Raw genomic sequence first — 72,089 nt, 5'->3', positions numbered from 1 at the left:
AACCGGGTCAAAATAGAGTACAACATATTGGTGAACTCTAAGTTACAAGTAATTCTAGTTTTAAATTTAAACATTTGAAATGCCTTCTATGACTTAACAGAAAATGGCTATAACAACAAAAAATGCTTCATGCTTCTTCATGTTATAGCTTCTGATTATCTTCGAATCATTTTCACAACGAGAGCTCCTTGAACATAAATAGATTTCCTATTCAATCCATAATGGCTTATAGTCGATTTATGAAAGCTTAAGTTCAGATCTAGGTTTTAAAAACCTATAATGATCACATATTGAGCTAAAGATATGAGTTAAAAGGCTAAACCTTCTTGAATCTTAAACAGCATGTTATCTAGTCCGAAAAGCACTCATTAAGCCTCCTCTACTCTTGCTAATTTATTTCAAATATTCTGAGTCTAGTAACAGGTAAATGAGCAAGACTAGCAAGTTCCTAAAGGCATGGTTCAAATACACAAGCAACAAACATGAATAACGACGATCAAATTGAAGCATGCTGAAAATTTATACTTCATGATTTTTAACACTAATATCATACTCTATAGTCTGCTTCTGCTTATGCTATGGGGCTGACTCAAAAGAATGGTTGGTTGGGCTTTCAGCCCAACATAGAATACGCGGAGAGAAGAGAGTCCAATGGACCCGATCAGATGTTCCATGCAAAATAAAAAAATAAAAAGATTGGAGATCCATAATGTTTCAACAGTCCCAGAAATAGGTGAAATGATCCACTAACACATACTATGCAACTCCAAACATGTGATTTAATTGAGACGTGTGTTCGAACACCTTACTCGAGAATCTGGGCAAAAGTAACTCCCTAGCATACTTTAAAAGATGACGAGAAGAAAACAGAACTCGATGAGAGCTGCCCAACTTTAAGTAGTCCCTTTAATCCAATTTCATTTGGAAACATTTATGACCTATGCTTACTTGTGCAAAGTTACAAGAATACATGAACTGACTTAAACTGTTACACAGTTATAATTAAAGAGAAACGAACACGAGGCCAGTTGTGGCTAATCCCATTTGAATCCAGACTCAACAGAAGCTTACCATGAACTTAAGAGAAACTTTAACCAAATCCGTTACTGACTTCAGCTTAACAGAAACTGATCCAAAAAAAAAAAAAAATAACCTAAAGGTAAAAAAGATCTGATTCTCATTCAAGATGCTTATAACAAGGCTCAAATCAGTACTTGAAAGACATTTTTGAATATCTAAGCATTTGGGAAGAGACTTGTATCTGAACACAGCTTGTTTCTGAAAAGAGATATGAGACTTTCAAGAAAACAACTAAACTACTTAGGTAGAAACCTTAACATGGACAGAATCAAAATCAGCTACTGTTTCAATATTTACGCCGTCAACATGAATTAAATAAAAAAGTTTAGAAGGTTGGCATTTAGTCATCTAAACACTTGGAAAAAAAGAGGTCTTCAAACATAAATACAGATTGCCTTTAGAAAAAGGTATACTGAACCTTAAAACTGATGCTCACCAATAGAAAATTAAAACTGGCATGGAATGGATTCAACCATATTAGTTTAAAGATTTCAAGAGAAACATGGATTCAGTACTACAAATAAGGCTGCTTTAGTGGAATAAACCCAACTTAATGAAGCTCTGGCTTTGGAACTATCAAATGATTAGGAAAGTACATCAATTGTATTTCTAATAATAAACCCAAGCGCACATAAACAGTGATCTATTCATTTTACTTATTCTAATCTAAAAAAGAAACACAGGCAGGGGATTAGAGCATTATGGAATACTCAACTCTCAAGTCCAAACTCAAACTTGTAGTTATTCCCAACTTGACATACAAGGAACTGATTTACCACTCAAAATCCAGATAAACTAAACTTAACAACTTAACATAACTTCAGAAACACAAGAGATTGTTCATGCTTATTCGAGCCCGTTTGGATTGGCTTGTAACTTATGGCTTATGAGTCATAAGTTAGGATTAGGATTCCTAACTTATGGCTTTTGACTTATTTTTGTTATTTTGTCTTAAAAACAAGTGCTTAAAAGCACTTCTTGATTTAAAACTACCAGTTTCAAAAAAGCACTTCTTTATTTTATCCAAACACTACAAAAGGGCTAAAAAGCTATTTTGGCTTAAAAGCATCTAAAATAAGCCAATCCAAACAGGCCCGTGACATAGTGAATTCTAACGCTAACTACATCCAACTAGGTTAGGTTTTACTACTTCTCAAAACAAAACTAACATAATCAGAAAAAGAAAAAAAGAAAAACGGATCAATACTTTTACACCAAATTATCACAAGTTCTTCCCATCCTGGAATTCATTAAACATTCTTCCTAGACTTCAAAGATAATAAAAAAACAATAAAGGAAAGGATGCTAAAACTAAATCTACATTATACTGGAAAGGAAAAGCAGAAATTAAAACATACTTAATCAACCTATTTTTTTTTTGATAAGGATACTTAATCAACCTGATAGCACAGAAATAAATATAAAAGGAAGAACAAGAGCCATTAATCTCAAGAGGTGTCTAAAACCTTTCCTTCAATTGAGTCTTTCTGGTTTGCTTTGGCAATTTCTTTAACTGTTGAATCTAAGCTCAACAGGGGTGTTATAACATACTCCAACTTTCTGGTACAAGGGTCGGAGACACGAGCATCGGGAGCACGATAAACAGTACTACCCATATTTGTGTCGAGGTACTGCAAAAAAAAAAAAAAAAAAAAAAAAAAAGCAAACTTGGGTGTGTGATCTGCATAACTCGTCCCTATCTGCAGATATTAAGGTGGGATATTCAATTTTTGCAATTGCATATGCAACTAATGTTAACTCAATAAAGAACTCAAACAAGCAGAGCATAATTTAAAACCTTTGCTAAATAAACATATGCTCATGAGAATCCATGTAAACGGCATAAAAGAAATCCATGGCAGATAAAAAATTACAAATATCCATATCAGCATATTTAGACATGAGATTTACGTAGGCAATTTTTTTCACATTTTTCATTAATTTAAATCTTGTTTAGGTGTATATATTATAAATTTTCCTGACAAGGCTGTTTAGGTGAATATATAATTTTCTTTTTTCAATAAATAAGCTTAAAGCAGGTAAAAGTTAACTTCAACTGGCGTGTAAGAAAATTGACTTATATTTCAGTAAACTGCATGTCCATTTGGTCACCAAGTCCTTGAGCACTGTCATACATATCCTCTGCTAAAAAGTAGTTGTTCACCATTAGATCCCCTGGACATGCAAGGTTCAAGCTATCATTCATGTCAATGCCATCTTGTGTCAAAGGATCATCACCCAGGGTATGTTTTCACCTCCTCCTTGCATCTTTCTCCATGCCATCTTTGTCAGCATGACTTTCTTCTTCATTACCTATCAATAAACAATTTTGAAATGACAGCCATCAGCTTCCTTCTCCCAAACAGTGTCATCATCATTTAAAATTGACTCATCCTGAAACTTTGTGCGGCTTTGTCTTGTTTTTGATAACCGTGAAGTTCCCCGGTTCAAACCTCTCTTGAATGTCAGTCAAACCCCAATTAACAATACTACAGGAGTGTCCCCATATTGGATCAACTTAGGACACTCCTGGAGCATTGTTACTAAGGTTTCCACTGCCTCAAAAAAAAATTGCGTGTAGTCTATGTCAGCATTATTGGGATTCTATATCATAAATGATAATCTTTCTTCTGAAGATGTCTGAACCTGATAATGAAATTGGAATAATAAGTATATTAGTTGGCAGGTAACAAAAGCCTTAGTATGAAAGCTACAGTAATTCGTGTTATACCCTATTTTAACCGGGTCGAAATAGAGTACAGCATATTGGCGAACTCTTAAGTTACAAGTAATTCTAGTTTCAAAATTTTAAACATTTTTAAATGCCTTCTATTAACTTAACAGAAAATGGCTATAACAGCAAAAAATGCTTCATGCTTCTTCATCTCATAGCTTCTGATTTAAAATCATTTTCACAATGAGAGCTCCTTGAATATGAATAGATTTCCTATTCAATCCATAATCACTTATAATAGATTTATGAAAGCTTAAGTTCAGATCTAGGTTTCAAAAACCTATAATCGTCACATATTGAGCTAATGATATGAGTTAAAAGGCTAAACCTTCTTGAATCTTAAACAGCATGTTATCTAGTCCGAAAAGCACTCATTAAGCCTCTACTCTTTGCTAATTTTTTTCAAATAACTGAGTCTAGTAAGTTAAACGAGCAAGACTAGCTAGTTCCTAAAGGCATTTTTAACACTAAACTATCATACTTTATAGTGTGCTTTTGCTTATGCTATGGGGTTGACTCAAAAGAATGGTTGGTTGGGCTTTCAGCCCAACATAGAATATGTGGAGAGAAGAGAGTCCAATGGACCCAATCAGATGTTCCATGCATAATAAATAAAGAAAAGATTAGAGATCCATCATGTTTCAACAGTCCCAGAAATAGATGAAATGATCTACTAACACACACTATGCAACTCCAAACATGTGATTTAATTCAGACATGTGTTCGAACACCTTACTGGAGAATCTGAGCAAAAGTAACTCCCTAGCATACTTTAAAAGATGACAAGAGAAGTTGAGAAAAGAGAACTCGATAAGAGCTGCTCAACTTTAAGTCAACTAGTCCCTTTAAGGTTTGAAATACCAATTTCATTTGGAAACATAATGGCCTATGCTTACTTGTGCAAAGTTACAAGAATACATGAACTGACTTAAACCGGTACAGAGTTAAAATTTAAAGACAAACAAACAGGAGGCCAGTTGTGGCTAATCCCATTTTAATCGAGACTCAACAGAAGCTTACGAGGAGCTTAAGAGAAACTTTAACTAAATCCATTACTAACTTCAGCTTAACAGAAACTGATCCATACTAAAAAAAAAAAAAAAAAAAAAAAAAAAAAAAAGGGAAAAAGATCTGATTCTCATTCAAGATGCTTAAAACAAGGTTATCAGTTAACTATGCTTTAATAACTTGAAAACACATGTAACCACAAGTTCCCCTTTTAAAACTGAGGACGTCTAGTCCCCCTAAATCAGTATTTGAAAGACATTTTTGAATATCTAAGCATTTGGGAAGAGACTTGTATTTGAACACAACTTGCTTTTGAAAAGAAAATAATATGAAACTTTCAAGAAAAGAACAACTAAACTGTACTTAAACTACTTAGGCAGAAACCTTAACATGGACAGAATCAAAATCAGCTACTGTTTCAATATTTAGGCAGTCAAGATGAATTAAATAAAAAGTTTAGAAGGTTGGCATTTAGTCATCTAAACACTTGGAAAAAAGAGATCTTCAAACATAAATACAACTGATGCTTAACAATAGAAAATAAAACTGGCATGCAACGGATTCAACCATATTAGGTTAAAGATTTCAAGAGAAACATGGATTCAGTATTGCAAATAAGGCTGCTCTAGTGGAATAAACCCAACTTAATGTAGCTCTGGCTTTGGAACTATCAAATGATTAGGAAAGTACATCAATTGTATTACTAATTATAAACCCAAGCACACATAAACAGTGATCGATTCATTTTTACTGGAACTAATCTGATAAAGGAACAAAGGCAGGGGATTAGAGCATTATAGAATACTCAACTCTCAAGTCCAAACTCAAACTTGGGAATTATTCCCAATTTGACATAAAAGGAACTGATTTACAACTCAAAATCCAGATAAACTAAACTTCAGAAATACAAGGGATCGTTGATGCTTATACATAGTGAATTCTAATGCTAACTACATCCAGCAAGGTTAGGTTTTACTACTTCTGAAACCAAACATAACATAACCAGAAAGAGAACCGATCAATACTTTTACACCAAACTATCACAAGTTCTTCCCATCCTGGAATTCACTACACATTCTTCCTAAACTTCAGCTCTCTGAGGACATGACCCTTGATAGGAGGGTGTGGAGGTCGAGGATTCCGGCGCAAGTCTTTTCCGTTCCTGGAGTTTTTCACATTATTCTTGTACTTTCTTATTTTTGGATTTCTATAACTACATGTTGTTTCTTTACTATTATCTTGCTATTGTTTTTGCTTGTTGCTAATGCCTGTTTTCGTTCTTGCTATGAGTCGAGGGTCTCCCGGAAACAGCCTTTCTACTTTCCCAAGGCAGAGGTAAGGTCTGCTACACACTACCCTCCCCAGACCCCACTTGTGGGATTATACTGGATATGTTGTTGTTATTGTATTCTTCCTAAACTTAAGATAATAATAAAAAAGCAACAAAGGAAAGGATGCTAAAACTAAATCTACATTGTACTGGAAAGGAAAGGAAGAAACTAAAACATACTTAATAAGCACAGAATTAACTATAAAAGGTAGAAACAAAAGCCAAAGGGAAAGCAATTACCTCAGGGAACTTGGACAAAGGGAAGGTAAAATTCTTGTTTTGTGTAATTGGAAAACTCAGAGTTTTTGTGGTGTAGAAAGTGTTAAGAGATGGGGTTCTTTATATAGAACCCCAATTTCTAGGATTATGTGCGAGGAATTTGAATCCGGAACTTCGTTGAATTGAATTGGAGTTTGAAGTCCGAATCTTTTTGTACTGGGAAACAGAAAAAAGAGAGACAAGGGAAACTAGTTAAAGGATTCTTAGCCAAAAATGGAAATTAGGGACTGATTTTGGTCTTTGGGGATTTAAAATGTTACCGGGTCGGGTTATCTTCTTTGGCCTGGTCCCAAATTGGTCTTAAAGAAATAGCTGATTTGGAGGTTAAAAGAGTGGTCAAATTTGTGTTTAAAATGTAGCCACCTTTTCATTAGAAATTGTAGCCCTTTCCTTGTAAAAATAACCAAATGGTACCGTCCTTAAATTCAGAAATGAACAGTTGCCACAATCATGTTCGATTTCTTTTGACAGTTTTATATTGGTGGTGCTTTGTAATCAAGGACGAGAAGAAGTTTATGGAAAGGTAGCTCATATTCCTTTCCGGGCCAAATTCTTTATGGACATCTCAAATTAAACATGGTCCCCTTGGCAAGATCTTACCGCTCTTCGAACGTTTCCAATCAAGTGTGGCCCCCTTGACTGGATCATACCGTCCTTTGGATGTTCTGAATTAAGTGTGGCCCCCATAACCTAATCATACCGCCCTTCGGACATTTCCAATCAAGTGTGGCCCCCTTGGCTTGATCATAAAGTACTTCGGATGTTCTAAATTAAGCGTGGCCCCCTTGGCCAGATCATACTATCCTTCGGATGTTCTGAATTAAGTGTGTCCCCCTTGAACTGTTTATATTGCAAAATCTGGAAAAAAAACTTATTAGTAGAAATGCAATATAAATGTAACATTAGTCTCGAAGTTATTAAGGTGGACGAACAAATATGTGCGTTTTTAAGGTGAGCAAGTCATATTTGTCCCTTTCTAAGAGGGACGAGTCGTATATGTCCAGTTTGAAGATGGACGAGTAAAGACATGTTCCTTTCTAAGGTGGACGAGTAAAGATGTATCCCTTTCTAAGATGGACGAGTCGGATGTGTTCCTTTTTAAGGTGGACAAGTAAATATAAGCTCTCGCTTTTGGATGTGTATCTGCTGAATTGTGTTAATTTTGGGCTGCTAGTTGGCCGAAAATATGCTCTTGAGTGCTGAACCTTTTCTTTCATCTCTTTGAGCTCCTAAATTGAGATTAATGACACTTCTTAATAAAGTTACATATTAATATGTACTTAAGATATTTATTTAATGTTAAAATATAATCACTAGTGCTTAGATAATAAAAATAAAAATTACATGCTATAGTAAGAATTACGCGATAATATCTATAAAGTATAAAATTAAAGAGATTATATCATTTGATTGAATAAAATAATGCCTTTTTGCGAAAGATAATAAATTAAAATGTTAAAAGAAATGACCATGATGATAATATTAAAATGACGACAATAATAATATATAAGCGACGACGACAGTTGAATATCAAGAACGGGGATATTAATTGTATAACAAATGATTTAAAAAAGGAGAAAATTGTATTGTATCTTAATTGGGGTAACAATGCTACCAAAATTGACCCATTTTTTTAATTCTTACAAAAAATGACCCAAACTTTTCTCGCTCTTTCTGCCTTCTTATATGTTTGTATATGTTGATATAAGTGTTTGTATATGTTTGTATATTTTGGGCTATTTTTTGTAATATAAATTTTGGGCTATTTTTTGCGACGTAAGTGACCAACTCGTATATTTCTGAAATTTCCCATTAAAAAGCCCTTAAATCCTTAATTGTAATAAAATAAAGAATAAGCGTTCTTAAGTTATCAAGGAATCCGCGACTTTAGTAGCACAGAAAACAAAAAGTTGAACCAAACTAACACAAAAAAAAAAAATACATTTGTAGGTTTCACGCACGAATTTCGTGCGTGAATGGGGTCAACATAAAGTGACCCCTCCTTCCCCACCAGACCCGATCTGCTCCCCCCCCCCCCCCCCCCCCCCCCCCCACGCCCCCACCCCCATTAAACCCGAATCTGTGGTCCCCAAGCCTCTCAAAACGGTATTTTCGTGTTGTTTTTCAATCCAAAAATCAATATTAGTATATTGAAGTGTAGGAATAAGTTTAAGGTTGGATTTTGGAATAGAGCGGCGTAGAATTCATTTGAAAAACTCAAAAAAAAGCTTCAATCTAGGTATTTCACTACGAATTTTCTATTACATTGTTAAATATATTATTACCCTAAGCATGGTCATTGTGTAAGTGTGGTTGTTGCTCGTTTTGCGCATTTTTTTTGTGCGTTTTTGGGCAGTCCGTATGCACTGTTGGGACTGCCCATTTTTCCATTTTTTTTTATTTATTTGTTTATCTATTGTTAATTAGTTAATTATTTATTGCTTGTTTATGTAGTATTTGTTAATTGTTCGATTAGCGACTTAAGTATTTATTAATTGTTAGACTAGCTATTTCAATTGTTAGACTGGCTAATTATTTATTTAGTTTTTGTTAAGCCAATTATTTATTTGTTAATAATTTTTTAATTGTTTCATTAGTTAATTAATTGTTTATTTGTTAAATATACGATAATAATTTATTAATTTTTTGATTAGTTACTTAATTGTATATTTATTAAATATATGATAATAACTTGTTAATTATTTGATTAGTTAGTTAATTGTTTATTTATTAATTATTTATACTAATTGCATGCTAACTAATTGTTAATTATTTGACTTATCTTTATATTTTAGGATTGAAAACCCTTAGTTTAGGATTCATCCCATAGCGTTGTCACGACCCAACTCCGTAGGCCGCGACTCGTGCCCTAGTTGGGCACCCATACGTACCTTACCCTGAATTAGCAAAATATTAAAGATAAACAAAAGTCATAATTTAACAAGGACAAGTGGGCATGCCGCACGAAGGCCGATAAGGCCGTCACAAAACATAAATAACTCTAAACGTACGCAAATCTCACGAAACATATACGAACCCACACCACATGTCTACGGACCTGCGTAACGTAACATAATCATATGACGGGACGGGGCCCCGTCGTACCCCGAATGAATATGTACAAATGCAACGAGAAAATTTCATACCAAAATACGGGCCCGGACAAAGGAGCACTTCAACCACCGAGCAAACAACCTAGGCGGGCGAATCGGCCAAATCAAATGTACGTACCTGCACGCGGCACGAAACGCGACCCCAGAAGAAAGGGGTCGACGGAAAATGTCTCGAATATGTAAAGCGGAGCATGTAATAAATAAAATTAAAATCAGAACAGAATGTGCGGAAAACAATGGAGATGCGTAGGTAATCAAAAAATGCGTACCAGAAATCATACGTAATGCATGCAGAAAACATATGCAAAAGCCGGCCCCGCTATGGGACTCGGTGAACAGAACAGAGGCGCTCCCTTCTGTCCCGCGCCAAAGCACATCATACTTCAGAGTAGGGAATATCTCCGAAACAAAGCATAACATACCAAGTGGCCACATCACATCACATAATCAGATATCAGAATATACATACATGGCACATCATACACCGTAACCCATGTACGTGTAATACCTGCCCCCTCACACCGGAGCGCGGCGAACAATGCAGAGAAGTACGCTTGAGAACATATTCTGGCCCGGGCTCAGTGTGGGAAACATTGAGGCATCCACGAGTGGAGTAGTGAGAAACTAATGCAATAAAAATAACATATGTATTTCCAGAGACTCAATGAGGCGTATCGGATGACCAATCAAATTAATGAAATCGGACTGAGTCATAGAACATACCTTTCGGACATCACGGCGGATTATGTCAGGACAGAACTTTCGGATTCGAAGTATATATCGAAACATTTCATAGGACTTAATGGAATATTTAAAAATGATTGTTGTTTAGTAGTTAAAACATTCCTTGAAAGCCGCTCGAAGACAAATCGTAAATACAAAGGGAAAATCGGAAATAGTGGGCCCACCTCGGGTCAACCGAGGCGGCGGACAGAAATCATAAATATTAGGCTCTGTAAAGTTGTCTATGAAGGTTTCAAAGCGATTCAAAATCATTTGCGAAAAAAAATACGAAGGTTTAGGCACTCTTATATCCAAAACAAGCATTATGGTTCAATTGCGCTCAGTGAATAGTACTTAAAATCAAACTCGAATTTCCAGGAGCAGAATTATCCCCGAGGGTCTGTTTTTGGCCTAATAGTTCTAGAACGTGCCAAATAAAGAATAGGTAAGCTTTACATACCTTTCTTGCCTTTTACGCTTGCCAAAACGCCGATCCTGTTTCGTCAAAAATCTGCAAATGGTCATTCTTACCAGTTACTATTCATGAGACTTAGAATTTCCAATCTTGAATTAATACTTGTCTACTGAAATTCCGGCAGCACCTCCCCTATAAATACGACACCCCGAGACTTAAACTCGGCTCAAAACAATCAACAACAACCCAACAACAACATCAAGAACATCAACAATCACTACAAACCACAACATACACAATTAGTTTACTTTCCGACATAGTGCACTAGTTTCCATTTCGACTTCATATTTTCAAATCAATATCAACATGCTCTCTTTCATTACGGATCAAGATCATTACAATATAATTCGGAAGCGTTTCATAGCATTTCTACAACATATTCTCAAGACATACAAACTTGCTACCAAGCCATAATTCCTCCAAATCTTCTAATCTTTAACATACTCATTCCTAACATGTTTCCACCTTCTAACTTCATCAACAATCATCATAATTCACACTCTAACATCTTAACTTCCATAATGTCATAAAATCATACAAATACGACATAAGTTTCTACATTCCGTTTCAATGCAAACTTTCATCATTCTAACTCCATTTGCATTACAAGGATCACAACAAACACAATTAACATATTAAACAAAACAAATCCATCACCATTTCCCTTACCTATAGGCCACGGCCACATACAATTTTTCAACTTCATTCAATTCTCATTCGACTTTCATTTCCAATACGAATTCCGCATTAACCACAACTATAATACAACTTAAAGTTCAATTCATCTCAACCATACAACATAGCTTCATACACGGCCATGCATACATATCTAAATACCATGCAAACTTCCATATTTCTATGCATTCAACTCATCTACATATACTACTACACAAACAAACCTTCATAACATACTTAGAAAGAATGAATTCTTACCTTCCTTCTCAAGTTTCTTCATTCCGCTAACTTGTCCAAACGACGAAACCAATGGGTTATCTTCCGAAATAATTGCACCACGTTATAGAGAGACCTTGAATTGGTAGGAATATAGCAAGAAAATAATTTTTGAGGCAAGATTTTGATGGGGTAAAATTGGAGGGGCTGGCCGAATGCCCTCCTCTTGTTCTTGAAATTGTTTTCTTGTTTTCTCCTTCTTTCTCATGTCTTGAAATCTCTAGAAATTTCACAAGTCTTGCCCCTTTTTATTAATTTGTTGGTCACATGCTCCATCACATGACCAACTTATTAAAATTAGGCCAAACAAAGGCCATGGCCGGCCACCCTTTGGGTTGGGCTTCTTGTTCTCTCTTTTTTTTTTTTTTCCATTTCCAAGCCCAATTACTTAGTCCATATTTTTGGTAATTCATGAAGCCATTTTCCGACATTCCAATTTTGCCCTTAGTCTTTTCCGATATTTCCACATCTAAATTTTTCCATAACCAACTTATGAGCCAAACAAGATCAATGCATTTCATTGTCCTTAACTTGTCTCGAAAATTCCGAGATTCCCAAAGGTGAAAAATACTTCATTCAATTCTCATTCGACTTTCATTTCCAATACGAATTCCGCATTAACCACAACTATAATACAACTTAAAGTTCAATTCATCTCAACCATACAACATAGCTTCATACACGGCCATGCATACATATCTAAATACCATGCAAACTTCCATATTTCTATGCATTCAACTCATCTACATATACTACTACACAAACAAACCTTCATAACATACTTAGAAAGAATGAATTCTTACCTTCCTTCTCAAGTTTCTTCATTCCGCTAACTTGTCCAAACGACGAAACCAATGGGTTATCTTCCGAAATAATTGCACCACGTTATAGAGGGACCTTGAATTGGTAGGAATATAGCAAGAAAATAATTTTTGAGGCAAGATTTTGATGGGGTAAAATTGGAGGCCGGCGAATGCCCTCCTCTTGTTCTTGAAATTGTTTTCTTGTTTTCTCCTTCTTTCTCATGTCTTGAAATCTCTAGAAATTTCACAAGTCTTGCCCCTTTTTATTAATTTGTTGGTCACATGACCAACTTATTAAAATTAGGCCAAACAAAGGCCATGGCCGGCCACCCTTTGGGTTGGGCTTCTTGTTCTCTCTTTTTTTTTTTTTTCCATTTCCAAGCCCAATTACTTAGTCCATATTTTTGGTAATTCATGAAGCCATTTTCCGACATTCCAATTTTGCCCTTAGTCTTTTCCGATATTTCCACATCTAAATTTTTCCATAACCAACTTATGAGCCAAACAAGATCAATGCATTTCATTGTCCTTAACTTGTCTCGAAAATTCCGAGATTCCCAAAGGTGAAAAATACGGGTTATAACAAGCGTAGGATTGAAAACCCTTAATATAATTTTCGATAAAAGATTACATAAATAATAGTACTTGTTAATGATTGATTTAAAATACGTAAAACAGATGGGTCACCACAATCCTTAATAAAATTTTCGATAAAAGATTACATAAATAATATTACTTGTTAATGATTGATTTAAAATACGTAAAACAGATGGGTCATCACAATCCTTAATAAAATTTTCGATAAAAGATTACATAACTAATACTACTTGTTAATGATTGATTTAAAATGCGTAAAACAGATGGATCACCACCCTCTCGATCCGGGGCCCTTCGACCGAGAGTTACCGTATCTTCGGCCCGAGCATAGGTCGCAAAATATATGGACATCCGACCTGCAAAGGGGAGTCTCGGTCCGTACCCGGTTAGGGGACTCGCGTATGGGAGGTCTTAGCCGCGCCCCCACATCCTCGTGTCTCTGGATATACTACGTCGGGCGGTATCTGGGTGCGTCGAAGTTGGTCGGGTACGGCACGATAGGTCGCTAGTGACGGCATTGATTGAGAGGTGGCGACCGAAGATGCACACATTTCATCTCACCGGTGAGGCTACCATTACCCTTCGGATGTGGAGATCATTTATGGGCTACGGGTTGATGGACGCCCATTGTATATTGGGGAGCCTCGCGTGCCGCCGCCGCACCGGGATAAGTTGACTAGGCTCACCGGTTTCGCGGCTCTGGATGATCATATTTCCGGCCAGAGTCGGCTTTTGTTGTCGGCCCTTTACGCTCACTTGCACCTCACAGACATGCAGCATCCGATTGGAGAGGACACGCCTCGAGCCGATGTTGACCGACATGCGCGTCATACCTACTCATCATATTCGGGGCCATCACGTTCCCAAACACTTCGGGTTCGCATATGAGCTTCGAGGTATCTTCGGTATATCGACGATCTCGCCGAGATAGGATGTTATAGTTGGGCGGCCGTCGTTCGGGGCTACATGTATCGAGGATTCGCCGATGTTCTATGGGCATGAGGGTAGAGGTCCCTGCATTTTGCTCGCTCCTTCAGGTAATATATTTAAGTGTGTGTAATTAAACACAAAATATATTTTTTTAAAACGACGACTGATAATTTTTTTTTAAATGACTATATCAGATATGGGTGTGGACTAGGTTGAGACCTTTTCAGCCCATACCAGCTGACCCTCCCGCTGACTATCTTACTATCCCGATGCCATACGCGCGGAGATGGTCGCGAGGCGTACGCCGACGCGTGTGAGACGCACCACGCCTTCTCCCGTTTAGGGATCGCCTAGACCGCATGACGGCGCAGACGGTATGTTCATATTTTGGATCCACACGCTAGACCACATAGCTACTATTTTAGTCTTTTGTTGTTAACTAGTTCAATTCTTTTTACAGGCTTTTATATAGACGCCGTATGATCATATTCTGGATGAGTGAGCTGCGGCGTTTTGTGGTTGGTCGACACGTGGATGTCGCGGTGTCCATTGATACATATGGATATCGTTGAGCATCACGCGCCCGACCGCGTGTTACGGCGGTTGGGTATGTACGTAATATACCCGCGGCTACGGTTTGGGAGCATGACCACTATGCGAGGGACGAGCGTGCGGGGGCGTCGATGATGCGTGGCGACTCCATATGCGGCGACGGGTCCAGAGTTGGAATGTGAGGATGGCGAGCCTAGCGGTGGTCGGACATGACACTCCCATCCATGTGTACATGGAGTGGTACATGCGGATCACTCGCATCATTATTGGCAACCCCTCTAGGCATCGTCCGTATGGCACCGGGATATATAGCTCTCGCGGGGAGCGTACGAGGCGCCGGTAAGTTTTATTAGTCTTAAACTTAAACCATCGTCTTATGTACTACTTTACAAATTTATTCAATTGTTAATATTTGTAAACATATGTGGTACGGACCGTTCGTACGATGCGCTATGAGAGCACCTTTGCCGTACGGAGGCCCCGAGACGGCGGAGTATGCGCACGGATGATTGAGCTTGCCGAGACCGGGGCGAGAGACAGCACATGACTTTAAGCGTCTCCATGAGCGTGTTCCCAGTGCCCCAGCTGGGGCAGCAGGTGGTCGTGGTCGCCGAGGAATCTATTGACACATAAAGGCTTGATTTGACAATACGCTGCTGCATTATTTGCCCGTATTGTATTGCGCACCATTTTAATGCGCACTATAAGTATTGATTTGACAACACACCACGCATGACGATTTCAGGAATCTGTGACACATAAAGGCTTGATTGACAATACGTTGCTGCATTATTTGCCCGTCTTGTATTGCACACCATTTTAATGCGCACTATAAGTATTGATTTGACAACACACCACGCATGACGATTTCAGGAATCTATTTAACTTGAAGGCTTGACGAGTGAAAAACTCATCAATTGCATAAGTCTAAGTCTTACAAGTCATTAAAAAAAAATCAAACTTCATTGAAAAAATGTCTCAAAATGCTTCAACTGTTAAGGTTTCACTATTATGGGATGGAGATATCGTCGAGGACAATTACTCCATTCGTTATAGTATCAAACTAAAAGCCCATGTTAAATTTCCAACAACTTTAAATTATGAAACACTAGTCAGTTACATGCACAAAAGAATGAAAACTACACCCACTGAGATTGGAATCTCAATAACCATGATATCCACAAACAATATCAAACGGTGTAGTGCGTTATGGCATGCACAATATCAGCCGATGATGAATCTTTGAGTGATTATTTGGGATCGCCGGAAGAATATCGTGATTTAGTATTCATTAATGTTCTTGAGATGTATGTTGAAAAGATACCTCGGAAGAAATCCCTCAAGTCCAAATTTTTATTCATGGTAACACTTATGGAGACTTTAGTTCTTATGGAGACATTTTGAGTGGTCAAGTGTCGCTGAAAATCTAAGCCGCAATTTAATCAAGCTTACAATGAAAATTGGTAAATATGGATTTTTTATATTATTATTATGTGTAGTAGCATGCGTTTGTTGTATGAATTGGTAAATAACCGATTTTCAAATCTTTATAGGAACTATTCTCAAAACTCACTTGCTGGTACCAAATATGGATGTTGGTCAATCCTCTCAGTTCGGTGGAGTTGATCATTCTCCACACCATGACAGTGCTTATGAATAACAGTAAGTTCATCACGTTGATATATATATATATATATATATATATATATATGATGTTGGTATTTAAAATATGTTACTTTTCGTGTAGGAGGATGCATGCACTTAATAATGAAGATTTTCCTAATTATTATGAGTCATCATCAAGTGATGACGATGAAATAGCTAATAATGCGAGAGGTAACCGATGATGAAGATGATGATGATGTTCAAGTTGGTATGACCAACAATATTCCTCAAAGCCAAAACCAACAAGAACCAATGCACCACCACGTACCACCACCGAGTGGAAAACCCAACTTCAAAAGCCCGATTCGGTGGCATTCTAACAATATCCCTTATCTTGACAAATGGGTCGTGATGATGCATTTGTCTTCACAAGAGAAGACTATGATAGTCGCCTAAAAACTTTGGATTGAACCAAAGGATCTCAACAAAGATCGATGCTACCTTGCAAAGGGAATGTTGTTCGCATCCAAAAAAGCGTTGCAACGGGCTGTCAAAATTTATTGTTTTAAGGACATGAGGGAGTTTAAGGTTTATTAGTCAAACATAAAGATATGGAGGCTAGTTTGTAGACGATGATATCAAGGCTGTGAGTGGTTGCTTCGGGGAATTGTTAAGCCTGATGGTATGTAGGCTATCACAAAAATTCGCGAAAGACACACTTGTGATATGGAAGAAAATCGAGCAGATCATTATAATTTAGATATAAACATGATTGCTCAAGTGTTACTTAAAGACATTGCCGAAACGCCAAGGTAACTTATCCTACCTAGTACATTATATGTCTTATATCAATTGAAAGATCATTACTAAATATTGTTTGTTTAAACTTGTGCAGGTTCCCCATTAAAGATTGTATTCGAAACGTTCAAGCCGTATATAGTAAAAATATAAGTAACAGAGAGGGATTTCTTGGGCGTAGACGCGCTTTTGAAATGGTCTTTGGAAATTGGCATACTTCTTTTCAATCGGGCCGCCAGGTATATGGCGCCTTCTCACAACATTTTAATCATGGTATTTGTTGTAGAGTGGCGGCGTATAGAGAGTAAAATCTTCAACTTCGTATTTTGGACATTCAAACCATGCATTGATGGTTTTGCTCATCGCCGACCGGTGATATCTATAGATGCACGTACGCGTGTATATGGTGCCTACGACATCAAGCTCCTAATTGCAATAGAATGGATGCCAACGGGTCAATATTTCCTCTTGCTTTCGCAATTGCCGCTAACGAGAGCAACGACACATGGGGATCTTTTTGACCCATTTGAAAACTCGTATGTTATTAAGGATCGTCACCGCGATATGTGTCCGTCGATCTTCATAAAGGCATATTGCACAATATGGATAATTTACCTGGGTGGCAAATTTTCCTTTGTTTACCATCGCTATTGTTTAAGGCACTTGAAGGAAAATTTGCAATCAACGTTTCACAATGGCACTCTAAACAAATTGATGTGGGGGCGCGATGGAGCATCAACAACGAAAATGGGCCGCAAAAATGGATCGATCGTGGCGAGTGAACCCGCATACGTTTGGTTGATGAAGCTCAAAGTTGAAAAATGGACGCTTCATGTGATTGGAGGCAAAATGGGGCATGCTCGCAACAAATGTACTCGAGTCTTTCAATGGCTTGTCGAAATCTACTCGAGGACTACCAATCACCGCAATGGAGAATGACTTTCAGCAGCAGTGGTGGAGCGATTTGTGGTTAGGACAAGGCAAGCCGGAGCGATATTAGCCGACGGTGGGACATGGATGCCATCGCCCTTCAAAACTATGGAGCATTATAGAAAAAATGAAAGCGCCACCAAATGGCCGAGTATGACCCAATTCAACGTGTGTATGAAATTAGGACGGTTATTACAACGGTAAGTGGTGGAAACGTGCATACCGTTTGTAGGCAACATGAACATGCACTTGTGGTAAGTGGCAAACGTACCACGTGCCGTGTTCTCATGTCACAAGTGCTTCGAGAGAATGAGAAAACGTAACAAATTATGTGGCGGGGAATACAAGGTCCACGATTTTATTCCGCCAATTCCATCACTTGGTAATGAAGCTTATTGGCACAAACGAGCCATTTTCAATGGTTGCTAACAAGGATTACATCGTAAAATTGGGCATTAACTCACGGAGTCAGCTGGACCCAATCAAATGGATGTTAGTGAAAGAACTTACTCTCGCAAATGCTCTATATGTAAGCAATATGGCCATGACGAGCGTTCGTGCGGGCAACAAGGCCGTGGTAGTACAAGCACGTCTCGAAGTAATAGAATTCTAGAACTTGAAGATTGTATTGTTATTGTAATTTATTATTGTATTGCTTTAAATTAGTATTGTAATTAAATGGAATGAATTATTTTTTAATTAGTATAAACTCTCGTATTGGATGAATTATTATTAAATCAAATATTTAAATTTGTACATTCAAATATAATAAAACACTTAAATCAAAACCCTATAAATATGACAAGTTTCAAAACTTAAGTTTCAAAACTTACTTCGGGGCACTTTAGAGCCCCTAAAACGACGATCCAAACGTTTAGGTGGACTTGATGTAATGAGCCGACATTATTGTACGCAAAAAAGATATTAAGTTTTATATAAAATATTGATATTTTGGGGTTTTGAAATATGACTAATCTTTGCCCAAAGTATGGAAAAAAATGTGATTGGAAAGGTAACACACAAAAAAAAAAAAAAAAAAAAAACAAGAAACCCTATCACGCGCAAAGGTCGTGCGTGAAAGGCTTGTGGATTTTTTGCGGTTTAGTTTTCACGCACGAATTTCGTGCGTGAAAACTAATAATGTATTTTTTTTTTTTGTACTAGTTTGGTTCAACTTTTTATTTTTTGTGCTACTTAAGTCGCGGATTCAAGGTCTTAGGGGTCCTAAAGAATAATTCACTATCTCTACTAATATAGAATGGGAGTAGGGTGAACGAACAAGGTACGAACAAGGGTATTTTGGCGATTTCAGATATTTTAAAGGGCAAATTGATGATTCATGCCTTCTAATCTAGGAGCTTCTGGTCATGCCCATTTTGTTTTCTTCCCTTTCTCTCTCGAGAAAAGGCCATAAATAGTCCCTTATATATGGGAGTAGGTCTAAAATGGTCCCTTAACTATACACTTACCGGTTTTAGTCCTTTAACTATCCAAAATCTTATCAAATTTGATCTCCGTCTATTTTTTTATACAAACAGCGTACAAACTCATAAACTTTCGTGAGATTAATCGTTAAATCATTCCTCAGACTTATATTTCTCTCTCCCTGCTTCTTTTTCCTCAAGTTCCTCTTGTTAAAAAAAAAAAAAAAAAAAAGAGCATTCTGGCATTGGTGTCGCTCTCGAGTCTCTAAAATTCGAAAAGACAAACTCAGGCACAAAATTTCTGTAACCACTCTTCTCAAACACTACTAAAAAACTGGTAAAAACCGACGAATTCCGTCAATTTTTTCAATGATTTTTTAAATTCTTTTTTTTTTTTAAAGAAAACCGACGGATCGCGTCAGTTATTTTTTGCACAAAAATGCGCGAAAAAATATTATTATTTTTTATATTATTTTCTAAAATAAACCGATGGAGTCCATCAGTTTTTTTATTTTTATTTTTTATTTTTTTATAAAAAAGCCGACGGAGACGGACTCCATCGATTTTTAGAGCGAAAAAACAGTATAAATTAAATCAATGTAAGTATATGATCAAAAAATATAAGTGGTCTAGTGGTAAAGCCCTTTAATGCCAAGGAACATACCCGGGTTCGATTCTAAGTTCGTACATTTCATTCTTTAATTTAAAAAAAAAAACCGACGTGAGATCGTTGGGAAAGTTGAGGTTAAAGAATCAACTTAAGGAAAAAGAAGCAGGGAGAAAGAAATATAGGTCTGAGGAATGATTTAATGATTAATCTCACGAAAGTTTATAAATTTATACATTGTTCGTATAAAAAATAGACGAAGACCAAATTTAATAAGTTTTTGGATAGTTAAAGGACTAAATTGGTAAGTTTATACATAAGGACCATTTTAGACCTACTCCCGGATATAACGGACTATTTATGGCCTTTTCTCTTTCTCTCTCTGTCGTCCTTCTCTCTCTTTTTCACTGAGAAAAGGCCATAAATAGTCCCTTATCTATGGGAGTAGGTCTAAAATGGTCCCTTATCTATACATTTACCGATTTTAGTCCTTTAACTATCCAAAAACTTATCAAATCTGGTCTCCGTCTATTTTTTTTTATACAAACGGCGTACAAACTCATAAACCTTCGTGAGATTAATCGTTAAACCATTCCTCGACCTATATTCTCTCTCTCCTCGCTTCTTTTCCTCAAGTTCCTCTTGTTTTAAAAAAAAAAAAAGAGCGTCTGCACGCGGTGTCGCTCTCGAGTCTCTAAATTCGAAAAGACAAACTCGTGCACAAAATTTCGAACCATTCTTCTCAAACACTACTAAAAAGCTGTAAAACCGATAGCAAAAATCGACGGAAATACCGACGGATTCGAGTCGGCTTTTTTCAATAATTTTTTTAAATCTTTTTTTTTTAAGAAAACCGACGGATCATGGTTCGTTATTTTTTGCACAAAAATGTTTAAAAAATATAATTATTTTCTAAAATAAACTAATGAGTCCGTCGATTTTTTATTTTTTATTTTTTTTATAAAAACCTAACGGAGACGACTCCGTCGATTTTTAGAGCGAAAAACAAGAAAATTAAATCAATGTAAGTATATGAACAAAAAAATATCGTTGTTCTAGTGGTAAACCCCTTTAATGCCAAGGAACATACCCGGGTTCGATTCCAAGTTCCTACATTTCATTCTTTAATTTAAAAAAAAAAAAAAAAACCGACGTGAGACCGTCGGTTTTTTTTTTAATTTTTTTTTTTTTTTAAAAAAACCGACGGGACTAGGAGTCGGTTTAACCGATGCAAAATCGTCGGTTACGAAACGCGAGAGAGAACTTGAGGAAGAAAGTTGAGGTTAAAGAATGAACTTGAGGAAAAAGAAGCAGTGAGAGAGAAATGGTGTGTGTGTGTGTGTGTGTGTGTGTGTGTGTGTAATGGTTTAACGTGTGTGTGTCTACGGGCAAGGTTTATGAGTTTATCACTGTCGTTTGTATAAAAATAGACGGAGTATCAAATTTGATAAGTTTTTTTGGATGTATATATATATATATATATATATATATATATATATATATATATATATATATATATAGTTCGAGATCAAATTTGATATTTTAGACCTACTCCCATAGATAAGGGACTATTTATGGCTTTTTCTCCTTTTTCACTTCTCTGTTGAAGATTTTTGAAGTTGCTATGTCTCAATAAGGCGAAGAGGAGCTGAAGAGAATGGAAAAATAAGTGATGGCGTTTCTTTTGACTATTTAGGGATTCAACCCCTTTTCTTCTTTTACCTAATGAAAATGTTCTTCTACATTTGATTTCTCAAATACCCAAAAGCCTATTCTTGAATAAAAAAGCAATCTTTATGTGTTTTGTGCTTATGGGTACTCAAGAGTGTTGTTGTTGTTGTTTTTTTTTTGAACTGCCAAAATTAAAACTTAAGTTTCAGTCAAACATTTGATTTCTCAAACACCCAAAAGCCATCTTTATGTCTTTTGTGCTTATGGGTACTCAGAGTGTTGTTGTTGTTGTTGTTTTTTTTTTTTTTTTTTTTTTCTGGAATTGATCTGCAAAAATTAAAACTTAAGTTTTTTGACTGATAAAGAAAATGTTGTGACTGATTTTAAAAATTTTACATATTTTTTCTTGGATTTTTTTTGAGTGTTTTAGTAAGTAATGGAATGAAAAATGGATCATTATGAGATCATGGAAGAAATGGGGCGTGGAGCATTTGGTGCTGCTATTTTAGTTAATCGCAAGAAGTAACTTGAAGAAAGAAAGAAGTAAGTAATTTTTTTTCTTACTTGAATGCTTATAAGGATTTGAATTTGATGTAAGTTTTGATTTTGTTTCTTGAATTTCTTTGTGGGGTATGTTGAATTAATAGCTATGTGTTAAAAAAGATTCGATTAGCTCGACAAACAGAACGTTGCAGAAGATCTGCTCATCAAGAGGTAGTACATTGTGTTGTTTTTCAATTTTATTTTGGTTATTGTTTTGCCTTTATAGCCTGTTTCCTCGAGCTTTTGGGAAGTCAAAAATGTTTATTTTATGGAGTTGAGGTCTCGACCTTTTAGAAAATTCTGTTAAGAAATTTGTGCATTTCTTTTGTACGCTTGCCTATGCTCCGGTTAACATTTTGATAGTGGCTGCAAAATTTAGAACCCGTTTGGATGGACTTATTTTAATTGGCTTTGAAGCATAAGCCATAAGTTAGGAATTGTAGCTTTTGGCTTTTTAAAAACAAGTGCCTGAAAGCACTTTTTTACTTTATCCAAACAGTTAACTATTCTTTAGAATAGGTAGGTAAATTTTCTCGAATCAATGTTTATTTTCTTTATGACCAAGTTTACTTTGGCAGATTGGATGTCCTCCTCTGTCGGAGAACTTTACAGTACTGTTTAGAAATTTTCTACTGCCTACTTGGAATGACTGGGTTATCTGAGATGTCTCGACGTTTAGAGATGGGTGCAGTTCCGTGCTGTTTTAGGGATGTAGCTATGTCAATTCATTACTACCGACTCCCGGAGAAGTTAATTACCAGATTTTTTGTAGCTATTCTTGAAATTCCTGTGGCATTTGTTATTCTTTTAACCAATTCCGTACATGCATTGATTGAAGAAAAGGGGCTATAGAGAAAGTAAGTTCTCCATCTTGAACAACTACTTTGTTCTTTGCTTGCTCCATCAATTAAGAATTCTTTATTGAAAGTACCAATGAAGAGATGTTTTTTTTATTGTTACTTGGCTGCTGATCATAGTTATCGTAGTTCGGGGGGAGCATCTGCATCTGGTGAATTTACTTATGACACCTCTTTGGCTGGCTTACATTCTTACCTTGGTGGTAGGTGTATTCTGCTTTTCCATTTTCATTCTTCAATTACTCTTTCGGGATGATGTGACTTTCACGTTGTTTAACTTATTTTTTGAACATTTTCATGTGTCAGATGTCGAGGATACTCATAATAGGCTGGCCTTCTTGGATGACAGAGCTGTCTCAACTGTGCCTCTGTTCTATCTAGAAGGTAAGTGCATTACTCGGTTGCCTGTGACTTATCTTTTCTTCAATTACTGGAGCACCGGCCCAACATCAGAGGCTCATAATCTTGAAAAATGTTGGTGCAAGATGCAAGAGACCCCAAATTTCATAATGCAAGAAATAACAAGAACTGGAGTTGAATGATAGAGTGCTTCCAGAGTAACTTTGCTTCCTTTCCTTAGTCGTATGATAACATTGCAATGAAGAAGCTGAGGGCATATATGTGAAAGAAACCAAAAGCATTTGCTTTGCATATTCTACAAATTTCAACAATACACTTAGGTGGCAATTTTTTTGCACCGAATTCTCCCAAAAAAGGTTGTTCATTGCCTCAAAGTAGGATTGGCTCTTTCCCTTGTGTCTGGCAATTTTTTTTGCACCTAATTCTCCCAAAAAAAAAAGGTTGTTCATTGCCTCAAAGTAGGATTGGCTCTTTCACTTGTGTCTTTGTTTTATTACATGTGGCCTCTGTGTGAAGTTGTTGGATGGTATGCTATGTGGGCTGTTATGGCAATTGAAGTAGTATTTGAGTACACTCTAGGTGAGTATTCATATGTCACACCTATGTTTCTTTCTTTTATTTAATTCATTGTGCATAAGACTTTTGAAAATGTTATTCACTTGGAGTCAAAATTCCATTACCTTATGCAGGTTCTACACTTTATAAGTGTGTAAATAGAGCTATGGCAGCATGTCTCGCTGAATCTCTAGGAATTGATGTTCGCAGGTTGCAAGTCAATCTGAAGAAACATTTGAACCTGTTATTCTCCAAGCTTAAGTTTTTCTCTTAGGTATGTAAGAGTTTCTTATAATCTATACTATATTAAAAGCATGACGGGCCTTAGAAATATTGATTGAACTTTTTGCCCCTCATTAAAAGCCTCAATAATAGACAAAATTGTCATTTACTATTTTTTCAAATTATTATTAATTTAATTATATAGTTATTTAATTATTTTCCAATAATTTAGCACTTCAGAATCAACTAAATATTGTATAATAACTCCTTTTCCATTAAACTATCTAACATAACTGATTCGTAAGGAAACAAATAACAATGCGTGCATCCGTTCCTTTTAGGTTTAGGACTCATTGTCATTGTATAGATAGGGTAATAAATTAAAACTAATGTCTAAGTTGAATAGTTAATGTTGTAAATTTGGTTTTAGTTTGAAAAAACAGGGAAAGAATTGAGACGATTAAGGAAAGAGGGCGTACGGGATTCTTGGGTAATCATAGAGGTAGTAGTCCACTTTCTAACAACTTTTATTAATAGTACTGATAACATTTGCTTCCAAGTTTTCGGTCGGTGTCCTTTCGTTACCCTATCTTTTTGTTTTCATGTTGTGGACGAGGAGAATTTCATACCGGATTACTATGATGGAGCATAAAAGATCAATGACGAACACAATTTAACCCAGATTCCTCTCTTCAGCATGTTTAGTAATGAGTATAACGGCCCTATTGTTCCGATGGAGATAAGAACCTATGATTAGCTTTTCGGGCAATTTCCAAACGAACAATTTCAACTAAATCATTGCTTAAGTCCGTATAGGTAAATTTGGTACTTTTATTTTCCTTTAATTTAAATATATTCCTTAAGCATAATATCATATTGATCCATATCCTTTTTTCTTGATGTTGTGTGTTTTAAAAAAAATATGACACTTTCTTTATTTGTGAAATTCCAAATTATAGAGATAATTTGTTTTGTATTATTTACCGTGAAACCAACAGTGTTTGATTGTCCCAACTTATTATGTTGATGTATTTTATTTGTGAAATTCCAAATTATAAAGATAATATGTTTAGCATTATTTATCGTGAAACCAACAGTGTTTGAATGTTCCAACTTATTATTGGATTGCGAATTATTCAAAAATGGAAAGATATGTGACTTCAACCTACTTTTAAAGTTTATTTTCTATTTTCATATTTTAATCTTTCCATAATGAGTTATATTTGTCCAGCTTCATTATTGCAGAATCTTTTTCATACTAATAGGTGAGACGGAATTGTTAAGTTTCAATTATTCAAAGAGATCGATTATGATCATTATTTTATAATTAATTGTGACAAGTTCAATTTTGTTTTACATCAATTGCTCAAGACAAAATCTCTTGAATCGTCATCAAGCCATCAAGCTAAGGTATGTGACTTCAACCCACTTCCCACGATCTATTTTTTTTATCTTCATATTTTAATAATATTGATCTCCATGTCCCTTTTTCTTGATGTTGTGTGTTTTAACAAATATGACACTTTCGTTATTAGTGAAATTTCAATTTATAGAGGTAATTTGTTTTAAATTATTTACCGTGAAACCAATAGAGTTTGATTGTCCCAATTTTTTCTATTGATGTTTATTTGATAAAGCATTGGGTTACAAATTATTCAAAATATGGCAAAGTTATGTGGCTTCAACCTACTTCTAAAGTTTATTTTCTATTTTAATATTTTAATTTTTCTAGAATGAGTTGTATTTGTCCAGCTTCATTATTGTAGATTCTTTTTCATACTAATAGGTGAGACGAAATTGTTAAGTTTCAGTTATTCAAAGAGATCGATTATGATCATTATTTTATAATTAGTTGTGACAAGTTCGGTGTTTTTTTACATCAATTGCTCAAGACAAATTCTCTTGAATCGTCATCAAGCTATTAAGCTAAGGTATGCGACTTCCACCCACTTCCACGATCTATTTTTTTATCTCCATACTTTAATCTTTCTAGAGTAATACTATTCTTCAATAAGCTTTTTTTATTGGTCCACTTTATGTAGAGATATGTATTTTCGGTAAATTGCATATTGTGCAATGCAGCGAAAAGCGAATCTTAGATATTAATTTTTCCTATATTTTTTAGTGTAACATAATTTCCATCCAATGTGTTAAATGAAATTTCGGATAACTCATAGGCCACAAGTATGGTAATATTATAAAAAATCTAGATTGTTGCACGAATTTATTGTAATTTAATAAAAATAATAATTGGTGCTTTGGGTTTGTTATTATCGTTTACATTTTGGTCCTTAATGTTTATGGACCATTGAACCGCTTTAAAATTAACTTATCTCATAAATACTAATGTAAGAAAATAGTATTGAAATTTTACAGCTTACTTGAAAATTCTTAAGAGACTAATTATGATGCATTTTATGGTTAATTTCTCCAAAAATCTCTTGCATGTAGCACGTTTTCTATTAATGACTTTTTACCGCATAATTCTTCCAGGTAATTAATTTTATATGTCAAATAGTAATTATAACAAAAATTATCTCAAACTTGATCAACTATACATGCATGTACTTACTGTAAACTCAAACTTTAAAGTATATTTTAAATAAGAAAAAAGTGAATACATGTAAATATATTGACGCGATACACACGTGCAACGCACGTATGCTAAAACTAGTGTTTATGAAAAGTTTATACTAGCTTCATTAGGTAGATCTGAAGCTCACTTGTGAATAAGTCGACTGTTTAAGTCAACAAATACTTGTTGTTGTAGCTTGATTACTTAAATATCACCAAAATTTGTAGTTTAGTTGAAAGTTTAAAAAACATTTTTGCGATGCAATTTGCTCTATTATTCCTGTTACTTAAAACTTCAGCTGCTTTTAGGATTTAAGGGAGAAATTACACGTAAATTTGATTTTTCTTCTTTATTTATTTCTTACAAAAAGAATTTGAGTAATGTATAGTTGGCCTCTTAAAAATACGGAATTCTGTTAGATATAAAAGAATCCAGTTATAGTTGTTGAAATGTAAAGCTTTATTCCACCCCCAAATGGTTAATTATTTGTCTACGTGTAATAACTGTAAAAAGTAACAAATTTCAATGTTAATAAGTCTTTGTATGCTTCAAATGAAGATTCTTCTTTATTACATGTCCTAATTGTTTCTTTGCTTCACTACTCTATCGATGACTTCCGAGCTTTAGGGGGGCGACATTTGGCTTCCACTTCACTTCTTCACTTTCCTCTGTGCTACTTTGATTTTATGGTTCTTTCTAATCCTCTATCTCTTACTACAAAAAGTAGCTACATGTGGTTTTCTCCAAATTTATTTGGGCTTGTGAATCGAACTTCAGGTATGTCTTCGATGTCTGCAAAATATTTGTTCATCTCTCTTTTATTTTGTTTATTGCTCTTCTCTGTGCCTTTGATTTTCTCCAACAGCTAACAGTGTGATTAATGGAAGCTAGATGAGGGATTGTTTATGTAATACATCTTTCCTTTCTTGTGTCTGTTTGGGAATTACAATTGGTTTCCATCATGGAGACAGATTGAAAAGTATTCTAGCAAAAAAATTTGGCAGAGATTTCCCACTGATATAGAAAATTAGACCCTATTCTTTTGGGTTGTAGGGCAGTAGGAAGGTGCTTAACTTGAAGGAAGTGAATGTGATGAGAGCCTATGGAACTGCTAAAGGCAAGTTTCAGCACCTTTAAGATCGTCATCAAATGAGGGTGAAGAAATTTGTAAAGAGGTAAACTGATACCTCCTAATTGGCTATCTTGCGTGAGATCTATATATACCAAAAATAATAACAAATACCAAGTTATGTACTGACCAACTTTGATCTATAAATTGGGCAGCCTATCTTTCTCTTCCTTTTAAAAAAAAATACAGTTTCTAGCATTTGAACATGGCATCAAGTGACATCACTGCATAGAGGTCGATTCTTTGGAAGTTAGTAATTCTTTAGTAATGTTGGTTAAACACACAGAACAGTTTGATCCAAATTTAGACAAACTTTCGTTGCTTCACTCAACTTTTTAGAAAATGAGCAGCTTAATTATTATGTTTATAAGAGCCCTTCCACTGTGCATTTCGAAAGATTTAAAACCAACAACTACCTTTAATATCATTCGGAATGGTGAAGGGGTGTATAGTTTAATACCATCCTCTTATCTGATGAGGTTATTGAAATTTGACTTGAGCTAGGTTGATTGCAATGTAAGTTGAGTTGCTTTCTCTGCTCTTTTTGTTAGTAACATTTTGCTTGCCATGTAAGAAGAAACTATCCTTTGTTGCAATATTAAATATCTAATGTTTATGTTGGATGTTTCTCCTTCCAATGTTATGAAAAACCACACTTTCGAGATACCACATCTGTGGTGTAATGAAATACCACTCTTGCATGGAACTAAAGAAACACAATTGATCAAGGTCTTTGGTGAATTAGCATAAAAATAACTACTTTTTTTTTTTTTTGCGTAAAAATACACGTATTTGGTTTTTGTATGATTACAGTTTGAAACTCCTACATTCTTAAAGTATTTTTAATTTTTTCCATTGTTTTCACAATGACTACTTTATTTAAATTGTCTCATCTCTTTCCGTGTTCCATTATGATAGGCAAGATCTCTAATTCTTGAATCTTGCTGTAAAGTAAGATGAACATTTGGATTGGGAGATACAAATAAGGGTAGCACTGGGCATGTCGTACTGCCTTGAGAACAATGATAGTTTGTCGTCATGGGTACCCCATAGAAACTTGACTTACTGCTGTGTACATCAAAGAAGACTACAACCATGAAGTAGTGCTCAGCTATCCTATTGAGGCCTCAAGTGAACATCTATCCAATTATCTTTATGTTATTTGTTAGAGAAGAGGCAAATATCATTCAAGGTTAAACTTCTACAGCAAACGGGGAAAGTTACTCGGACTCTTCGAAAATGTCGTCGGGTGCGTGTCGGATCCTTCAAAAGTAGTGTATTTTTGAAGGATCCGATACGGGTATGGCAACACTTTCGAAGATTCCGAGTAACTTAGATGACAAGTAGGTGCTAATGTTACTATCGATGTTCTTGCTGCTCTTTTAAGTTAATAGTGTACCTCTGTTGGATTGATGAAAAAACAACATTCTGTAGTATTTTAGCTTCACACTTCCTGCACAACATCTCATGGCATGTAACTCTATCTTCTTTTCTTGGGTTGAATGTAGCTTATTTTAATTGCAGCTCTATGAGTGTTTTGGTCAAACTTTAGTTTTAACTATTGAACTTTCCGTCCTTGCTTATAACAACATGCTAATTGCATCATTTTGTAAGTTTCTTCCTTTACAAAAATCAGAAGCTATATCGAGAGCTTGTAGTTCGCATAGACGTAAAACTATATGTACCGATTAACTATTGCTTTAACTTGGACTTTTTTGGTGTTGGGCCCGTGCTAACCTCCTTCTAGTTTGAAAGAAAAGCGAGACAAAATTGGGTGTCAACAATCGATTGTGAAGCATCTCATTTAGTTGCCTGATTACCTTGGATGTATCTTATATATGTTGAACTAATATCCTTCTGTAGTTTCACATCTAAAGAAGAAGGTAGTCATCATGCTCTGTGGCACTTCCTATTTCTTTTTTCTTTTATTCCTAAAGTTTAGCAGAAGGTGCAAAAAGGATTTTTAATTAACAGAACATAAATTGCCCATTATTTGTCGCCTCTTTATGCGACTAGTATATTTGACATGGCAAAGAAAGCCTTGTGGAGCTACTGTCCTGAAAGGAATGAAAACACTTAATAATCCAAATTTTCATCACAAAGGATCCTCCAATATATTTCTTTTTAAAGTCGATATGTTATAACTGCTCTAGAATTAACTTATCGTACAACTTCCTACTAAATAGTGGTAGACAGTTTCAATGAAGAATCATAACGTAGGATTGCTTATAAAAAATCACCAGGTCTATGATCTTAAAATTTGGTAATTTGGTTATCATGTCAATATCATAGACAACGCACACAAATCCTGAGGGAATTAGAGCCCAGAGGTTAAAGATATGATTATCTTGATAATTTATGTTGAGGTTGGGCTGAACTAAGTTGCTCGGACTCGGGTGTCGGTGTCGGATACGGGTGCGGATCTAGAGGCCGGATTCTTCATGGTCTAAACTGTAAGCTTCATGGGTATGGCGAATCCTGGTACGGGTATGGGTGCGAGGATTCGGTTAGAAATAATCGAAATATCTAAATAGAATTATATGTCTAAATTATGAGAATATAGAAAACTTACAAGGTATTCCGAGGAGAAAATATTGATTAGGTGGGGAACCCATAAGGAGATAAAAGGAAAAGACCTGACATAGAAGTTTCTATATACAAGCTATTATTTTTTTTTTTTTTTTAATTTTACCCTAGCTTTTGTTTTGATTATAAAAATGTTGTATCTTTCCCGATTTTCTCCGTCGATTTTGGTCAAAGTATCAACACCGGTTGATTAAATGCGGTACAAATTTCATACCCACACCCACTTCGCGTCGACAGAGTGCCGCACCAAGCAACTTAGGGGTTGAGTATATTCACTCGCCAAGCCACTGTTACAACAACAATTGAAGTACTCGACCTTAAATTGAGCAATTTTAGTATGCATAAAGACTACAATCCCCCCCCCCCCCCCCCCTCTCTGACGGTCAGCGATGGCTCGAGGGGAGGCTTCTTTAAAAATTTGAGGCTCCAATTTTTTAAATTAATATTGAATATTAAGAGTTTATTCTCGGGTAGATAATATTTTAATTTATAGAAAAATAAAAATTTTAATATTTAATATTAGATTTTTAGTTGGACTCTACAATGGTTGCATTATCGGTAATTCACCGTGACTTGGTATTTATGTAAACTAAACCCAACCAAAACATATACCAAATCAGAAACAACCGTATAGACTAAATCAAACCAAAACCAAAACCAAAATAAATTATATATTTTAAAAATGCTAATCAATTCTAAAATTCTAAATGTTAGGACTTCTTACCTAATTGAACAAGGAAGAATTTAATGACCAAAATTTTAAGTAGGTTACCATCCTTTTCCTAATTTATTACTCTCTCCGTCCAATTTATGTGACACCTTTCGTATTTCGAGAATTAACCAAGCTTTTCTTTGACCGAGATTTTCTTATGCATCTTTTAAATAATTTAAGTTGTTAATTATTGTAATTTATAATTTTTTTTGTACGATTTTTTCAATTATATATATTTAATTCCAGAAAACTTAAAGAATTCATGGTCAAAATTTAGAAATTTGAATTCGAAATCTGAATTGTGCCACATAAATTGGATGTTTATTTTCTATAATTCAAACACTGCATGCGTTCCCCCGGGCCTTCAAACACTCCCGCAATACTCAATCGTTGCATCTCTGAGTTTCGTGAAACGATTTCACGTAAGAATTCTAGTTGTATAATTCATCGTTGCTAACCGTTTTAGTGTTAATAGTCTTTCTTTTTCTTTTCTTCCTTTTCTGTTAGATTTATAATCTTTCTGTAGTACTTACTACCTATTAATATCCTTTTTGCAGTTTTTAATGTCTAAACGGGAAAACATAGAGACTTATATCAGAAAGAGGAAGCCAGTAGATCAGAGCGAGACGGTGGTTTTTTTTTTTTTTTTTTTTTTTTTTTTTTTAATTTTTAAAATGTATCATTTTTTTTCTCGATTTGGTTCTTGTTTTTATTTGTATATTGTGCATGCCCATTTGGCTATTTGATTGGAATACTGGAGCCATGTGTTGAGTCTTTTGTATTCTTAGAAGCCAGGGTTGTATTGATTCCTTCTTTACACTCTGTTTGGATGGTTGTTACGCATGCTTTCATAATGTATCTTCTTATACTGCATTGTGTTGTATTGTATCGTACTGTATTGTTTTGATGAATACAAATTTGGATAGATCGTATCGTTTTTTGTTGTTACATAACGTCATACGTCATCAATTTGGAGGATAAATCTCCAAGAAAAGTAGGATAAAGGTAACCACACGATCACATCAAATCAGTCATTACATAAAATGGGATCTTTCGTTGTTACATAGTGATTGATCTAACGATATGATACGGTACGATACAATAAAATTTGAGTAACAGTCAAAAAAACTATTGTATTTAAGCTAACAATACAATAGGTAATGACCATCCAAACAAGCTCTTAGTGTATTGTGGTTGTAGCTTCACACTTGCTTTATCCTTATGATTTTGTGTTCACAGACAAACAATGATTCTGTTACCGACAGTAATTTTGGTGGTGGTAGCTCTCTGCTGCAGTTTGCGGTCAAAGAATTCCAAAAATTGCTCTCTGACAGTATGACTAAACCTGCTCCAGCTTCTTTTCTGCTGATTTTATTTTGATTTGCATATTCACTTATGTGCAAAGATTTTATTCGCAGAATGGATTCCTTGTGTAGACGATATATCTTATGATTTTGTTCGTCAACTTGCCGTAGAAAGAAAATGTTGTCTGCAGCTCCAGGTAGAGAGTGACGTCATGATTACTTTATTCTATATTTGTATGTGGTTGTAGCTTCGCACTTGATTTATCTTAATGGTTTTGCGTTCATAGGGTGAAGCTGGTCGGGTTCTCACAGACAATGATTCTAAGCAGTTGCCATTACTTCAAAAGCTCTTGGATAGTGATATGGTGAGTTTTAAAATTGGCTGATTGTATTTTGTTTCCAAACTATAGGTTGAATGCGGTTTTTAATGGTAACTGATTTGTTGGTTTACAGTTAGATCTTCCGTCAATGGTTGCCCGTGTTTTGCCTAGCAATCTGCAGCAGTCAGCAACCAAAGAATACAAACAAATGCACTCTGACAGTATGACTCCGACTTCTTTTCTACTGATTTTATTCAACTTGCATATCATTTACGTGCAATTTTTTATTCATAGAATTGAGTCGTATTGTAGAAGATGTATATTCTGATTTTGTTCAACTTCTAGAGAGAATACTCACTGTAGATCTAGGTAGAGAGTGACTTTTTGGTGCATTTTTTAGCGTATTGTGGTTGTAGCTTCACACTTTCTTTATCCTTATGGTTTTGCGTTCATAGCCTGCCGCTTCTCAGGATAGTGATTCTGGTACCTGCGATGCTACTAAAAGATTCCAATACCTGCCTGAACCTAAGCAAAAATTTAGAAAAAATCGTCAGGAGGTTGATCTGGTGTGTTTTAGACCCCTTATGTTGTATAGACTGAAGCAATGTTGATTAGCAGGCCGATTGTATTTTGTTACCAAACTATAGGATGAATGTGGTGACTAAATTGTTGGTTTATAGTTAGATCTTCAATCACTGGTTTCTTTTCTTGAGTCTACTGAAAGCAATATGCAGCTGTTGGGGATTAAACAACTAGGACAACTGTTCTCCGAAGATATGAATAAGACTGCTCCAGCTAATTTTATTCAACTTGCATATCACTTACGTGCAAATTTTTATTCACAAATTTTGTAATTGAAGTAAAAGATGTTTTAGAATCTTTTGATGTTGTTCCTCTACCTGAAAATATTATACAAACAGCGGATTCACAAGAGCTCCAGGTAGAGAGTGATGTATTGATTACTTATTCTTGTCTTATGCTTGTAGCTTCACACTTCCTTTATCATTATTGTTTTGCATTCATAGTCTGAAGCTGCTGGAACTCTCATACACATTATATCATCACGCTACTCGAGGCAACCTGATTTGGTGATTAAGCATGAGCTGATGCAAGTTCTTTTAAACCTTTTGGACACATATAGTGTTTGTGAGAAGGTATGTTTTAAAATTGGCATACCCCTGTGTTGTATAGACTGTAGCTATGTTTATTAGCAGACGGATTATATTTTTTGTCCAACTAAAGGCTGTGGAGGAATTGCGAAAAGTTGCTTCCCACCCTGTGAATCGTAATTATGCTTTTCGGCATGGGGCTTTGGATACTTTGCTGAATAAGTTGGACACTACCAATGTTTCAATGATGAGAAAACACTTTTTGACTATATCAAAGTTTTGTGGAGGCATAATACAACCTCTTTTTAATAAGGTCAGTTAATGACTGTTGAAAAGTTTTTAGCTAGGCCTGCAATTATGTGATGCAACGATATTGCGAACTTGCTGGATGCCTTACATTACTAATTACAATTCGATTGTCAGGTGAGACCAGCAATTAAAGCTTTTTGTAACCTTGTCTATGCAAATGATGATAAAGAGGTGCTAAGTAATGCATGCAAGGCGCTTTCTTACCTTACTAGTACATTAGATTTGTCCTTCAGTAACAGTAGTAGTATTTGGGGTGTAGAAAAATGCGATTTTATTGATGATGTAAGCGAGAGTGAGGTTGTTGATGCCTTCCATGAGGCGGATGTTCTTTTGGTGCTGCTTAAACTCATCAAGTGAGTGAGATTTTCAGTTTCTCATTTAACCTACTTCTTCACATCTGACTTAAGATTGAATCTGATATATGTGTCAATTGATATTTTAGCAAATATAGCACTCCTTCAATAATCGCCCCTGCCATCCGTACTGTTCTATCTATTAGTACAGATGATGACAAAAAGAGGATTTGCATACCTGAGGTAAGAGAGTTTGGCTCACCCTTATAAAACAAGATAATTTCGTTTAACTAGTGCCTTAGATTGGGTTGCTGGAGATGGTCATTTATTTTTCTTTCTTTCTTTGTTGTCCTGTTAAACTACTTGATAAGTTATGCTACTTCGTGTTTTGATGATTTTACAAACCTACTCAAGGAACCAGGTATGTCTTTAGAGGGACCAGATGAGGAACTAGATGCGATCAGGTCCTAACCATTGCTTTGTCAACTCTACAGTTGTAAAGTTGCTGAGACCGTACCAAATAGTCGTAGAGACGGTACAGGCGCGGCAAAGCAGACAAGAACACGGTACCGGTGTTATGTCCATAGAGGAACCAGATATGTTTACAGAAGGAACAGATGAGGGAATAGATAGGAACCAGATGTGATCAGTTCCCCTAGCCATCGTACAATCAACTCTACAGCTGTAAAAGCTGCTGCACTGTACCGACTGGCAGCAATGCAGCAACACAACTGTATTTTTCTAGAGGCCAAAGCAAATAATGAAATGTCCTTTTCACATCTCACATGCTCTCTCATATATAAACACCATGTTACTAGGTTTAACCCAATACTTACAAATCAGAAAATCACATTTATCTCAAGTGCAAGCAGCCACCTCTCAAGGTGCTCTCAAGAACAAAGCTCCAACAAATAGAAGGATTAGTTCCCAACCACTGAAGATATCTTAAGTCCTAGGTTTGCTGAGTCTTTGTCTTTTGTCCTTAACTTGTATTCCTACACGGCTTTCAAGAAGTGTAATAGTAGGACAAATCTACAACCATTATGAGTTTGTTCACTTGGCTAGAGTTAGTCAAGGTGTTTTCTTTGCAATAGAGTTATTATAAAAGGTCTTGCAATAGAGTTATTGTAAGGGGGAGGGATTAAGAGTTTAATTCCTAGGTCTCAATAGGTTGTAATCTGAAGTTGCTCATTTACAGTGAAGTTGAGAAAATCCTACTGTTGTAGGTCGTGGTTTTTAATCCCTTGAGCAAGGAGTTTTTCACGTAAATATCTTGTGTTATTTACTTTCCATTTTACTTAAGGGAACAGTTAGAGAACGTGGTTCTCTACACTGTTTGGTAGACTCGTATATTCTAATAATTAGTATCAGAGCAGGTTCTTTCTAAAAGGTTAACACCTAGAAAGGATATTTCTCATAGCTGCTGCACTAAACATAGAGAAAGAGAATCTAGCACAAGACCACAAAGATTCAGTGGAAAATATTATGGGTGGTGAAAGACAAGGATGCATGACTATCTCATCAAAAGGACTCTGAGTTGTGGGACATCATCTTAGATGGTCCTCATGTTCCTATGAAGACGGATCCGGCCAGTGTCAAAATAGATCCAAAGACCAGGAAGGAGTACAATGAAGCTGATAGGAAGGCTGTAAAAAAGAATTACAAAACAAAGAAAATTCTTATTTGCGGTATTAGACCAGATGAGTACAATCGTATCTTGTCATGCCAATCTGCAAAGGAGATCTGGGATGCTCTTCAAGATGCTCATGAGGGAACTAGCAAGTGATGCAGTCCAAGATAGACATGCTTACCACAGAGTATGAACTCTTCAAGATGAAGGATGGTGAGTCCATTCAGGATATGAACACTAGGTTCATCTCCATAATCAATGAACTGCATTCCCTTGGTGAAATCATTCTAACAAACAAGCTTGTGTGTAAAATACTAAGTGTGTTACCTGCTTCTTGGGAAAGAAAAGTTAATGCTATCTCTAAAGACAAGGACATGCAAACACTGACCATGGATGAGCTCATTGGAAATCTCAAAACCTATGAGTTAAAAGACAACAGGATCAATAAAGGAGAGAGCCAAAGACAGAGAAGAACCTGGTTCTCAAGGCTACTGCTAAAAGTGACTCTAATGATGATGAATCTGACTTAGCTTATCTCACTCGAAGGTTTCAAAAGATGATGCGAAAAAATGGTGGGTTCCAAAGGAAAGGAAACACCAACAAACATTGCAAAGGAAATGACTATTGTCATAAGTGTGGGAAACCTGGACATTTCATCAAAGAGTGTCCTCTCCACCAATAGGACTATTTCAAGAACAACTCTAAAAAAGCGGCAAAGAGGAACCAGGTTCCTGATAGAAATTTCAAAAGAAGAGAAGCAGTTGACAATTTCGTGAAACAGGCTCTGGCTGCCTGGGGAGATTCCTCCAGTAAATCTGAAGATGAAGATGATCATAGAGATGCTTCTATGATGGCTATTGAAGATGGACCCTCAAAATATGAGTCAAAGAAATCTGACAATGGTGATGATAATGAAGATGAGGTAAGTTTTCTTGAAGTTCAAAAAAACTTGAAAAATTATTCTCAGAAAAAATTGATGTTATTAGAAAACATAATTATTGATGCATAACACAGTCTCATTAAAGAAAAGGATGTTTTAATTGAAGAATTTGGTGAAATAGAGCAAGAAAGAGATGACATGGTAGACACTAATGAATAATTGAAGGAACAAGTAGATGTAGTGTCTAGAGAAAACTCTTTGTTAAAAAGTCAAATTAAAAGGTGGATGAACACACCCTCTAGAGGAAAGGAAGAAGCTAGTAAGATTCAACTTGAGCTTGAAAAAGAACTTAACAAGACCAAGATGAATCTTACTGCTGCGCTTGAAAGAAACAAACAACTTCAAGAAGACTTAAAGAGCGTAAAAATTAATCTGGATAAGTCACTTCGATTGACCTGGTCCTCGGATGTAGTTACCTCTATGTATAAGTGCAACACAAGAGGTAGGGAAGGTATTGGATTTAAAAAGGCTAAATCTCCCTCTAACCCCCACAACAAGTATGTCACTACATCTGAAATTGGCTGTGCACACAGTGTGGTCAAACAGGCCATTACAAAAATACTTGCAAAGCCAAAATTTTGGCAGTTCAGAAAAATTAGAATTTCATGGAGAAGGAATCTAGAACAGTGGGACCTGGTCCCGGACAAAGAAAAACTGGATTGCCTGCATGGACTAAAAGAAGTTTGATTTATCCTTTTTATCATCTAAAGGGACCCAAGCTAATTTGGGTCCCCAAATCTGATCAATGACTCTGTTTGCAGGCTGGAGTGAGAGGAAGCAGTCAAAAATGGTACATGAATAGTGGCTGCTTAAAACACATGACTGGAAATATGAAAGATTTCCTCTCAATCAAGGCCTTTCAAGGTGGGAGTGTGTCTTTTGAAAATGGCGAGAAGGGTTACATTCCTGGCGTTGGCAAAACTGGCAAAACACTCCTCCATGCTATTGAAAATGTATACTATATGGATGGATTGAAATAAAGCTTGCTGAGTGTTTCTCAAATCTGTGATAGAGGAAATGAAGTGAAGTTCACATCTGGTTCCTGCACTGTCACCAACTTCAAAACTAGAGAAGTGGTCCTGATAGCTAGAAGATACAAGAACATCTATGTGGCAGATTTTGATTCTCTAAATGGAAATGATCTAGCTTGCCTCAGTGCTTTTAATGATGATACTGATTTATGGCATAGGTGGTTGGGGCATGCAAGTTTCTCATTATTGAATAAGCTAGTTGCGAAGGACCTGGTTCGTGGACTACCAAGAACTAAGTTTAATAATCACAAGGTGTGTGATGCTTGTATAAAAAGGAATCAGGTCAAATCCTCCTTCAAGCCAAAGAAAGTTGTCAGTACCACCATTTGGAACTCTCATTGGAAAGAGGTACATCTTTGTCATTGTTGATGACTACTCTATATTGACTTGGACTTTGTTTCTAAGAACCAAAGATGAAACCTTTGGTGTCTTTTTATTGCCTTTGTAAAACAAATTTAAGTGAAACTGGGTAATTAATTGCTAGTATCAGATTTGATCATGACACTGAGTTTGAAAATGCACAGTTTGATGAATTCTGTGCTGAAAATGACATAAGTCACAACTTCTATGCACCAAGGACACCTCAACAAAATGGTGTTGTTGAAAGGAAGAACTGAACTCTTGAGGACATGGCTAGGACAATGCTAATAGCCAGTGGTGTTCCTAAAAGTTTTCGGGCTAAAGCCGTTAACACTTCCTGTCACTTGATAAACAGTAAGGCTTACAATGTCTACAACAAGAGAACTCGGTGTATTGAAGAAAGTTTTCATGTGATCTTTAATGAATCAAATAACTTGGGTGATAAAGGCACACATGATGATGAAGGTAAGATGGAGAATTTTCAAAAGTTCCTGATAAGGCTGTTGAATTTTCAAATGGAAAGGCTGATCTAATGAGTCAAGTCAAGCAAGATGATGAAGATGGTGAAAAATCCCTAAGAAGCAGACAAGAACCTGGTCCCTCCATTACTCAACATGAAGCTGAGCATCGGGTAGCTGATTCTGTATCAGGTATCCCTGAGGCTGGACAAACTAATCATGAAAGTCAAGCCTCTGATGAAGATAATAATAGATCTAGCACGGAGGAACTTGGTCCTTCAAATCTTGAGGTATAAGTATCAAATGAGAAGCACAAAAGATCTCATCCACTTCATAACGTGATCACTCCCTTAGATTTTAGTATTCAAACTAGATCTAGGGCGAGAAACATGTTTGCCCTCTCAGCCTTTTTGTTTCAAATTGAACCCAAGAATATCAAGGAAGCATAGAAAGATACTGAATGGATAATTGCTATGCAAGAAGAACTCCATCAATTTGAAAGAAACAAGTGTGGCACCTAGTCCCTAGACCTTCAGACAGCACAATGATTGGAACCAGGTGAGTGTTTCGAAATAAGCTTGATGAATTTGGAAACATAACAAGGAACAAGGCAAGGCTAGTGGTTCAATGATACAATCAAGAAGAAGGGATAGACTATGGTGAGACCTTTTCCCCTGTTGAAAGAATGGAAGCAATCAGGATTCTTATTGCTTTTGTATCTCATATGGAATTCAAATTGTTCCAAAGGGATGTTAAAAGTGCCTTTCTAAATGGATATCTGAAGGAGGAAGTCTTTGTCCAGTAACCTCCTAGTTTTGAAAGTCATGAGTATTCAGAGCATGTCTACAAGCTTGACAAGGCCTTGTATGGTTTAAAGCAAGCCCCTCGAGCTTAGTATGAGAGATTGTCAAAATTCCTTCTTGAAAATGGCTTCGCAAGGGGGAAAATTGACAACACCTTATTCCTGAATAAAAGAGGCAGAAATTTGTTGATTGTTCAAGTGTATGTTGATATTGCACCTCGTAGTTTGGTACGTTGACATTCGTTATATGTTAGTTGTCCTAGTCTTGGACACCTGGACTATCTTCGAGGTTATACAATACTAGACATACCTATCTTATGTATATAAGGGTTTAAGTTCATGTTTAGTAAGTATTGGAAGGATTAGAGGGTTAATGAATCGACGAGAATATGTTTTTGATGGAATTTGACCTTGAGGGGTATTTATACGGACCGCAGAATGTTCTACGGTTCACAGAATGGACCAGCCCCCACCTTATAATGGTAACAATGGGGGAGGTATTCTATGACCATTATATGATCCATTTTACAGACCGTATACCATTATATGGACCGTATAATGCACCGCATAATGGAGGCGGTGCAAATTTTTTTAAATTGTAGAAATCAACCCCAATTTATTTTCACCTCATTTTTTATTACCAACAGACCCTAAGCACTCTCTAGAACTCTCCCTAACCTATTCCAAGTAAACCCAAGATAAATGAAGGATTAAAAGTGAGAATCAAGTGCTAAAGGTTTTCAAAGTATTGTTGAAGCTTGTTTATCCACACATCTAACGGCTAACGGTTGATGTGTAGATCATCTAACGGTTGATGTGTAGATTGTTAGTCGGAATAGAGAGATATTTGCATTTTTGCGAGACTGCGCAGTCAGCTCCTTTGGGACCCACTTGAGGCGGTGGAAAATATTCAGATATATATCAAACGCCTACAGCTCATTTTATTTCATATTTTTCACTATTCCCAGACCCAAAATACTCCCAAAGCCTCTCCTAAGGTTCTCCTATCAATTAGATCAAGTTTTACGGGTTTATAACGCGGTTCTAGTTTCAGAAAGTTCATGGAATCCAAGTGCTCTTCCTCTCTCTTCTTGTTGACGTTTTGGAAGTTGTTCCAGTGGGATTCAAGGGCTGTTTTGGGTTGTTTGAGTTAATAATATCTCTCTACTTCATATATTTGGATTTGTAGATGTGATGGTTAGCTTGTTTGGTTAAAAATCTGCAAGTAAAAGCCCGAAAATTGCACGTATGTTGGTCGTCGAATATAGGACTGTTTTAAGGGTTGTTGGAAGCTAAGTGAAGCTTAGATTTCGACTTGAAGCTACTGTAAGTGGTAAGAATATTGTGTTCTTACTTGTGCTTAAGGTTATCTTGATATTGGTTAAGTTAAATGGATGTTGAGAATAGTTGGATTTGTGGACTATTTTCTTGTTATAAATATATAGTATAAGGCTGGAATCATTGATGAATAACTTCATTATCATGTTAAGGATATTGTTAAGTTAAATTAAGAAGTCTATAAGGGGTGATATGAGGTATACAAATTCCAATCTGAGCTTGCCGCTCGTCGTGAAATAGTTATGATTTGTTGTTGCTATATGGTATCTTGTTGTTGATGTTTATGCTTGCTGGATTGCTATGGTTATTGTTATTGGTATTTGGTATTAGAGTAAGCCCTTGTTACAGAGGAGATCTTTTGCCCGAATTTACGTAAACAAGCTACTAGCCTAAGTTACGGACTTAGCCTTTACTTAGTATTGATCATGGACCCCTTTATGTTATATTAGATTAAGATTGAATTGTTGGAGAATCAATTGAGGTGTATTGAAGACTGAGCGGGATTAAGGTATGTTAAGGCTATTCCTTTCTCTTGGCATGATTAGAATGAAACAATACGAACGATATCCATAATGGTTCTATTCTTAGAAAGTGTTAGAAGATTATGTTCTTGTTTCCATATGACGGTTCTTGTATTATCTTATAATCCATTGATCCTTGAAAGAAGTTATGTTAATGATGTTAGTTTCATAATGATAATCGGAGGTGCAATGACCAATGATAATCGGAGGTGCAATGACTTTATGCCACTCCGATAGATTCAAATTGTCTTCTTATCATTCATGCATTATATATATATATATATTTATTTTTTATTTTTTATTTTTTTATTTTATGACACCGAGCCGCGCTATAGTCGGTCCGGTATGGCACCTATTGTGCACACCACTGCAGTTGGGTACAATATGATGATAATAGCCCCAAAGAGCGGCTTAATGATGATGATGCAACCCCACAGTGTGGCTTATATATATGTATATGTTTTAAAAGAAAGCATGCATGTCATACGCCCTCAGAGGCTTTCAGATGTACAGGTTGACTCTTTTTTATCTCATGTTATCTTCATGTCTTTATTATGTTGTTTCTCACGCCTTATATACTCGGTACATTATCCATATTGACGTCCCTTTTGTCTGGGGATGCTGCATTTCATGCCCGCAGGTCTTGAAATTCAGGTTGATGGCCTACCCAGTAGGATACCAGCTTAGCAGATAGTGTTATTGCACTCTACTTGTTCCGGAGTTGCCTTGTGAGTCAGTATGTCATATGTATGGGTATGGCGGAGCCCTGTCCTAACTACGTTATGTCATGTACTCTAGTAGAGGCTTGTAGACAGTTATGTACAGTCAAATGTTAGATGGCCTTGTCAACTTATGTACTATTGCATAGATGTATATGACGGCCTTGTCGACCCCGTCCAGTATGTCCCATTGTTACGTAGTTATGTCCTTTCAGACTTGTTTTATTTCAGTCTATCATTTCTGTGAGTCGACTGGTTATCTCATGGTGGCCCTAATGGCCCACCTATACTTATGATTATGTTACGGATGTATGTCTAGTGGTACTTGGCAAGTAAGGCCAGGTGCCAGTCATAGCCTTCTAGTTTGGGTCGTGACAAAAGTGGTATCAGAGCAGTGTTGTCCTAGGGTTGTCTACAAGCCGTGTCTAGTAGAGTCTTGTTTATGCGTGTGTTGCGCACCACACTTATAAACAGGAGGCTGCACGACATTTAAGATGGTTACTTTTGTTCCTTATTCTAGATTGTGCTATAGAGCCGAGTCATAGGATATGAAATTCTTAACCCTAACCTTTCTTTGATCTTATAGTTGGAAGATGACTTATTCGGGAAGAACTACAGATGGTCCGAGGACTGAAGTGACGATGGGGTTGGGAGTGAGTTACTATCTAGAGGAGGACCCAATTGAGGATATATCCTCTATTGAGACGGACCTTTCTGAGATCATATCTTTTATGGAAACAGACCCGTCTGAGATTCGGAGTGAGTCAGCACTATAGGTATCGTCGACCTTGATGAGTGTAGAGGAGCCAGGAAGAGGTCCGATGTCGCCAGTTTCACCTTTGGCCCTAGCTGGGCAAGAAAGAAGAAGACCAATGCCGGGAGTTGATCCCCAAGCTTTGTACTATGGTTGACCATCGGAGGGTGCAGGGCTTTCTGAGACACCGAGGAGTTTGCAGCCTGAGAGTCTAACTAATCGAGACTTGACGTCATCTATAGAACAAAGTTCGAATGAATATGGTAGCCAGACCACGAGGGTCAGTATAGTTTGTACGTTTGTAAAGGTTCCGAGTGGCGATGAACAACCAATGGAGGGACAACGAGAAGAAGAATTTCCCCAGCCCATGTTAGAACGATTTGTGCCAGATCAAAGCTCTAGAGTAGGGCTATGGCAAGGTTCGCATCCGTCAGGATTTCCGGACCAGAGCGACTGAGGATTGAAGGTATATTCACCGCTTTGATAAAATGTTAGAATTAAATGAGTGTGATTCTGAAATGTTTTATCTTAAGCAACAACAATAAGTCGTAAAGCCCCAAAGTTACATCTAGAAAAGGAAAAAGGGTAGTGTTAATAGAAGAACCTTATGAATTGTTAGGACCGTGTTAAGATTGTGAGTATGTTGATAAAATAGTAAAGACATGTTTTTGTAATAAGAAGATGATATGATTAGATGGTCGTTGTAATTGCTTCAAAGAAAAGATATAGAAAGGCTATGTATGTGTTTCAGTAAGACACCTAAGTCTTATTATGTAAATGGTCTGCGAACAAGAAGGTAAAACATAAAAGGTGGAATAAGAAAGGAGTGTAGATTACAAGGATTGTAATGTTTATGGCCATACAATACTGAATTTTAATATTTGTACTAAGATAGTTTTTCTGGTTGGACAATGAATGGGATTGAAATAGTCAGAAAAGATAGAAGAACGACAAGTATTATTCATTAAGATGTATTTTGATGGAAGTTTTCTTACTCATGGTTCGATATTGATAAAGATGTTATAACGCTATATGAGTGTAAGGGTATGCGAATTATGAGCTGTTTTTGAAGAAGATAGAGTTGCATTTTCTTTTTAAGGAAAAATTATGGGAAGGATCGAAGTATGCCTTAATATGACACTTGAGCAATTACGCAAATGATTTATGAGCCAATGAAGTAAAGAAACAGTATAGATTATATCGTTAAAGGTGTTATGCAGGGACATGAGTATAAAAGTATACGAGTCATGGGTTTTTCGAAGGAATGTATAAGACGAAAGGTAGGACCAAGGTATAGGGGATTATCCTTCAGGAAGTTTTACGACAACGGGATTATTGAGTTAGTAATGTAAGGCTATATTGCTAATGGGGGAAAAATAAGAAATGTCTCGAGAAGGTTATCTAGAATAAAAGCAAGGGGCGAGGAACCAAGAAGGTAGAAATAGAATCCATAGAGGATGGAAAATGAAGAAGTTTAAGGTTGCAAAGTGATACAAGCTATGTTTTTCCTTAGCGATGAATTAGTAATCTAAAGGAGGTTTACTAAAAAGTCGAACGTCTATACAACGAAGAGATGTCAACGATCAGGATAAACCTATGAGAAGAAATCTTGTGCTAGCTATCATTACAGTGATAGGAAAAGAGAAAGATAATTACTAGAAAAAGGGTAAGGGAAACCATAAAGACCTCTTTGATAAGAGGTGGAACCGGTACGTCAATCAGAGTATGTGACCTTTATATGTATATGCACCACACCTGAACAGATGGACTAAAAGATGAGTAGCTACTATCAAGATTAATCGCGAAAACATTGGAAATATGTACTTATAGGAAATGGGAAGATAAATGGGATATTAACCGTAAAACATTGGACCATTACCTTAAGGGGGAAGAAGAGACGATAAGTATTAGGCCAGAAGTATGCTTAGAAAGATGGTAACTGGAAGGGGTTAGAAACCACTTCAAAGAAATCCCACTAGCGAAAATATAAGTTGTAGGAACGAATGGCTAATAGAAGTAAGTTAAAAGAAAAACTAACTTTGAAGAGTAAGAAAAATCTATACTATATTAAAAGGAAATAATAAGAAAGAATATTAAGTCAGGTGACAAGCTAATAAAAGGCACATGACGATATAATCATATCAAGTCTGGATCTGAACTGTGAAAGTTTTATTCATGCAGCCTTTGGGACAAATACATTTTAAGACCTTTGTGCTTCTATTTTAATAGTTCATTATCTAGCGTCAGATACTTCCGGCAATCTTAGAATGTATGTTCTTCGCGTTATCCGACTAGACAAGAAACATATGGATACAACTTATTATTAATTTGTTGTTGTCTTTCGTGGAATTGAAGTGAGAAAATACACTTTTTTTTCTTCTCCAGCTGATTTTGCGGTAGCTTCGTCACTTTTATAACCCCTGATAATTGACATACATTACTTGAAACCTCTAGATGATGATAATTCAAGAAAATTGGTTGATTTATTTGATCAACTAATGTAAAAGCATACTTTTAGTCTATATGGACTTGTAGGAGTATTTTTTACTATAAAATTCACACTTAAGTTTAAACAAAAATGCTCTACAAAATATATTTTTGAGGAGTAGCACGTCTCTCACAAGTAGAAACTATCTAAAGTTTAGGGTTGCGTATATGAGAAGCCATGATGTGAATGAGATTTTTTTTGGTCTATCTTTAATTTCATTTTTATAGTCAGGTTCGGACGACTTTTTGTAAAAAGCTGTTGCAAGCCATTAAAGATATTAGCAAAGCTAAATGAGTTGGTTGACTTTTTGCCTGATTCAGAAATTGAACTTTTTGAGATTGAGTTCTCTTCTTTTGTTGTTAGGTTTTTGACTCAAAACGTTGATGTGTGATTTTTCTAGTTTTGTTATTCGCAGGAAATGAGATTTGAATCAAAAGTGGTGAGTAAACATACTAACAGAAAGTTGAGTTTTTGTGGTTGTCAGGTATGTGAAATCAATTGCCAGTAGCCACTTTGAGGGCTTTTATGCATTTGCTTCTGTAGTTGATTTCTTTTAATAGTTATTATTTTTATTTCTTCTGCTGAATTTTTTAGCAAGAAATTTTTTTATGCACTACTCTGCCTTTGCAACTAGAAGATAGGTATATTATTTTCTTTCAAAAATTCCTTCGAAAGTAAGGTAATGAACAATATTGCTTTCTAGAGTTCCTTCATTTTTGGAGGACGTCCACAATAATTGTCAGATTTGTATTGCATGCTTTTATTGTGATTTTTGCCCTTGGAGTATAAAAGATTGTATACTGTTTGAAATAATGAAGCTGTAGCAGCTGCATATACCTCCTTGATTGTGCATTTTTCATTGAATGTTGACCTTTTGCATATGGTTTTGATGGGGTATTTGTGCATATTACCGTTGATTATAAACTTTCACAAGTTACATTTATAATTACTCTCACCACTACTTCGTTGGGGCGATACATGATATACTTGTTAAGTGTTCCATATACTCACTCTTCTTTCTCTGCGCTTTATGTGCAGATTTAAGTTTGAGCACCAACAACGTTCGTGAGTGAGATCCATTATATTGCTTCCGTTGCAGTGGTGAACTACCAGCTTTGTTCGCGGTGACTCAAATTATCTATCTTACTTATGTATTTCTTTTAGATAGTGATGTATTATTTCCACTTTTAGTAGCTTATGACTCAGTTGAACCAAGTTCTTGGGTTATTTTTTATATTCTGCATTGTATGAGATATTGTATGATTCTAATTATTTTATCGCTATCTTTATTAGATTTTATATCATTTATGATCTGTGATAATTTTTATTTTTTATTTTTTTATTTTTTATGTTTTTGGTTCGTTTAACAGGGATACAAAATGCTAATAACGACTTTGGGGTATCATGCTTAGGGGTACTAGTGTTGTACTCATACTACACTTGCTGCGCTCTTGTACAAATACTGATCCAGGCTCCAGTATAAGATTTCATGGCTGATCGAGAGTCAGTGATTCGAGACTTTCAGGGTGAGCTACATGGTCGTTTGTGGCCCCTGGGACTCTCTTCCTATTTATTTTCTGTACTTGATTTCTACCAGGTGGTTCGCATACCGATGAGAAAGTGGTGCCATCATGACCGTGAATGGGTCGTGACACACATACAAAGAAGCAAAATAAACATTTAAAGTATTCTTTAAGTTTGAAATTAATTTTATATTCTGTTTAGTAGAAGGTAAAAGTTTATTCCTTTTACCAAAGAGAGTATAAAATTAATCTCAAAGTTAATCCTAAATATCTCACCTTATCCTTTAAGCTTGATATTATTTTATCCACATCCTAGGTGGAATAAAATAATTCCAGGACTATAATCCCGGGATAACTTAGTCCGCTTACCAAACAACCCCTTATAGTTTAAGTAGGCACCAGTGTAATAAAATATTTTTCACTTTATTTGAAATATTTGAAGATAGAATTGTGTTTGGTTATACTTTGTGCAAAGAATATTTGGTTGTTTGAATGTATTTTTCCTTTAAAATAAAAAATAAAATAAGATTTATACCCCTCAATTTCTATAAACTAGCAAAACGATCCAACTTGATTAATTTACCTGAAGCATATTGCCAAATTTGCTCTAAAAGAGTAATATCTCATAGTGGATATTCACATAACGTCATAAATTGGATCTCATGTAATTTTTTTAAGTACAACAAAAATTGTTTCACTAATTCAAATGTCATGATTAATATATGTTTTACTCTTTCTAAAATCTATCTAATAATCAAAACTCAATTAAAAAGATCCGACTCCATGCGATGCAAAACTCAAACTGGTGCACACTTGATCAAATTGAAATGATGTCGTTTTTTATAAAAATAAAAAATTTAGGGCAAAATTGGAAAAAAAAGGTAAAATAAAAAGTGAGATAGAAAAGGTGAAAAGAGGTTTTGAGGTGTTTTCCAAGAATTGTCAAGGCCAAATGATGATAATGAAAAAAAAAAAAAATTCGAAAAAAGGTGAATAATTCTCATGGACAAACAACTTAGTATCAAGTAAAGTCTTTCTTATACTCCCTCCCCTTCAATTGTTTTTGTCTTAATTTAACTCGCATTTTAAATTTTAAGTAAGAGTTTTTCTTGTGATATTAAACTAAAAATATATATAATGTACTAAAATGTCTTTTAAATTTATGATCTTAAATATGCCATGTGGGATATGAAAATTAAAGAATTATCAGATTAGAAAAGTTTTTTTTTTTCAAAATAGACTAAAAAAAAGTTGTTTAAATTTCATTTTGAAAGAGTATTTTCATTCTTTCACAACATAAATTTAAATTAATTAAATCAGTAAACTTCAAGCGCCAATGATTTAAAAAGAAAAGTTCGCACCTGTAAGTAGACTTTTGGCCGGTAGATGGTAACACGGATCCCTATGTGCTGCAATCTTTTCAAACTCAAAAATGAAGAATATATATATGTGCCCAATAAAGGGACCCCAAAAAAGGAATTACATAGAGAAAAAGAAAAAGAAACAACAATGACATATAACAGTGGTAGTTTCTATAAGTGAAGTCAAGAAAGATAAGCCATGTACGTAAATCTTATCTCTATCTTGAAAAATAAAGAGATTATTTTTGATAGACCATCGGCTCAAGTAACACAGAAGCAATATCATGATAGCAAGAAAAATAAAATAGAAAAGACAAGAAGTAACAATAGAAAACTACGAATAAGAGATACGCGAATGTTAAAATAAAAATAAGAAAAATAGACAGAAAAAGAAAAAGAAAAAGAAAAAGAGAAAGTAAAAGCAAATAGAACTTAGCTTAGCCCCAATAGCTTCCTACTCTGTTAAAGCAACACTAATAAATTCTTTCCAATTTCTTCATCTTCAAGCTCTTAGTAGCCATTGTTTCTCTTCCCTTAATTTCTGAACCATCCATCTGTACAACTGAGACTCTCTTCATAATTTTTTTTTCTTTTTTTCTTATTTCTTGGTTTTAAGTTTAGAATAAATGATTTAGTTGACTGTTGCTTCAGGGGTGTCTTACTTAATGTACTACAGGAATCTCTTTGATGGCGCAATTTAAGGGAACGCATTAAAAGTGCGCACTTCATTTTTCCTTATTACCCTCTTCCTCTTATACAATATTTCTTCATATTCCACCCATACTCTCTAATTACCCTTCTCTTCCAATTTCTTCAATTCACCCAAATATTCATTGCATTTGTTGATTCCCCTGTTTTAGGTGCTTTTCAACTTCAATTTGGCAATTAAGAATTTAATTGTGTAGAGAGATGCTTACGTGTATAGCTCGTTCGAAGCAAGCGAGCGATGATTCGCTTGATCATCAACCTGAGAAATTCAATCCTAATGCTGCTCCGGCCAATAAACAAGCCGTTAAAACACTCACTTCTCAGGTACATACATTTCTCATATACTTATTAATCACCATTATATATGGCACAAGCATGTATTAACTGATTGGATGAACAAGTATTTAATTTCTACATTTATATATATACACATTGAAGGAGGGACCTTGGAGCAACAGTAAAATTGTTTCTTGTGTGATCTATAAGTCAATGGGTTCTAACCGCGGAAATAACTATTATTGCTTGCATTAGATTACATTGTTTACCTACTAACACGCAAGAATGTCTTAATAAAATTAATAGCCTAAAGCCAAATTTTAATATGAGGCTTTTAAAATATGCATCAAATTGTGTCATTGTAGATCAAGGACATGGCATTGAAAGCATCAGGAGCATACAAGCAATGCAGTCCATGTGCTACAACTCAGCCAACTCTCCGAAAAAACGGAAGCCAAAACGACTCAGACTCGTCTACATCGTTGGATAAATTCCGGTGGTCATACAAGAGAACAGGGAGCTCAAGTTCCAGCTCGACGACGGCGGGGAGGAAGGAACTGGAGGCAAGGCTGAAAGGGATATCGAGTGGTGAAGTTACGCCGGTATCGGCGTCAGCTAGTGGGCGGCGAGTTGAAACGGTCGTGTTTGTTGAAGAAAGTGAGCCGAAAGAATGGGTGGCTCAAGTCGAACCGGGTGTGCTAATCACTTTTGTTTCGTTACCACGTGGCGGCAATGATCTCAAACGCATTCGATTCAGGTACTCTTTCACGAAATTTTTAATTATTATACTAATTATCAGAGAATTTGTCTTAATCGTTTTCTTATTATTTAATTTATTACTCTCTCCGTCTCAATTTACGTGTACTACTTTTCTTTTTTATATGTCCATAAAGAGTGTGTCTTTCTATATTTAGTAAGTTGATAAATTATACATTATGCATGTCAAGTTTATAATTACAAGATTTAAAAATCTCATTTTATTTCTTAAATTTTGTGTCTAGTCCGAAGACACTTAAATTGAAACGAAGGGAGTACTATTTTCATTTGTTTTTGTTATTCATGAGTGGGGAACCATTACTTGGTACTTAATTCGATTTAATAATTTTGTTGGACCATTGTTTATTTTCTCTTTGATGGACCAACAACTTTATAGCCGTCTATATCTTATAGGTTAGACGAATTGTTAGTGGAATTTATTAACATTGGGGATAGAGGCGCGAATCCAGATTTTTATTAAGGGGTTTAAAAAATAAAAATGTAATATCTGAAATTTGAACTTTCAAATTTTGAATTCTCTTAGTCACTGAACCAAGCTCTAGTCTTTTATTTAAGGGATTCAAAATTTATCTATTACATAAAAAATAAAAATTTTTTATCTCATATATACAACGTAATTTTTTGCCACAGACTCTCCTAGATCCGCCTCTGACTACGGATGTACTTCGAAATTTCATTTTCTTTTCTTTTATCCCCTAGTTAGATGGTAAAGGACATAATTTGGGCCTAGAATGTTCTTGGTTGTCAATAGTAATTCTTAAAAGTCCTCTTTAACCACTTAGGGGTCGTTTGGTTGCTAGTCGAAATAGTCCCGGGATTATAATCCCGGGACTAATTTATCCCATATAGTGGGATTATTTTATACCATCTAAAAGATGGTATAAAATAATCCCAGTATAAGTGGGTTAAGAAGGTATAAGGTGGGTTATTCTAGAGCTAATTTTTATACCACGTTTGGTACAAGGTATAAATTTATTCCGGGATTATTTTATACCTTATACCAAACGTGGTATAAAAATTAGCGCTGGGATAACCCACCTTATACCTTGAACCAAACGACGACTTAAAGAAAAATATTAGGATACATTTCTTGACTACATAAAGGAGAATGACTAGTTAAACTCCATGGTCTCCAATTGAGCTTTAACCGAGGAATAAGAAGAGCTATTTTACTTTTGAGTACAACTTGCATGTTTCATTTTGTATTAAGTGTGAGTTGATTGATAGAACTCTTACCATGTATAGTAGTACTATTGAAGAGAAATATACCACATCGGTGACAAATGAGAATTCTGAATTCTTTATAAGAATTGGACAATCATTCTCTTTGAACTAGCTTTTGGGGTATGAGTTAGGCGCAAACCCTAATTTGACAATTATTCAAGTGTGAGTCGAAATCTATTCATGAAAGGATGCATTACAAAACAGAAGTACAAAATGTCAGAGAAAAAAGAATGATGCCTATGGCGTTTACAAAACATTTTTGTGAGTATTTGGTTTGGATGATTTGATTTTGGCTTTGTGGTGATAGAATTTGTTTTATGTTTTGAATTTTTGTTTCATTTAGGGGAAAAACGAGTGTAATTTTTTTTTTTTTTCAAAGACAAAAAGGTTTGTTTTTGTGGGTTAAAAATTGTTATACCTATTGAAAGGACTCCCTCCGTTTCGATTTGTTTGTCTTGGTTACTATTTGGACAATTAAAGTATATTTTCTTTGATAATAATAATTTTCAATTGTTAACTATTATAATACTTTTTATGTAGTTTTTAGGTATTTAAATTTTATTTCGAAAAAGATAAATTTTTTATAATCGATACCAAACATTTGTTAGTTTGTCCATCCTACTCCGAATTAAGCCAAACAAATTGAAATAGAGGAAGTATTAATCGTCACCTAACTATCTTTTGTCATAATATGTAATTCTAAAATTAGTGGAGAACGAATTATCACAGTCCATGATGTATATCCAATTGTCGGTGGTCACAGTGGAGATTAATGGTTCCTTTCAAAGTTTCAAACCCTAACTATGTGGCTAGTAAATGAATGTTGGTATTGTTATTGTCAATATTAGCAACAGTTTATGGTCAAAGTGACATGAAAGAGCAATTCATTTGTGTTTCGGTCGGTCCCTGCAAAAAAGTTTACCTGTGATTATTACCAAAAGAAAGCGTGCTAAAAGTAAATTTTGACGCCCCACCCAAATACCACCTTTTTTAACCTCTGTTCATACGAAGAAATGAGTAGGTGCTGGTGGTAATTATAACCTCCGATCATGAAAAAAAAAAGGGTGCAACAAGAAAATAAGATTCCTTTCAAATTAAAGTCTAAAAAGGAAAAAAATCATCAAGCACTTTGGTGGGCCAGTTTTGATTGTGTTGGCAAAAACCTTTTACTAATGTTGTCTTCTTGTCGGGAGTTGCCACCCCCTTTCATTTTCAATCTTTGATCATGAGTAGTTCTTCCATTTTGTCATCTTGTAGGTACTTGGCTGTCAAAGTTTTGTCTCTCAAGACATTTATTCACACTTGTTTTGCCACACAATGAAAATAGTGACAACCGGCGTGGAAAATCACTAGGAGAAAAGTCTATGTTAAGGTTGTGACCCTAGGAAGTGGGAGCCAAGACTTTTGCAATTGAATACTATAGGCCTCACCTTAATTAGTGGAACCCGTGCATCACAAGATTTGTGAAGTCTGATAGTCTTTAACCTTCCTAATTATCACTAAAAAATATAAAATACAATTGTGAAAGAAATACCGTTCAAATTCTTTTCTTTTCAGAAACAGCCTCGCTCTACCCCACAAAAGTAAAGGTAAGATTTGCGTACATAGTACTTTTTTCAGACCCCACTTGTGAGATTACACGGGATATGTTGTTGTTTGTTGTTGATTGTGATAGAGTTGATCAATCATTGATGAACGGTATTTCTTAATAATCTGTTCAATGGCCTGTGAGTCACTATCCATCCCCGTGAAATAAATTTAATCATTTTCTTGGTTGGTGAAGGATAGGATGTCCCCTAAGCAAAGTCAAAGGCTATGCATTTTATCCATGCATTAAAGCCAGTTTTTGAGTTATTGGTCCACTTAAATTATGAAGGGAATCCCCTTTGCCCCCTTTGTCTAAAAGCTTGTGTGAGTGGTAGGCCATGAAAGAGGACACTTACTCCATAACATAATCTACTAATTACATCACTTGCTATAATGTCTTAGGAATTTTGACCGCCAGACTATGGCTAATTTAGTTTTCTTTCTTTGGTTCTCGCTTCAACATTTCTACCTTCTTACTTTGCACGAAATAATTACTACTTCTTTCATCCCAATTTATGTGAAAGTGTTTGACCGGATATAAAGTATAAGAATGAAAGAAAGACTTTTAAAGCTTGTTGTAAAAAATAAGCTATATATATATTAGTGTGACTTTAGATCATCTCATTAGAGGTAAATTAGAAAGTTTAAAATCAAATTGTTACTATATAGAGATGTGTCATTTAGTTTGGAACAGACTAAAAAGGAAGGAGTGTCACATAATTTGAGATGAAGGGAGTAATAATCTAAACATTCAGCTGGTAATGGTTTCAGCTTAGCAGGTGCTCTGAAGGTGCATTGCATAAACCACAATGCCCATGAATCAAATAGGCAACCAATGAACTATTATCATGTCGAAAAAAAGTCCTGTTACCTCATGTATGTTCACTTTACAAAAACGTGGTTTGACAAAACTTTAAGAAAATGAAAAGGAGGAGCTTATGTATGTCTTATTAACGGAAAAATAGTTGCATGTTCTAAATTAAGGATTTTTTGGGATAGATCATAGATGAAGCCGAATTTCTGACTCATGGTTATTTTGTTATAATAGTCGAGAAATGTTTAATAAATACCAAGCTCAAAGATGGTGGTCAGAGAATTGTGAGAAGGTAATGGAGCTTTATAATGTCCAAAGGTTGAATCGCCAAGCCTTTCCCCTGCCAACACCTCCAAGATCTGAAGACGAGGTACCCATCTAATTCCCGCTTCATGGTGTTTAAGTATGTCAAATATCTGTTCCTTTATATTAGTCCTTTTTTTGCTTTATCATGAATATCAATCAACTCTTCATTCTTTTGTAGATTTCAAAAATCGAATCCATTGAAGACAGTCCTGTGACACCCCCGCTCACTAAAGAACGCCTACCCCGTACTTTGTTCCGTCCAATGTATTCATCTTCAGATTCTCTTGAACTACACTCGACCCATTCTCGCTATAATTATGACTCTTGCGGTGTCTCCTCAACTCCAAAACTCTCAAGCATCAGTGGAACAAAGACGGAGATATCATCAATGGATGCCTCTATTCGGACTAGCACATCAAGGGATGCAGATCGCTCTGGAGAGCTATCCATCAGCAATGCCAGTGATCTTGAAACCGAATGGGTTGAACAAGATGAGCCTGGAGTTTACATCACCATACGATCTCTACCAGATGGCAAAAGAGAACTCAAACGTGTCAGATTCAGGTTAGTTTCGTCTCTCTGATTAGCAACTAAAACAGGCATATTTGATTGCACTAGCACATTTAATATTTCAAGTTACATCTTCTTAAATGACCTAAGGGTAATGATGAGAATGCAGTAAAATGGACCTACTAGGCAAGCCTAGTTATGCAAGTAGACCTATAAGAACAGTGTCAAAATTATTGCCTCAAAATGCTATTATTACAGCTGCACCTCTGTCCATTTTGGTAATAAGAATTAGACCATTCTCAGTAAAGCTTTCATCATAACATGCTTGATGAAGTATTGTGTAGATGTATTTCACATACATATTTAATTTCTTACACGTTTTTAAAATGCGTTGATGGTAAGAAGAAAAGCGTATAGAGAAAACTGCACTAATTATATTTTACTGTATACATTAAGGACATGGTCTTTGAGCTACTTTTGCCTCTCTTTATTTGTTCTCATTGTATAATCTTTCTGATTGAGGCTGATATAAGCTTATGCATGTGGATGCAGCCGAGAAAAATTTGGAGAAGTGCATGCCAGGTTATGGTGGGAAGAGAATCGTGCTAGGATACACAAACAATATCTGGGATGAGAGCGCTTATTATTGCGAATATTGCTATATTTCCTGTTGGTTGCCAATTAAGGAGATGTTGCCTACATGGGTGTTACACTTCTTTGGCAATGCTCATGGTATTCATTATACATATGTGGAGTCAGAGATTAGTATAAGAGAGGCAATATACAAAGAAGAATCTAAGCTTTGTTACCTTTGCAAACAGCCACCTAGGTTGTTCGCATGTTCTTTCTTTCTTTGTTTTTGTTTAATTTCCTTCATCTAAATTATGGCCAAGCGCCGGGGGGTGGGGGGAGGGGGGCGCAATCTGTGGGTATAAGATTTTAAGGGTTGAGAATTTTGATGTTGATTCCAAAAAGAAGAAGAGATTTTAATTTTAATGTTGGATATGCAAAAATGTTAATAATCAAGGTGGAAGAGTCTCTTCTCTGCTATCAAGCTGTCCTACCTTGACTTTCTTCCCCTCTTCTGTTTTAAGCTTAAATTTGTTGCACGCGGATACATAGTCCATGAGAGATCTCTCAAGGCTAATCCTTTTTACTACTACTACGAGGAAATTAACGACTGTGTAAAATATATATTTGTAATTTTTTTTTTTTTGGTTTGCTGAAATACATGAATTTCTGTGTCATGCAGCACATCTTGCCTATTTTTCTCATTGTTTGCACTTATTGGAGGTTTGACTCTGAATGGTTCAGACCTTAAGCTATTTAGTGCATTCTTCAGATTAAGATCTAAGACTTATTCCGAATAGTGCCTTAATCATTAAGATCTTGAACCATGTCTTAATATCATTAAAAGGTAGTTTTGTATGAAACTTTTTTATCACCAGCTCCAACCCCCACCCCAACCCTCCACCTCAACCCCACCCCCACGCACTCTCCACTCCAACCCCACCCCACCACCCACCCACCCTTCACTCCAACCCCCACCCCACCACTAACCCCAATCCCACCCTACACCACCCACCACTAGAGACCTAGAGACAACATCTTAATTATTTAGATGTGCATTCAGATTCAAACGTCTTAATCTCAATGAAAACAAATGAGGCCTTAATTTTGCTTCATATATTGACAGGTAAAGAATCTTACTAGTTATGTACTACTATAAATTTGTTAAGCTCTGCAACCTTTTATGCTGAGTTAGAGCTTTGGACTGTATAAGTAATTTGTATTTGGGCCTATTGAGAGTCTTTCATCCAACCTCCCCAAAACGAACTCACAACTATAGAGTTGACAAGCCATATAAAAATGGGGAAAGAATGTGCGTGCCCTCTTAAATCAAAATAATTATCTACTCAAACCAAAATAATTACCTATTCATACCCCCATGACTTTCGTACCCCCAGGAAAAATCAAAATTATTTACCCAAGATGTCTCCAAAATTATGATACTAAACATGGTATATAAACATACTGAGATGATATCATGGAAGACTGCTTTAGTCCTTTTCTAGTCCTCCATGATACCAACATGATATATAAAATATACTGAGATGGTATTATGGATGATCGTGTTCATTTATTCAAAATGACACACTTTTCTCGAGAAAAACCTCTATGATACAATCGTCTTATATACATATATTGTGATAGTATCATGAAGGAACGCTTCAGTCCTTCAGTGAGACACTCCTCAGGACCATGGTACCATCGTCGTATATAAATATACTGAGATGGTATCATGGAGGACCGCGTCAGTCCTTCTCTTAGTCCTTCATGATATATGAATATAATGCGATGGTAGCATGGAGGAAGGGATTTGGGCGAGGGAGTATGTCGGGTAAATATTTCCGGCCAGCTGGGATAGAAGCGAAATTACTTTAGGAGGGGCATGGAGCGGATAAATATTTTATATTTAAGGGGTATTTGGTGTTGTTTTCCCTTAATTTGTATGTATAGAAGAATTTCTTTCTCTAAAGGCAGTTTCAATAAAGAGCCTACTTTGGACAAAAACTTTCTTTATTAATATACCGTTTCTTCTACACACATCTCCATAATAGAAAATGGTATGCAATATTAGGATTAACCAACTTGTCTCTCCCTCTTTTTTTTCTTTTTAAAAAGTAAATCGGGAAGAACTTTCTGAGCCCCAAAGGCAGCACCCTAGACGTCAATAGGAATGTCATTGAGTAAAAAATATATCATTTATAAAACTAAAAAGCTTAATTATCTATCTATTCAAAAAAAAAAAAAATGTATAAGGTCCCCAATGTTCTAACAAAAAATAAAATTAGTAGTCTTTCTTCTTGAATTGACACAAAAAGGGGTGAATTGGGTCGTTGCAAATTTTCTCTATGAACTCTGAAATACCTGCCATTTGTTCATCCTACATAACTAACATATAGAACTGGTTCTTCGAATTCTTCTTGCTAGTTGCCTGCAGATACCGCAATACACATAAAATCAAGAACACACTATTTTACGTAAAATTCTACCATGCTCAAAATGTGTAACAACCACGATTCGTTCCTGTGGGATTTCAATTGACTCTCTAGTAAAACAATGAGTCAAATTTGTTTTAGACTCCCTTTATCCCAACAATCACTTGATTGTTGCTAACCCCTTCAAGTTAGATCTAACTTAAAGCCAATTGCTCTCTCAAAGTAACATTACAAATTGCTTCTTGAATAAGCAAAAAAATTACAACTCGATAACCTAATACAAGAAACTAGAACGGGACTCAAACAATTTTGATAACTTTCTGAACAAACATTTCGTCCAACTGATTTCTCTGAATGTTCCTTCTCACCAGAACTCTCAATGCTTGAATGCTCTTGATTCTCACTATTACGTTGATGGATATTATTGAACGTGCATAAAATTGCTTCAATATAATCCTGGACTATTTATAGATAGGTCTCGTTAGTAGCATAAGAAAGCCCAAAGTAGACAAGGAAACAATTACCAAAAGACCTCCAATGAGTTGTCACCTCAGCACTTACCATTGGAAGTGCGGTGACAGAGCCCATAGCAAGTTTTTTTTTTTTTTTTTTTTTTTTTTTTTTTTTTTTAGGAATCGGACCCTTAGTTTTAATTATTAGGTGATAGGATCCTATTTAGGATTAACGCTAATTAAGTGAAGTTAAGTTATTGGGGCGTCAAATTAAGCCCCCAAGTTTTAAAAAATACATTTTCGTCCAAGGATTTAAAAAATAAAAATAATAAAATAAAATTATTATAAATCATTTCCCCCCATTCGTCTCTTCCATAATCTTGATTTTTTCTTCAAATGAAGCTCTCAAATCAGCTCTTCTCCTTTCTTTCGATCTTAACCCTAGTATAGCAGAGCTATCCTTCTCATTTTCTCCTCCCGTTCCTTCTTTCTCAGCTGCCATTGTTAAACCCATTGAAGCTTTTGAAAATAAATTTTGATTTGGGTGGTTATTTCTGGGTTTTACGGCTTGGGATATTACTCTTTTTGGTTATACTTTGGTCCGGTAAGCTTTAATTCGTGATCTGGTAAGCTTTAATTTGTGTTTTTCAAAATTTATAATTTTTGATATTCTATGTCTAGTGTGGACCAATTTAAATTTATTATGGAGGGTTTGTATTAAAACCGCATGGAATTGGAATTCTCCACAAAACATCCAACCTGTTGAATTGGATAATTATCACACCGATGATGATTTGTTGAGGAGCGTGATTCTGTCTGGTAATATATACCCCTTGTTGACGAAAGTGTCCATTAGTTACATAATTGATGCTATTAAAAAGGGACTGCCTCCTATCTATATCACAAATGACCATGAAGTCTGTATACACCTTATGAATGTTGACAAGGATGGTTCCAGGCCTATGTTATATGTAAGTTTGAAGGAGAGGATTGTCGAAAGTCCAAATTCATCAGCTGCACCGAATTCATCAGGGGCAGCCTCAACAATCATCGATGAAGATCCTTGCGAACCTCCAATGGACAATGACATCGATGAAGATCCTTGTAAACCTCCAATGGACAATGACTGTCCTGATAATGTTCATGGAGATGATTTGGAGAATCCTGCTTCCAGAAGCCATAGCTATGTTGATGGAACATGTTTTAAGAGTGGCGACACTTTCAAGGACAAGCGTACGCTAGTGGAAGCACTTGGGATAGCTGCCTTGAAGGCACACTTCAATTTCTATGTCTGGAAGAACAAATCAGTCAAATATATGGCTAGATGTATTGATGATTCTTGCAAGTGGATACTACACGCCAATAAATACATAGTACGTTATAGGTTTATTATAACAGTGTACTGCAATGAACACACATGCGGCATACAACAAGTTTTTACTAACCATTCAAAGGCATCATGTGTAGTTATAGCTAGGCACATTGTGGGTAAATTTGAAGAAGGCGCAGGGATCACTCCCAAAAAAATACAGAAGAAAGTTTCTGAAAGAATTAGCTGTGAAATTAGCTATTGGAAGGCCTATCAGGCAGGCATAATTGCTAAGGAATTCATAAGGGGGTCAGCGGCTGATGGGTATTCGAAATTGATTCCTTATAGTTGGATTGTACATAGTACAAACCCCGAAAGCAAGACAAACTTACAGCTCAATAAGGAGGGGAGATTCTTATATTACTTCTTGGCTTTTGAAGCGTGGATAAGGAGATTTAAGCACATGCTAAAGATCATAGCAGTTGATGGCACACACTTAAAGGAAAAGCATGGAGGTGTTTGTTGACTGCTGTGGTATAAGATGTGGAGAACCATGTTTTCCCAGTGGCCTACTGTGTGGTTGACTCGGAGTATGATGCCTCTTGGAATTACTTTTTCCAACAATTGCTTGACATTGTGCCTAACAACTTAGATTTGTACATAATATTTGATAGGCACCATAGCATTAAGAAGGCAACACGACAAGTTTACACCAATGCTCACCACGGTGTTTGCACAAGGCAACTTTGTGAGAGAATGCGTGGGAGGTTCCATAACAGATCCTTCGAGAAATTCCTTTACAAAGCATCAAAAATATATACCTCGAAGGTGTTCTATGATCACTTTAGTGAAATTATCGCGTTGCACCGGATGTAGCTGATTGCCTTAGGGATGAAGTTGGGTTCGATAAATGGAGCAGGGCATTTTTCCCGAGGAACAGATTTGAAGTGATGACACCAAACATTGCCGAATCATTCAACTCAATGTTTCTAGTGGAGAGAGAGTTCCCCATAACTGCCATTTTCAACACCATTAATACGAGATTTGCTACCAAATTCAATGAAAGACGTACCTTAGCAAAAAATATCCTCTTATTAAACAATCGTGTCATGCCTCGAGCTTGAACAAGGATAAGGAAGAGAATGGAAGGGAGCAAAAATGTAGTTGTCATCGGGGTAAGCAAAAACAAGTACACCGCGTGTGGACACGACGACCATGCAACTATTAACCTGTCGACTATGTCATGTTCTAGTAGAGTTTTTGATGTGGACATGCTCCCGTGCACATATACCATATCCGATCTGAGTAAGAGGTATTCAGATACATTTGGAGACTCCGTTTATAACCACTCTTCTTCATATTACTCCGCAGATGCATACTACAAAGCATATGAAGGTGATGTTGTCCAAATTCCTCATGAAGGTTAGTGGATGATTCCTTCATATATACAGGGCGCACAAGTTCCCCCACCAAAATACGTTCCTAAACTGGTTCGAAAGAGTAATAAGCGTAAGAAAGGCGTCTTGGAGGGGGAACGTAGTTATACCAAGAAACTAGCCAAGAGAAGAAATAAATTCTCCCTATGCAAATAACCTGGACACAAGAGAACCACTTGTAATATGTATTTGTCACAAGTTGAGCATAATGTGTCACAAGTTGAGCAGAATTCCTCATAAATTGAGTAGAATTCGTCACAAGTTGAGCAGTGAATTTGTCATTGGTCTATTAGTCTATTACCCTTTTGTTTGCTATGGCTGCAGTAAAATGTATTTTTGTTGTTGGTCTAATGGTCTATTGCCCTTTTGTCTTCCATAGTTGCAGTGAATGTATTTCTGTTGTCCTTTTGTTTTTGATATGGCTGCAGTGAATGTATAACTATCGTTGGTCTATTTATAACTATTGTTGGTCTATGTATAACTATTGTTGGTCTATGTTAAATATTGCCATTTTGTCTTCGCGTTTAACGAATGCATTCGGTCTAGACATAAAATAAGCCGACAATTGATTATAAAGGAAACACAGTCAAAAGGAACCACAAACGACCCCTTTGGTAATTAAAAATGATACTCCCTCTGTCTTAAAAAGATTGTCCTTCTTTCCTTTTTAGTCTGTTCCAAAAAGATTGTCCTCTTTCTATATTTAGAAACAATCTAACTTTGAGATGATTTACAGCCACACAAATATCTAAGGCTTGTTTTGGACCACACATTTCTAAAGTCTTCTTTTATTTCTTAAACTTTATGCCAAGTTAAAAGAGGACAATCTTTTTGGGATGGAGGGAGTACTAAACACAACAACATCCTCTTCATCTTTTCTTTCCCAACTTCAACTGCCTTCAGTTCTTTTTTTGCTTGATCCCTCTCAGTTTCAACTACCTTTCAGCGGATCCCTCTTGGTCTGAGCTTCCTTCGTTTGATCTTTAATCAGTCCCTCGATGCTTCCGCTTCCAAGAAGAGGCTTTTGACTTCTCCCAATGACTCTTCAGCTTTGTGGAGTTTGTACATTAAATTAAATTTCTCCTCCCCAATGATTAATGGGGTAGCATCGTCGACCCATTTAAAATAACCGCAATCACCATCTTCTTTCTGCACAAATCAACAAAAAATTAGCAGTGTATCAAGTTAAAATAGACGTAAGCAAATTAAATAATAACTTTTCCCTTCATACAGCCATAAAACTCTCTTCTAGGATTTTGTGGTTTCTTTGAAATCTTAACGGGAGCTAAATCACCACTCACTTGCATATTCCCTTTTGTGTGTCATACGAATTAGATGACGACTTCTGTGACATTTTAGTAATTAATGAATTGACGCTTCTAATAATCTTTTATAGCGTTATAATAAAATGTCGGGTTTTCACTCTTGGGTAGAAAGCCTCGGGATGAGGGTATTTATAATGAAAATATTACCATTATTTGAACGTTGGGTTTGAAAAAAAAATTACCGTTGGAGTTATATGCGAGTTCTGAATGTTTAGTTTATAATTCACCTTCAACATATTAGTAGAATATACAATGTAACACGTGTTTTTTCAACCAAAAAACATTTATTAAATAAGAATGGAACTAGTTTTTGAATTTAAAACTTTTTTTTTGGACTAAAAAGTAGGTTGTCATCACACAATTAGAGAGGCAACTTTATAATCATCTAAACAATGATGCTAATTGAGTAATGTTAATAATATACTAGTGAAAGTCTTTGGTTGTGATGATCCTATGTAACAACTTGAAATTGGTGACATAACTATATGTGAACATCATATATATTTTCATTGATAGTGGTGTTTATATTAATACTAGTTCCACGACACGTGCGTTGCACGTGGTCTTATAACTATTAACATAAAATTTGTATTCAAAATAATTAAAACTTTAACCACGATGCATGCTTTAAATATACATGTTTGAATATATTAAGTGAAAATTAAAAAGAATATCTTAAATAAGTATACAAAAAATTTCTCAATTCATTTACAATGATTAATGAGTCGATTTAATCACTTTATTTATTGGGTTCTATATGATGCACTCTAATCCAGGGTGTTCCTAAGTTATTTTACCAATCCAATTTATGTTATGAGACTGGTAGGAATAAGTTCAAATTCTCGTTGTGAAATATGTTAAACATTTGCTTTATAATTCTTGTCGATTTGTCTTTAAATTCTTAGAATATAAATTTTCAATAACAACTTACATTCACATGAAAAATATATGTTATTCAAGATTATATCTTTTAAAATGGTAATAGTCCGATGTTTCTATTAGTTTCATTATCTTGTCAACTAATAAGAGTTTCATGAGAAGACTTGCCAACATTTAATTAGTAGGAGACACTCAACAAAACATTTTTCTTTTCTTCAGAAGACTACCCCGCCGAAGTATTGAAACAACTAAAAGGCACAATTGATTTCTTCCAAGAGACTTGTTAATATGATGCAAGACACATATAACCTTAAGTTTCTAATCATAATATGCATGCAAGACGCAATATATTAATTATGAGATCAGGTTCTACCAGGGGCGGAGCTACACCTTACAAAAGGTGGTTAGATTAACACTCTTCGCCAAAAAAATTGCATTGTGTATATAGGTTAAAAACTGTTGTTTCACGAATATCATATTCATTGAACAACCTTTGAGAAACTGAGTGCCTTGGCTCAGCTATAAAGGTTGTTCAAAATGGGGTTCACTTCATGGGTTTAATTCTCCCCTGAAGCATCCTTTTCTTTAACTTTTAAATTGAATACAGAGCCTCGCGCCATGAGGTCAAGTCCCACTATAGGCATGCTATTCTGTAAGTTTTAAATTGAATACAAAAGTCTGTTTAACAAGTATTGGCTATCTTTGGAATTACTCGGTAAAAAGCTGTCAAATTGGATCTCCACTGAAAGACAAATTTATCTTTTCCTCTTACTTTTATTATTTCTTTCTAAATATTAGTCATAAAATATTATTAAAGAGATAAAACAAAAATGTTTCACTCAGATGTTCTTGAATACATAAATAGATTAACTATTCATATAGTTAAATTAATACAATCATACATTAGATTCCACCCAACTAGTATTAAAGTGAAATTTTGTTTTAAAAAAATATTATTTTCCTTTTATAAGAAAGTTTAATAGTGAAAAGTTGCAGTTAAATGTAAACTATAATTCTAATAAAAATGTTAATATTTGTGATTTCATTAATATACTATTATATTCATATGCTTGCAAATATCTCGACTAAATTTATTGATGTTATTCACAACATATGCAGCGTAGATAATTTTACTAACTTTATTTAAAAACAAAAGTCCACTTGAATTGCTTTTAAATTACTCCGAGAAATCTGTTTAAAACCTCGTCGTCTTCACCCGTCGGACGTTGTCGAAGTTGGATAACTAGTTCTTTTCTTCGTGGGTTCTTCTTCTTTGTTATCTTTTTTTATTCTCTTTTGTTATGTTCCAACTTTTTCTTAACTCGTGTCTGGTGATTTTTTCTATTGGACTCCCTTGAGTGATTTTCTTTGACTATTTTTTTACTGAAAACCTAAAAACAATTTAAAATTAATGTTTGGATAATTCTTTGAGGACAAACAACAAAGCAAAATGCAAAATAAAATATTATGTAGTTTGATTTAAAAAAAAATTGTGCACCCACTCATTAAAAAATTTACTTTATAAATTTGAACACCCTTAGTTAATTTTCTGGCTCCGCCACTGGGTTCTACCCTATAGGTTTCTTATATAAATTAATGTTATACCCCGTATTTTGCGCGTTCGGATAATTTGGGATAATTGCAACAAGTTAAGGACAAGACTATGTTTTGACTACGTTTAGTATATAAGTTGGTTATGAAAATTTTGGATATGGAAATATTGGAAAAGGCCAAGGGCAAAATTGGAATTTCAAAAAAAATTAGTTTCATGAAAATTTCCAAAAGTGTGGACTAAATGATTGGAAAAAAAAAAGGAAAAGAAAAAGAACCACCCAAGGTGGCCGGCCATAGTGGACCCCACATGGGGGGGGGGGGGAGCATGACAAATATATTTGTCATGTGACCATAGAAAATTCAAGAAAAATTGAGAAAGAAGAAAGAAAGAAAGAAGGAGAAAAATAGAAGGCCATTCGGCCATTGAAGGTGGAAGAGGAAACCTTAGAAATTTTGTCCCAAAAATTATTTTCTTGTTGTATTCCTACTAATTCAAGGGTCCCCTACAACGTGGTATAATTATTTCGGAAGATAAACCGTTGGTTTCGTCATTTTGACAATTGGGTGAAGTAAAGAAGTTAGAAGAAAAAGGTAAGAATTCATCCCTTTTATTTATGTTATGAAGGTTTGTTTGTGTTGTAGTATATGGAAATGAGTAGAATATATAGAAATATAGAAGTTTGCATGGCGGAAGTGCATGTGTGCATGTGTCGAAAATATGTAATGTTGTATAGTTAGGATGAGTTGAATTTTATGTTGTAATTTAGTTGTGGCTATTGTGGAAATTGTATTGGAAATGGAAGTTGAATGAAAGTGGGATGAAGTTGGAGATTTGCCATGTTGGCCGTGGGCTATGCTATGGTGAAATAATGATGGATTTATTTTGTTTATCATGTTAGTTGTGTTGTTGTAATCTTTACAATGTGAATGAAGCATATATGGGGTAAGTTGGCATGAAAATGATATGTAGAGAATTATGTCATATTAATATGATTTTATGATATTAAGATGATGAAGTTGTTAAAGTATAGATTGTTGTTGTTGGAGATGTATTAGTAAGTAGAAAATGTGTTGGAATGGTTTCGTTGCATATAAGAGAATTTTGGATTGAATATGGAAATTGATGGAATTGTTGAATAGTTGATATAGCTTGGAATGCTCTTGGTTTATGTTTGAATGATCTTAAATTAGTATGTGGATATGAACATATTGATATTGGTTTGAAAGTGTAAAGTTGGATTTGGAGTTGTTGCATTATTTGGAAAATAAGACTATTTGCGCTAGAATGCGTTTCTAGTCGATTGTTGATGTTGTTATATATTGTTGTTGGTATGGTTGTTGTTGTTTTGGCCGAGTTTGAATCTCGGGGCTGTCATATTTATAGGGGAGATCTTTTAGAAATTTCGGTAGGCAAATACTAAACACAATTTGGAAGTTTGAACCTCGTGAATAGTAAATGGCGGTAAATGTGACCACTTGTAGGATTTTGACGAAACGGGATTGGAGTCTTGACGAGCTTAACAAGCAAGAAAGGTATGTAAAGCTCTCCTATTCTTTCTCTTGGCATGTCCTAGGTATAATAGGTTTGAATTTGGACCTCGGGGATAACTCTACTCTTCGGAATCTACGTCCGAAATCGCCCCTTCTTCATTCAGTGGAATTGAACTAATTAGGTTGCAAATACTTAGAAAAGCTGACTAAACCTCTAGAATTTGTGTAAATGAAATCCTATTGCCATAAAACCCTCATAAGTAACGTTATGAAGTTTAAAATACATGATTTATGTTCGCCACCTCATTTGACCCGAGGTGGGCCCACTATTCCTGAATTTTTCTTTATTGTTCCGTTTGGCTGATTTTTGAACAAGAAACCAAAGGAAACTCTTAATTACTCTTCTAACTACTAAGCGACAATTGCTTTAATTATTTTAATGAGTCTTATACATACTTCGAAATATACAACGATTTCGGAAAAAATACTATGACATGAACCATCGCGATACCTGAAGGATATATACTATGATTATCGCTCAATTTCTTTCATATGATTTGTCATCTGAATTATGCTATCGAATTCTTGTAAATGTTTTGTATTTTGACATGCACAAATAATCCCAGAAGTTTTAATTTGATATAATCCCCCGCGGCTTCCGAAAGGTACGTGCTATGACTATCGTCTGATTTCTTTCCTAAATGACCTGCCGCTCGGATTATTCTGTCGAGTCCTTGTAAATATTTTATGATGCATAATTTTCTCACTACTCCACTCGTGGATGCCTCAATGTTTCCTTCACTGAGCCCGAGCCAGGATATGTTATCAAGCGTCTTCCACTGCATTGTTCGCCGTGCCTCGGTGTGAGGGGGCAGGTATACATGTACATGGGTTGTGGAGTATGATGTGCCATGTACACTTTGATATCATATGATATGATATGGCCATCTGATATGCTATGATATGCGCGCACATTCTGATATGATCTGATATGTTGTGGCGCCAACGCCGTGGGGCGACCACCGCTTGCCGAGTCCCATAATGGGGCCGGCTATAGCACATTTTCTGTTATGCATTTGCCTATATTTTATGAGTAAGCATTTCTGATACTTCGACCATTACATTTGTGCTCTGTATCCTCTGTTCAGTTATGATTCCGTTTACCGTCTTTCTTTATGCTTTACATACTTAGTACATATTTATCGTACGCCCCCGTTCTTCGGGGTGCGTTTTTCTTGCCGCAGTACACAGGAGTACGAGGGCTATTATAGAGGATGTTCCGGCGGTGTTGCAAGCTCCTTTTTGCTCTCGGAGTCCGCCGAGTCGAGTGTGTATGCTATGTGTTCGGTTATCGATTAGAGACTTTGCAGACAGAGTGTGGGTTCTGAATGTCAGTTATGAGCGGCTCCATCAGCCGATGTGTCATTTTGTATTTTGCAGTAGATTTCCATATGTTTACAGATTCTGTCGATTTTGTAAACTACAAAGGACGTTTCCAGAATATTTGTTGTACTTGTCATTTTTGTCTGATTAAGAGTCCGAAAGTCTATGTACGTAATAAGAGTCAGTGGGTTCGCTCGGCTCCGAATACGGGGTCGGGTGCCCATCACACCCTAATAAAAATCAGGGTGTGACAATTAAACTTCACAAGGGTAGAGAAAAGAGAAAGTTTAGAAAGTAGAGCCCGGTTTTATCGTCACTTTCTTGAAGGTGTAAAGGCAAAGAACAGAAATCAACAACTTGATACATCTTCTTCATAAATTTGCAAAAGTAAAATCATCAAAATTATGTATCTTTGTATGTGTTCTTTGTCAAAAGTGGAGGTTGTTTCTCGTCTCCATGCCTTGTTATATAACCAGGCCACATTGAGTGTATTCCTCATGTTGGGATAATTAGATCTAAATCCATTGAATTAAACCATGAAAAAAAAAAGAGATGTTGATCAGGTGCATCATTTGTCCAATATAGTAGCATAAGGCATCCATCTTTGTGGGAAAATTATTTGTGAAGTGCGGTTTTGCTTTCCATCTTAAAAGATCACTGTTTGAAAAGTTGTGATGAATGAAGGAACATGAAGGGTTTGCAGCTGTTGTGGCCTCAGATTTTTTTAATGAGTTTGGTAAATGTTTTTGTTTGGTCAAAAGTAACTAATATTTTTTAATAAGGGTAATTAGGTATTTTTACTTTATAATCAAATGGGTTGGGGGTATTTATGTAATTTAACTTTCAAGTTAGAGAGTTAATTCTTTTAATATAATATAGATTACGTTCTATTAAAATCAAGTATCCATAAAACAACCATCAGCTGCATTTTTCGCAATTGACTGCGTTATAGGATCCAGCCCTCGGTAGAACTTCTCCATCAATATGTTCTCAGGAAAACCATGAGTCGGAAACTTCTGCAAATATTCTTTAAATCTCTCCGAATCTTCGTATAATCGTTCCCCCAGTCGCTGCTTGAATTCATAGATTTTGTCACGGATCTCAGCCTTCTTGCTAGGAGGATACCATTTCTTGAGAAAGACTGCTACCATCTCTGCCCATGTAGTAATAGAATTCCGGGGCAGCTTCTCGAACCACGTTCTTGCTTCTCCAGCTAAGGAATATTTGAAAAGTCTCAGCCAAATAACATCTTGTGAAACATTATTTGGGATATGATGAGCACATACATCCACAAAGCTTTGCAAATGTCGTTGATCATTATCGGTAGAGTTCCGAAAGTAGCCCTCAAGCTTCAACAACCGGTAGAGAGGAGTCAATTTTGACACTTGTAGCTCCAACCCAAGGATGAACAATAGCAGATGCGTAGTCCTCCTCATTATTCAAATCAACAAATACATTCTCCTTATCATTCGGGGGGTCATTATGTTGACCACCCTAGTTACCCGGTGCTGCACGCTGATTTCGCATAACCATGATCACCTGGTTCACAAGGAATAGCAAACAAGGTGTGATGAAATAAGAAATATACTTCAATCAAAGCAAACACTATTTAGTAATTTCAAAACCGTATTCCCCAACAACGGTGTCCAAATTTGATATGCTCAAATTAAACCTTTTATTAGCGTTAAGCGGACAATGTCAAATATAGTAACCCAACAAGGCTAGGGTCGAATCCCACAGGGAATATGGTGTGAAAAGGTTACTAAAATCGTAGAATGCTTTATTTAGGTCTAATGTCTTACTCCGATGAATTTGTAGAAAGGTGGTTGTTTTTGACTAGTTGCTAACTAATTGCTTTGGATTGTAATATATGGTAAGAGAAACTAAGGTTGTGTACCCGTCAGATAAAGTGTATGATCATGGATATTGATCCTGATATACTTATAATGGATCGTTGTATGAATACACTTAACCTCTATTTGAATCTTTGCTATTTTCCAATAAATAAAGATTATCTCTTTTTATAATTTTTCCAAATATAAGAAAGTGGATATGAAGAGCGGTTAATTATGCCAAGTAAATTCTTCTTATTCCTAAATGAATTTATCAAACAAAGTTTAAAGCTTTGAGTTCTTGTTATTTATTCTTACCAAACCCTAAGTACTTTCCCAAGTTAAATAGAGTTTATGGCTTTAATCAATGTTTGCAACCATTAATTATGAATGAAGAATGAAGAATATACAAACCCAACAATCCATTATGCATATATCAATACCAATTCACAATCGCAAAACACACATCCTAGGGTTCACAACCTTAGTAATTGATTTAGCTACTCATAGAGAAAGAAGAACATAAATAGATAATTGAAATCATGATGCTTACGAATGATTGATTGGAATTGAAGAGAAAATAATTTCAATTGTTTGTAATCCCAAAAGGCTCCAAAAACTATGAGTATTCAATGCTAAGGAAATTTAAACTGAAATCTAGTCAAGTATATTCTAAAAAAATCCTACATCATTATATGCACCGTAAACATTATACGATATGTAAATCTCTTGCTTGTGTCCGTAAAATGGTTGTTTGTCTTGTGAATCTATGCCCATCTTATACGGACCGTAAAACATTTACGGCCGTATATCTTGACCGTGAATCTAGGCTTCAGTCATGGACTTGCTGTTGCTGATCTACGGTGGGTTTTTATGGACTGTAAATATTATACGGTCCGCATTTTTCTGCCGTCAATCCTCTCTTCCTATCAGCTGTTTCTGTGACTGTTCTACGCCATCATTGACAGACTGTAAAAGTTATATGGACCGTCTTTCACTCTGTAAAAGTCTATCTTCAGTCACTTTCACTTTTTGCACATCTTTTGTTGCCCTTGTTATTCATTTTCCTAACTTTGGCCATAAACACGCTGAATACCTGTAACATGACCAAAAGACATCAAAACGACACGAACTTACTCGAAAAGAAGCTAAAGCTCTCCGTTAAAAGCATCAGATGTGCCAAAATTACACGGTACATCAGTCTTGCAACCTTATCCTGACGAGCATGTCAGATACCAAGTGTTCCCTTCATATAGCAGAAATTGATCTATCCAAATTCTCTTCCTTATGCCCTAGTCCATAGGACAAAGAAGTACTTTTACCATTATACCCTAAGAAACCTTACTTTCTCACACCTTAGCACAAAAGTCGCTTTTCATTCCCTTATCCTCAACTTCTCTTCATCGTCTTAACACGGTCACTATCCTCATGTTAGGTGTGATGATCCTCCCCAAGCTTACACTTATTTCCATATATCGAAAATCTATACTCTTCCATTGCTTTATCATTGACTTGCCATTGATATACTTGTGCCACCTCAACTATCATAATAACTTGACAAAACTAAAACTTTCCTAAACCGAACTAAAGAGTCTCAATCATAGCTGAGAACCGAACTTGGTCATACGTCCGTATCAGAATGACACACCTCGTGCCATACACAATCACCACATAAAAAACCACTCATTTACAAAATCAAGAACATGTTCTCACCATTAGTAAGAGAATAGAACAACAGATTCAAATACCAATTTGAATGAACTCACACATTAAGAATGAAAGAATGGAAGTTTCCTGGCCTGAACTTGTACAAGAGGTTCTATCCTTAATATAATATTTGAAATATTAAGTACTAATCTCAATAAGTAATCCTTTCCTTTCCCATAAGTCAACCAGATAATAGATAATGAAGATAAAATCAGTCAAATATCACAATTATTATCCAAACATGGCGACAAGCCCATACAACAACGATCATACCAACTTAAGTGGATTTATCACCACAACCATGCCCGAGTCCTATCATTCTTTCCCCGTCAACATCTACTAATACATGCAATTCTCTAATCGGAGTCTAATAGGGATAAGCCATAACCTATCTCGGAGTCGAACAAGTGCTACGTACCCTCAAGCAGGAGCCTCTTCCTACCGGAGCGTTCCTGAACGATCAAAATCTATCAAATATAGAATCTACATTGAAATACGAATCCATAGATACTTTTATTATATTTTCTGACCCAAAAAGGCAATTCCGAGCCCCGAAGGTCAACACAATAATTTCGTTGTAAAATTGGGTCCAATAAATTCAAAATAGTAAGCTGTTAGTCTAAATGAGTCTAATTATACCCATATTATTATAATTTGATTCAAAAACAAAAAATGAACCCAAAAAGTGACATCGGGCCCACAAGAGCAAAACTAGAATTTATTTCAACAAAAGTTTAACCATAGCCTAATTAGCCCAAATCTAAAATACCCAAACAAAAATCCATGATATTGACATCCAATTGCCCCCCTTTTTTTCCTAACTTTCACTTTAGGGCTAAAATCCCAATTTTTAACCCAAAAATATGATTTAAAAATACTAATTAATGATAGGAATCAATGGAAAATTTAGGATTTAGGATTATAATATTACCCCCAAGCTTAGATGAGCAAAACCCTTTTGAAACTCTCCAAACCGAGCTCTAGAACTTTTGAGAGAAGTAACTAAATACCGCAACAAGTGGAGATAAATAATGCAGCAGCTGTTTCGGTCAAAACCAGGTGCTAGATGACCACGAAACTCACATTTGAGAAGCCCATTATAATCCTT

General features: G+C 35.6%; 4 protein-coding genes and 4 long non-coding RNA genes across 9 annotated transcripts; 7 read left to right on the top strand and 1 right to left on the bottom strand.

The window, feature by feature from the left end:
* Positions 1-3,070: 3,070 nt before the first annotated feature.
* LOC132037519 (uncharacterized) lies at positions 3,071-6,933 on the bottom strand. Its single transcript, XR_009409913.1, has 2 exons — positions 6,393-6,933; positions 3,071-3,726 (listed from the first exon to the last, which is right to left on the bottom strand). It is a non-coding gene; the product is annotated as an uncharacterized LOC132037519 (long non-coding RNA).
* Positions 6,934-21,534: 14,601 nt separating this feature from the next.
* LOC132037516 (uncharacterized) lies at positions 21,535-24,301 on the top strand. The gene is made up of 4 exons (XR_009409912.1): positions 21,535-22,153; positions 22,258-23,213; positions 23,317-23,949; positions 24,060-24,301. It is a non-coding gene; the product is annotated as an uncharacterized LOC132037516 (long non-coding RNA).
* Positions 24,302-24,778: 477 nt separating this feature from the next.
* Positions 24,779-29,397, top strand: LOC132037515 (uncharacterized). Of its 2 annotated transcripts, XR_009409911.1 has the most exons (3): positions 24,779-24,963; positions 25,489-25,557; positions 25,934-29,397. It is a non-coding gene; the product is annotated as an uncharacterized LOC132037515 (long non-coding RNA). The 2 variants fall into 2 exon arrangements; XR_009409910.1 differs by having other exon boundaries at positions 25,489-29,397.
* A 2,406-nt stretch (positions 29,398-31,803) lies between these two features.
* LOC132037514 (uncharacterized) lies at positions 31,804-33,778 on the top strand. The gene is made up of 5 exons (XM_059428045.1): positions 31,804-32,482; positions 32,568-32,650; positions 32,741-32,818; positions 32,907-32,994; positions 33,458-33,778. Exons 1-5 carry the CDS (start codon positions 32,371-32,373, stop codon positions 33,625-33,627), a joined length of 531 nt encoding a protein of 176 aa, XP_059284028.1. The 5' UTR covers positions 31,804-32,370; the 3' UTR covers positions 33,628-33,778.
* On the top strand, positions 33,750-36,270 carry LOC132038511 (importin subunit alpha-1a-like). Its single transcript, XM_059429169.1, has 6 exons — positions 33,750-33,755; positions 33,799-33,927; positions 34,016-34,195; positions 34,306-34,544; positions 34,634-34,727; positions 36,064-36,270. Exons 1-6 carry the CDS (start codon positions 33,750-33,752, stop codon positions 36,268-36,270), a joined length of 855 nt encoding a protein of 284 aa, XP_059285152.1.
* A 9,607-nt stretch (positions 36,271-45,877) lies between these two features.
* LOC132037961 (uncharacterized) lies at positions 45,878-47,443 on the top strand. The gene is made up of 3 exons (XR_009410149.1): positions 45,878-46,009; positions 46,564-46,649; positions 46,896-47,443. It is a non-coding gene; the product is annotated as an uncharacterized LOC132037961 (long non-coding RNA).
* A 1,250-nt stretch (positions 47,444-48,693) lies between these two features.
* On the top strand, positions 48,694-55,659 carry LOC132037511 (protein Brevis radix-like 4). The gene is made up of 6 exons (XM_059428042.1): positions 48,694-49,125; positions 49,270-49,441; positions 49,759-50,150; positions 54,030-54,165; positions 54,280-54,665; positions 55,164-55,659. The coding sequence occupies exons 2-6, from the start codon at positions 49,319-49,321 to the stop codon at positions 55,243-55,245; spliced, it is 1,119 nt and encodes a 372-aa protein (XP_059284025.1). The 5' UTR covers positions 48,694-49,125; positions 49,270-49,318; the 3' UTR covers positions 55,246-55,659.
* A 3,338-nt stretch (positions 55,660-58,997) lies between these two features.
* LOC132038510 (uncharacterized) lies at positions 58,998-59,900 on the top strand. The gene has a single exon (XM_059429168.1). It carries the CDS (start codon positions 58,998-59,000, stop codon positions 59,898-59,900), a length of 903 nt encoding a protein of 300 aa, XP_059285151.1.
* The last annotated feature ends 12,189 nt before the right edge of the window (positions 59,901-72,089 follow it).

This window comes from Lycium ferocissimum, chromosome 11 (genome assembly GCF_029784015.1).
Source record: "Lycium ferocissimum isolate CSIRO_LF1 chromosome 11, AGI_CSIRO_Lferr_CH_V1, whole genome shotgun sequence".
NCBI lineage: Eukaryota > Viridiplantae > Streptophyta > Magnoliopsida > Solanales > Solanaceae > Lycium > Lycium ferocissimum.
Note: the sequence above shows the minus strand (reverse complement) of the source record. Positions and strands in the feature narration are given on the sequence as shown.

Bases quoted from the DNA above. Each gene is read 5' to 3' on its own strand.
- LOC132037511 (XM_059428042.1), top strand. From the start codon at position 49,319: ATGCTTACGTGTATAGCTCGTTCGAAGCAAGCGAGCGATGATTCGCTT. The intron at 49,442-49,758 runs GTACATACATTT...GTGTCATTGTAG, and splicing joins TTAAAACACTCACTTCTCAG to ATCAAGGACATGGCATTGAA. The intron at 54,666-55,163 runs GTTAGTTTCGTC...ATGTGGATGCAG, and splicing joins CTCAAACGTGTCAGATTCAG to CCGAGAAAAATTTGGAGAAG.
- LOC132037514 (XM_059428045.1), top strand. From the start codon at position 32,371: ATGATTTTGTGTTCACAGACAAACAATGATTCTGTTACCGACAGTAAT. The intron at 32,483-32,567 runs GTATGACTAAAC...TTTTATTCGCAG, and splicing joins CCAAAAATTGCTCTCTGACA to AATGGATTCCTTGTGTAGAC. The intron at 32,995-33,457 runs GTATGACTCCGA...GTTTATAGTTAG, and splicing joins CAAACAAATGCACTCTGACA to ATCTTCAATCACTGGTTTCT.
- LOC132038510 (XM_059429168.1), top strand. From the start codon at position 58,998: ATGAATGTTGACAAGGATGGTTCCAGGCCTATGTTATATGTAAGTTTG.
- LOC132038511 (XM_059429169.1), top strand. The intron at 34,196-34,305 runs GTCAGTTAATGA...TTCGATTGTCAG, and splicing joins TACAACCTCTTTTTAATAAG to GTGAGACCAGCAATTAAAGC. The intron at 34,728-36,063 runs GTAAGAGAGTTT...GTTCCTATGAAG, and splicing joins AGAGGATTTGCATACCTGAG to ACGGATCCGGCCAGTGTCAA.